Here is a 72,089-nt window from a genome sequence, read left to right as displayed (position 1 = left end):
AAATGTTAGAAGCTAACATTTTATAGTTATATCCAGCTTCCAATCATGGAAATTTAATCACTTGGTCATGGTTTAGCTTTGTGCACATTTGTGAAAAAAACTCGCTCGCTGAATTCTACAAGTATAGAGTCAAAACTTGCTTTCTTTACACTCCTCTGTTTCCCAAACTAATGACGAATACTCAAAAGGAGAATGACCTGCAATGCAGTCTGGGTAATATCGGATCTGGCCAATCCTGTTTTCGTGTCCGATCCGATTACTGCAAACAAGATGAAAGCGAAGTAGATTATAACAGTGCATCGCCTTCTTTCACAAAACCATCGACACGCATCTCTCTCCCACCAGTCATCCACGACTTTACCTTCTTTTTTTTCAAATCTCCGCAGGCTGAATACTTGAGTTTTAATCATAATATTTCCAAACAAGTTGGCAAACTGCCTCTACTTATGAGTTCTGGCGTGTTAATCACGTGGTTGAGTCACGTGGCTTACTGACTTAAAGTGACGTCAGTTATATACTCCGAGAGAAGACAGTCATACGGTATGAATTAAAGTAATATTGTCAGATGACGCATAATGACGTCACCTCGTGCTTCATGTAAAGTGTGTTCATCACATTCATCATTCAAACAAACCAAATCATTAATGCAGTTGCACTTGAAATTATTTAAAAGAGGCATTGGTGTAGGGGGTTGGAGTACATCTCCCTATCTACCCCACCCCACACACATACACACCCACACACACAAAATTGTATTCGGCTGTAATGAATACTTATGAGTTTATGTATGAAAAAAGTTCAAAACTCCTCAAAAATCACTATAAATTGAATATATTCTATCCATCCTTAGTAGATTACACCCTTTAAGACCTTGCCTCGGGCCTTTTTTTCTTTTGAGTATAGATATCAAGGTATAATTGCAATTTGATATGGTTCCCAGGAGTATACTATCACTGGTAGATCTCATGTCATTTTAATAATTTTTCCGCATGGTATAAGATTTAAAACTCATTTTCTTTGAATGTCAAACCTTTGAAAGTTTTAACACGATTTACATTACTTTGCATCGTTTTGTTAATGGAAAAGAATTAAATATTCGAATTAAAATCGGATGAACGTAGATCTAAAATCATCTTTACCATTGTCATATTTTTCCCCAAGGGGTTTGCTATCTAAGGTATATCTAGAATCATTCATAACTATTTGATGTATTTACCCTTGGGAATACTATACGACGGAGATCTAAAATCATTTTTATATTAATATTTTGAAATCTTTTCCACCAGGGATACTAAAGGTTTAAAACTCATTTTCGTTAAATGTCAAACTGTAAATTTGGATATGCCTTACATTAGTTTGTATCATATTTGAATGGAATTGAAGAATCGAAGTAAAAATTTATTATTGTAGATAACAAAATCATTCTTAATATCTTCATATCTTTCTCCAGGAGATACTATCTAAGGAAGATCTAAAATCATTCTTAACATTATGATATCTTTCCACAGAGTATATTATCTAAGGAAGATCAAAAATCGTTCTTAACATTTCGATATCTTTCTCCAGGGGATACTATCTAAGGAAGATCTAAAATCGTTCTTAACATTTTGATATCTTTCTCCAGGAGATACTATCTAAGGAAGATCTAAAATCATTCTTAACATTATGATATCTTTCTCCAGGGGATACTATCTAAGGAAGATCTAAAATAATTCTTAACATTTTGATATCTTTCCACAGGGGATACTATCTAAGGAAGATCTAAAATAATTCTTAACATTTTGATATCTTTCCACAGAGGATATTATCTAAGGAAGATCTAATATCGTTCTTAACATTATGATATCTTTCTCCGGGGAAACTGTCTAAGGAAGATCTAAAACCATTCATAACAGTTTGATATCTTTCTCCAGGAGATACAATCTAAGGAAGATCTAAAATAGTTCTTAACATTTTGATATCTTTCCACAGGGGATACTATCTGAGGAAGATCTGAAATTATTCTTAACATTTTGATATCTTTCACAGAGGATATTATCTAAGGAAGATCTAATATCGTTCTTAACATTATGATATCTTTCTCCGGGGATACTATCTAAGGAAGATCTGAAATTATTCTTAACATTTTGATATCTTTCCACAGAGGATATTATCTAAGGAAGATCTAATATCATTCTTAACATTTTGATATCTTTCCACAGAGGATATTATCTAAGGAAGATCTAAAATTGTTCTTAACATTTTGATATCTTTCCACAGGGGATACTATCTAAGGAAGATCTAAAATCATTCTTAACATTTTGATATCTTTCCACAGGGGATACTATCTAAAGAAGATCTAAAATAATTCTTAACATTTTGATATCTTTCCACAGGGGATACTATCTAAGGAAGATCTAAAATTGTTCTTAACATTTTGATATCTTTCCACAGGGGATACTATCTAAGGAAGATCTAAAATCATTCTTAACATTTTGATATCTTTCCACAGGGGATACTATCTAAGGAAGATCTAAAATCATTCTTAACATTATCATATCATTCCCAAAGAGATACTATCTAAGGAAGATCTAAAATAATTCTTAACATTATGATATCTTTCCACAGGGGATACTATCTAAGGAAGATCTAAAATAGTTCTTAACATTTTGATATCTTTCCCCAGGGGATACTATCTAAGGAAGATCTAAAATAATTCTTAACATTATGATATCTTTCTCCAGGGGATACTATCTTAGGAAGATCTAAAATCATTCTTAACATTATGATATCTTTCTCCAGGGGATACTATCTAAAGAAGTTCTAAAAACATTCTTAACATTATGATATCTTTCTCCAGGAGTACTTTCTAAGGAAGATCTAAAAACATTCTTAACATTATGGTATCTTTCTCCAGGAGATACTATCTAAGGAAGATCAAAAATCGTTCTTAACATTATGATATCTTTCGACAGGGGATACTATCTAAAGAAGATCTAAAATCATTCTTAACATTATGATATCTTTCGACAGGGGATACTATCTAAAGAAGATCTGAAACTATTCTTAACAGTTTGATAGCTTTCTCCAGGAGATACTATCTAAGGAAGATCTAAAATCATTCTTAACATTATGATATCTTTCGACAGGGGATACTATCTAAAGAAGATTTGAAACCATTCTTAACAGTTTGATAGCTTTCTCCAGGAGATACTATCTAAGGAAGATCAAAAATCGTTCTTAACATTATGATATCTTTCGACAGGGGATACTATCTAAAGAAGATCTAAAATCATTCTTAACATTATGATATCTTTCGACAGGGGATACTATCTAAAGAAGATCTGAAACCATTCTTAACATTTTGATAGCTTTCTCCAGGAGATACTATCTAAGGAAGATCTAAAATCATTCTTAACATTTTGATATATCCGCTCTGAGGGCTATATTGTTAAAGAAGATCTAAAATCATATTTAATATTTTGACATCTTTCTCCAAGGAATACTATCCTTCGTTGATTTAAAATAATTCTTAACATTTTGATATCTTTCTCCAGGGGCTACTTTCTAAGGAAGATCTAAAGTAATTCTTAAAATTTTGATATCTTTTCCCATGGATGTTATCCACGGTAGATCTAAAATAGTTTTTAACATTTTGATATCTTTTTCCAGGGGTATAATATCTACGGTAGATCTAAGATCATTCTTAACATTATGATATCTTTCCACAGGGGATACTATCTAAGGAAGATCTAAAATTATTCTGAACATTTTGACATCTTTCCCGAGGGGATATTATCTAAGGAAGATCTGAAATAATTTTCAAAATTTTGGTATCTTTCTTCAGGAGTATACTATCTGCGCTATATTTTGATATCTCCACCCCCCCCCCCTTTCAGGGTTATATCATAAAGGTAGATCTAAAATTATTCTTAACATTTTGATATCTTTATCCAGGGGTATATAATCTCAGAAAAATATTGAATCATTCATAAAATTCATATAATTTTCCCTATGGTTATACTACCTTAGGTAGATATGAAATCATTCTTAACATAATTTTCATATCTTTTCCCAGTACTTTCGAAATCCCAATGACCATATGTTATATCGCGCCATCATAGGTCATATTCCCATCACCTTTACCCTTTATTAGAATTAAACGGTAATTGGTTTTAGATCCCTACCACTTAAAGCCTATTAAATAATAATCCACTTTGCAACAGTTTGTGTCAAATACAATGAAATTTGACGGCAAAGGATGAAAACAACAATATTCTTGGTGTGTTTTTTTTTTACGGTCAATCCTCTCTCGAGTGCGATAGATCATGGATAGATATATCACTTGCAAGGATATTGAACTCTCTTTGAACATTGCCAGGAAATTAAACTGTCATTCAAACTCAAATGTGAAAAGAAACAAAAATTCCATGTTCCGAATATCGTTTGTGGTTTCTGGGAACATCGCCAAATCCAATATATTTTCAGCCATTTTTAGTCAATTGTAACCAGTTTGTATCGCAGCGCTGTATTTTTTCTACTTGGGCCTTCTTAGGCCAAGTAGGCCTAATTGCCAGTATCTTATCATAACATGAAACCATGAGAGTTATTATCTGAATCATTTTTTAGTAAATCAAATAACATAGCAGTGCTTTATTTTCGATTCTGCCATCATTTTAGTACTTTTTTCGTTATCTTTCCATTTCGTCTACGTAAATGATTCGTGCATTTAATCTTCTGTTTCATAAAAAAATATAAAAGGATAGGAGTGGGGCGAAGTGCTAATTCTGTTATTTGAATTAACATGATAATCATTATCATGATTGGTCAATCGAAAATTCAACTTGAGAATGGGAAGAAAATTTCCAGTTACTCTTCTGTATCTTCAGTATCTTCTACTTGTTTTGTTTAAACATTACGTTTCATTTTATTGTAGCAACAACCTTTTATATCGACTTCTTGGAAGTAGGACAATGTAGATTCATTTTAATTGAAATTTCTTTAAAAAAAAACGTCTTTCCTTCCTTTGTTTCATTTTCAATATATCCCTTACATTCATTTTTCTTGTGTTTCAACGTATTCTGACTTTCTTAGAAGGATGCCATGTAATTCATGCACTTTTTCGTTTCCCGTTGAATGCGAAATTGATAGAGCGTTGACGGGCATGTCGCCTGCTCTCACCCCGCTATCTGGGTCGCTTTTCCTCCCATGGTTCCGGCGCTGATCGCTTTCCTCTCGCCGCAGATATTGCCGGATTATTATTTCCTCATGCATCTAGATCGAGTACAGTGTTTAAAGTCTTTCTCTGAGCTGACAAGGTCTCAACTATTGTATTACAATAAATATGCATTTTATGATTCTTTTGCTTATTGTTTGTTTAATAGTTAATCTCCTGATATCATTATGATATCAAATGAATGGACAGAAAATTTAATAGGATCAATTGCACATTTCTACATGTAGCTACACAAGCAAGTTAATCATTTGGTTTATTCTCATTCTGAAACCGTCTTCATTTTTGTGTTATGTTTCCCTAGAACCTGTTGATTCACAAATATTGTGACAGTTTTGTAAGTAAAGGAACTAATTTGTCAGGACTGTAAACCAAGGTACTCGATTCGTTTTTCACAGAAGTAAGGGTTGTTGTACTAGTATCAACATGGGCAGAAATCCCAGGGGGACAGGGGGACGTGTCCCTCCTACCCAAAATATTAAGGGACACAATATCAAATGTCCCCCTACTATTTTCGGTCTTTTATGATGGAAAGAAAGAAATTAAAATATAACATGTATTTTGGAAGAGATGACCTTACTTATTGGGTGATAATCTTTTTTTTATTTTTGGGGGGGGGGGGCTTGTCGAATTTTACAGCCCGTGGTCCCCCTATCTTTGGAGACAGATTTCCGCCCTTGAGTATCAATAACAATAGCTGAAGTGGGAGTTGTAGTAGCGGTAGCAGTAGTGGTAATAGTAGTAGTAGTATACTACTAGTAGTACTAGTACTAGGGGTAGTAGTACCAGCAGCAGCAGCAGTAGTAGTATCAGCAGTAGTAGCAGTAGTAGTAGTAGCAGTATCAGCAGTAGTAGCAGTAGTAGTAGTAGTAGCATTAGTAGAATTAGTTGTAGTAGTAGTAGTAGTAGTAGTAGTAGTAGTAGTAGTAGTAGTAGTAGTAGTGGTAGTAGTGGTAGTAGTGGTAGTAGTGGTAGTAGTGGTGGTAGTAGTAGTAGTAGTAGTAGTAGTAGTAGTAGTAGTAGTAGTAGTAGTAGTAGGAGTAGGAGTAGGAGTATAGTGGTAGGAGTATAGTGATAGTAGTAGAAGTAGTAGTAGTAGTAGTAGTAGTAGTAGTAGTAGTAGAAGTAGTAGTAATAGTAGTAGTAATGGTAGTAGTATCAGCAGTAGTAGCAGTAGTAGTAGTAGTATCAGCAGTAGTAGCAGTAGTAGTAGCATTAGTAGTATAAGTTGTAGTAGTAGTAGTAGTAGTAGTAGTGGTATAAGTAGTAGTAGTAGTGGTAGTAGTAGTAGTAGTAGTAGTAGTAGTAGTAGTAGTAGTAGTAGTAGTAGTAGTAGTAGTAGTAGTAGTAGTAGTAGTAGTAGTAGTAGAAGTAGTAGTAATAGTAGTAGTAATGGTAGTAGTATATGTAAATTGAATCACAATTTCTGAAATGTACTTTCTTAAGCCAATGTAATACAATATAATATAACAACCGATAAGTATTGCGCATGCCCATTAAAGCACTAAGAGGGGTAAAATAAGCACTTCAAAGTCGGGCTGCTAATTTTTCGGAGTATGGCAAAACGTCATCTAGGTTCCCTCACTTTAGGGAGTTACGATATCTTATAGTCTACATGCCGAAATTGTGGATGTTCAACTATAAAAAGGCATACATGTGGCCGTGGCCCTCTTATCTAAATTTCAAACTGTCTATCATCTATCGCTAAAAGAGAAACACTGCACTCATATTTCCATTAATAAAGAGAATGGTGTTCACTGGTAAGGAGAAACATAATCATTTTTTAACATTCCATATATAAACATCCAAGCACAGAGCTTAGACACTGGCTAGTAAAAGACGATTTTAGAATACATGTCTAATGTGAGGTGTCTCAAAAACAAAGTAATCATTGACGTGCATGTAGACGCACAATTGAAAAAATATTAGCTGTCGTGCGAGAAGGCAGTGCAGTTGTGTATGCATGCAAAGCAAGACGGGGAATAGGGACGGGGAAGATAATTAGACGATCTTGTAAAATCCATTATTCATACCGACTACTGCTTTCCAGGTGTTCTGCTTCTCATCAATAAAGATGGGGCTGAGAAAAAAAACATAATAAAAAAAGACCCAGCTCGATGTTTGAGTTCTTGTCTAGAAACGTGTTACCGGTTGTCTTTATACAGACGTAAGATACTGCAAGTATGCTACTGTTGTTGTAGAAACAATCTAAAGTCGAGTTCGAATAGCATCCAATGAAATGAACACCCACGTGTTTATACATGAATGTATAATTGAAAAAAGTGTCAAAATTATTTTAGACAGTGGTGTAATGACTTAAAATAATGGGGGCAGGATATAATATTAATTAGGCAAAATAAACGCCCAAAATTGTAAGCGAGCAGAAATTTCGACAATTTTAATTCAAATATCAAATTTTGTGATAGATTTTCACATAATCAGAAAATTATATCCTATTTCTCCCTTTGGTTTGGTTTGGTTTGGTTTGGTTTTATTTACCGTATAAAAATCACAATAAAATACATTGCACAAGATATGATATTAAATATAAATATATAAACATGCACATAAAAATATACGGATGGATCACTCTATTCAGAGCCATTGATATAATGGCTCTGTTCTTCCTTCTCTCTATCTTTCCTATTTTTTCTCTTTATTTTTTTTTTTTGGGGGGGCAAGCGACCCCAAAGCCCCCATGTGTAAACAGTTGAAAATGTGTAGTTGATGAGAAATTTGTAAAATTGCCATCCTGACCAGCTAGATGTCATATACACTTACCTTCAGAGTGACTGTTTTTAGCTAAAATATGCATCATTTTCACAAACTTAGGATTATGTTAATGTGCCGGGTCTGCGATAATAGGGTGACATTTAACCTTGATTCTATTACTTTATCATAAAACATTGGTTTGCTTCAACTGCATTCATGACATTCTTTTGGCTTTAATGATAAAGCTATTTGCAGTGTCCCACAGATTAGTATATGGGTAAAACATGTCTTTTTTTTACTGCTCATTGCTCCAAAAGTTAGTAAAAGTCTGATGCTGAATTATGGAAAAAAACTTCATGAGTCACCGCTCATACAGCTACAAAAAAAACATTATATAGTAAGTAAAAGAATGATGGTAAAATAATGGCCATCCTAACGTCATGAATCAAACGATTTCGTGGCTTAGGTGGTTTGCCTTTTAGCACCGTTCTCTTCCTTCGCGTCCTTGCCCTTATATCAAAGAAATTACATACTTATCTTTCCAATTCAGAGTTTATTGTTTAGTGTACTTCTTGTATTCTTGATGTGACATTTACCTTTAAATCTAGAGCGGCCAGCATGTTGCTTATAGGCTACTGTATGAAACTGGCGGGCAACGGAGCTGACCGGCCGACGTAGCGTAGCGTAGCGGTAAATAATTGAGAACGCCCCATTTCGCGGCGACCGAATTAATAGGCCGTCCGTATTTCGCGGGCTTTGAACTTTTGGCGAGCCTCGCCGCCTTGTTGCTACACACCATCTAGCCACTTTCTGTGCTGCTATTCCAAAATTAATGAGATGAAATACCTAGCGAAAAGTGCATCAGTTAACCCAATTATAATGAAAGGGCAGGTTATGAGTTATGAATATGACGTTTAATGGGGCCGCACTTCCCCGTCTTCATTGTGTTTTTATTTGAAGGGTAGACCTTACGTATAGACTAGTAGGACAAAGCTGTTGGGTACGTTCAAAAGCAACATGTGTCATTTGTGTTTTTATTCTGAGCTAGAAAGTGGTGTAGCCTTTAAATGGCACAAGATATAAACGGAGGCACATTCTGGCTACATTAAAAATGAAGAATTTCAAACATATGCAAAATAATGCAAATGTGAAAATGAACGATTGTCATAGGTGCGGCGAAAAAGGAAGGGGGGGGGGCTGGGTGGGCTTAAGCTTTCCACTCATTTTTACAAACTGTGTAAAAAAAACCCGTCAAACTATCCATCTGATTGTGATTTTGCGTCGTCACCCCCCCCCCCCTACTTTCAAAACCGTTCCGCGGCCTCCGTATTATGGTGAAAGAAATCGCACTTGGAAGAATGTGTTGATGATTCCTTATTTCATCTCAATCTCATTATAGTCATCTATCTCTTTATCATCATCACCTACATGCTCTTCCTCAACATCGTCACCACCGTCTTCCTCCTTCTCCTTCGCTCCCTCCTCCTCCTCATCACCAACCTCACCCTCTTTGATATTATTCTCGGGAGCTTTTATCATCAATACATCCCTGTACGAATTCAACTACGTCATAAAAGGATTTTCTTTTGATATATACATGTACTTGTTGGCTCTTTTAACTAGCAGATTCAACTAAACCCTTTTTTCGCAGTGTATTATATACTTCCATTTGAAGCCGTATCTAGACGCTCATTCGACTTTCCATCAAGTTCCAAAGTATTGTTACTGCACTACCAGAACCTTTTTTTAACTTTTCCAACACTCCAACAACAAAAAAATGTGTCAGCAACATTTGAAAGGTTGGAGGGGTGACAAACGTTTCCCAATTGTATATCCAACCTTTTTTAAAGTTGAACCCAACTTTTTAAGTTGGGGTCGAATCATCGGTAAATGCAGCATATAGAATAGGCTGTCCTCCTCCAGCCTTTCAAATGTTGATTTGACATTTCCCTTTTTGGCTGAAATAAAGAAAGGTAAAGGTTTAAGATTTCCAGACGACATTTGGTAGAGATGTCGTTTATTATCTTAAAGATAACATCCGGGCACTTCATGACAAACACGCGCGTCATTCGCTGATACCCCTACTAAATTTCATTAGCTAATTGCATGGTGGCATTTCACATCTCTCCACTGCCATTACCTGTACCCTTATTAAACAGACCTCTTTCCTTCTGTGCTTCTCACCCTCTTCCCTCTCTTTCTTGATCTCTTTCTTTCAAACGCACACACACGCACCCATACACACTCGTTTTCTTCACTCTTTACTCACCACCCCAAATGTTGTTTGAAATTGTGATTTTATAAATACATTTACACAAAAAACATAGCTGATGTCCCCCCTTTCTCCCCCCCCCCCCTCTCTCTCTCTTGTCCCTCTTCTTCACTCTAAAGTTTGAATTGTCCCTTTCTCTCCCGCCAGACCCCCTTTCCCGAATATCGGACTTTCTTCCAATTTTCCGCCTTTCGGTATTGATTTTTTACTGTCTTCTCTTTGGTGAAATATTTAAATAGGTTCAAGCATATTGCTCACCTCTAAAATTAAATGACAATTGCGCCATCTATAGGGACAAAATACCTCTTTTCGAGGAAGATCCATGTAGACTTGCATGACGCTTCCAAACTTTTGACAATTTTCCGGCCTTCACAAAAAATCACATCAAATTGCAAAGCATTCGATTTTAAAAGTTGGGTGGGCAAATAAGTGTCGGGGGTAGGGGCTGGTAGCCTATAATAGGAACTTTTAATTATGGTCATATGTCGTTCTTTCCGGAACATAGTTACAAGATTTTAATGCAGTAATAAAGTGTTATGCCCAATTTGATGTAAAGCACAGGTGGCAATTAATGTAATATCATTAACTGAAATGTCAACAAACTGTTACATGTTACAACCAATTTCGTTCTTATTAACGATGTGTTATGTGCTTATGCCGATTGTTAAGCAAGAGGCATGACAGTTTTGAGCTCATTACGTAACGATACTGAATAGGCCTATATGCCCGTGAGTGTTGATCGAATATAATGCAATCATAGTACTAATATGATAACGTAACTAGTAATTGAAAGTAACATTCGTTTTTATTCTTGCTTAGTCAACACAGTACTTACAATTATCATAGTTATTATCATTGTTATAACAAAGATAATGATTATATCCCGCTTCTACGTAGAGCTTAATACATTGAATTTACGTCTTTGGACTACTTTATAGATTTATTATAACTCAGGTTATCATATTCGAATCTGGCCCGAACCGACCGCGCATGATGTATGTACTTTCTCCACTCCCTGTGGAGAATTTAAACATTTATAGATTCTAAACAAGACTCAATTGATATTGGCTTTCGTATCATGTACGACATCTAAATTTAGCACCTGGGTGGAGAGTGGCAAAGTGCGGATTGACACCCCAACAATCTTTATTTTTCCCATCAATTTAGCAACAAAGTGAACATTTTCGATCATTTTATGGCCAATATTTCTTGGTTGCTTAAGTTCCAAATAAACCTCCAGTAAAACTCGATGAATTTAAATGCTAACTGGTTGTGCCTATTTCGTTCGACTCTCACTGTACTAAACTTGACCGATGCAAAATCAATATTTTCTGATTATTGCTAATATGAAGACGTTCCGTTGTTCCGACTTAACAAGATTACTTAAATGGTACTTTGGAAATCCAACAAGTGCTATTTATTAAGTGTGTGTCAAGCTTAATCCTCATAAAGTGCGTGTACAAATAATACATTACTTCAGTCGCACTGTCAATAGACATGCGTGGAATTAATAAAAACGACAACGCAGGATGCAAATCGATAATTTGTTTTATTAGCTTCAAAAGGAGGTTAACGCGTTGCATTGCCAGATCGTCCAGCTTCTAAGGCGCAGTAGGTTAACTATTTTTAGGGGGTACAGCATGGCGTAAGGCGAATAACTTGACCTTTTTTATGAAAAAGATGATAGCCTTTTTATGTAATAGATTTCGCCATGACGATTTCAAATTGATATCATCGTTTTATTTGTTGGGGGCGTAAGTTTTGGGGCCGGGGGCAGCACGTGGATAATTCGATAAAATGCGAGGTCATATTTTTTCATCAGTTGAACCATTGGGGTATTCTTTCTTCCTTTCTTCTATTTTCTCCCTCTGCTGAATACTTTCTTCTTCATTGTATCAATAATTGAGAAATTATAGGGGCAGTCGCCCCCTGCCCTTTGGTGGGGCCGCCCTTGTTTGGGGTTTCAGTGCCCCCAAGCCCCTCCCCCGCTACTCCCCCGCTGTAAGGCAGTGACCAGCTCCCGTTTGGCGCCAATATTAGTCAACTGGTAGTAAAAATAAGACTTGTAAGACCACGTGGTCATTCATTGAGTGTATCAATTAAACTTACTCATCGACATTTAAATATGGACATTACCATAATCCCTTGTACTTCCGCCATTAGTCACTCTATGACGATGAAAGCTTTTCCAAGTTACTAATTACTGATGCATTTATCTTGGCGTTTTCTTCCCTAATTTCGCCTCTACGGTCCAATGACATCACTTCATGTAGAAAATAAACAGTAGCAAATTGCGCTATACATGTTTATAATTACGGAATGATCTGGACAAACATACATGCATTCATCACTTCCCCCTAACTATAATTGTAAAAAAAATTGTAGTTGTTGTTGTAATTTGAATTCTTCGTCATTAATCAGAATTATATGGCCCTTCATTGACATGCTATCTGTCCAAGAGAAAGTCACCAAATAGATGGAGTTAACCAATGTTTACGATTATGGTACCTTCGTATTTTCGTTCAATTCCACGTCTGTGTTATTAAAAAGTGTTTTTTATCCCGCTCAAAAGGAAAAAAAACGAGTAACCCATATTAGACATTTAATCATGATCTCTAATGATACAATGTCAGTGTTTAATGGCACCTTAAACACAATGTTCGTGTCATATGAGGTTTAACTCTATCTGATAATGAATTAATTTTGTTTAAATGAATATTATTAATGTTTTCAAAAGTGAGGACGCATTATTTAATTTCATCCCGATTCTACTCTATAATATAATTCCGCGGACAAAGTTTGAATTCAAACAATCCGACCCCCCTCTTCTGCCTTCAATAAAATACATTGATCAATTACACTTTTAGTATAGTACTCAAGTTTTGGAGAGCAATTATTGTTTCAAAATTCCCTGTTAACGCTTGAGAAAAAATATCATATTCTCCAGCAAGATTTAAAAAAAATAAATGAAAATCAACAATTGGTGAGGTAGCTCAGTCGTTAAAGCGGGGGTTTCGGATTCCGGTGACCTGGGTTCGATTCTCACTTGGTACGCTAGTGTCCTTTGGTAAGGCATTTAAATCCTCATTACCATGTCCCTCGGAGAGGACCTTAAGCCTCTGGTTGCTTGCTTACAATCAAATCATTCATGCTGTCTCAGCAATCAGGTAAAAAAAGATCACTACCATTTACCAATTGTTGTCTTTGTCTTTAATCAAAAAAAAATAATGCAAACACAATTGTCGAAATTATTGCTGACATCAACGTTGCCGCATGAAAACCTTAATCAAGAATCTTCCGTAGGAGGAACAGTGGGTTCTACTTTGATAACTCACCCCAAGTTAAATTCAAGACGAAACAAACATTGCTGTCTTCAATTCCATTGCTATGTTCCTTCTCACTTCTTCAAATTAATATGGATGACAAAGATAGTCGTAATGCCAAATAATTCAATGAAAATAACTGTTTACACAGTACTCATATCCTATTAGCATTTCATAACACTTTTAACTTTCGGTTCTGATGCAGAGCCATGATTTCTGTAGACGACTGTCGGCTGAAAACTTGCATTCGTTAAACGAAATGTTTGTTTGTTTGCATTTATTTCCGCGTTCAAAAACACAATAAAAAATATTTATAATTACAATATACAAAATAATTCACAATATAAACAATGAGGTCATATTACATAATAAATAGAAATAAGGATGTGAGTATATATTAATCTTTTATAAATGTAAACATATATATTTATATATAATGCAATAAATGAACGCAGGAGACCGCCATCGTGAGCGGTTAGGCTTGAATTGATGGCGGCCTCATAAAAGATTCGTGACTAAAATTGATATTTACTGGCATTAGCTATAACGTAAGAATGTCGTCTAACTTTTATCCAGAGAGAAGTTATGAATTCTTAAAAAAATAGTTGCACCCTCTATTAGTTATTAAGCCCCCAAATATCATCAGTTGTCCAATGCATTAAACAGGAGAGTTCAAATAATCATAGTTTCTGTCAAAAGGATGCTCAATCCTCTCACATTATTCTCCCTCTAACTGGCATTATATTCACTCTCTTCTCATCCAATGTTCTTCCTCGTTATCATCATCCTCTTCTTCTATCTCATCCGATCATTACGTCACCATAGTAACCACTATGACGTCATTCAGCCGGTATCATTCAATTTGTTGGTCCAATCAACGTAGCTGAGAGTAGCGTTAGCTCAGCCAGTGGTGTGTTAAATTGATAACACTTTTTTTAATCGTAACAGATAAGTTGGAGCATGTTTCTTTTTTTATTTTCACATGGATAACAGCGACTCTTGAGAACAAGTAATTATCATTGACTTTTCCTGTATTTTCAAACGAATAATGGTCATTTTTTTCAACTGAATGTGGGGTAAAGGTTTCCAATTTCATCGGTGGCAACATAAAAGGAAATTAAGGTACGTAAGCTTATTTTAACCCCCAACTCAGTAAGACATGAAGGTTGACTAAAACAGACGCCATCCTTTAACAGTTTTCAGAAAGGTGAGGAATTTCCGAGCGATACAGGGGCCGCTGTGCTGTTGGTTGTGGACGGTGGTGATTATGATCGTAAAGCTGAATTGGCGCCGGCGATTATGATCAAAGGCGCTGTGGTATCGGTGGTTTAAGAACTGCACTCTTAAAACAAATCAGTCAAATTGACTAGACTAGTAGTCAGCTGGGAGCAACTGATATGGCAATCACTGATATTCACATTTCTGACATATATTCTAGTCAGAAATAACTCTTTTCTAGTAAAATATGACTAGAAAATAGTCAAATATGACTAGAATAACAGTTGCTCCCAGCTGACCCTACGAATCAGTCATTTTTGACTGATTTGTTTTTAGAGTGTGTTGGCGGCGCCACTTATGATGGTGTTATTGAAGGTGCTAGCAATTATTTTCTATATCCATTTTTGCAAATCCATTAGCAATAGCATGATATAAGTAAAGCATCTCAGAAAAATTGTAGTAACGATGCAGAAATCTGAAAGGCTAATACTTGTGTTGGTGATGCTAACAGTGGATTAGTGGTGATGATACTCGATGGGGGTACAGTGTTGGTGTTGATGCATGTATTGCACGTGTTGAAAGGGTTAAATGATACTCTTTGTCTTCACACTGGTGTGGAGGGAAAATTGTGTTAGTGTTAGTGCAGGTGTTGTGTATGCGTTTAAACGATGTATGGTGCTCTCATGTCTTCGCACTGGTTTGAAGGGAAAATTGTGTTGGTGTTAGTGCAGGTGTTGTGTATTCGTTTAAACGGTGTATGGTGCTCTCATGTCTTCATACTAGTGTATTTAATCATTGTTTTTGATTGATTGATTGATAGCATTTATTTCATTCATCATAAAAACAAATACAAGGCACATACAAAGTTTACATAAATTACATGGAAAATTGCAGATATTACAATTATAAAAATCTGGAAACAGTTTACTAACAAGAAGAGTTTACATGATTTATAAATGAATGAGGAGGCAACTAGCAAGGGAAAGCCTTATTAGCGCGGCCACCTTTACAGAATCAGGAAACTGAATATATATGATATATCAAAATACATGATGTAATACTGAATACCAGATATAATCATTGAACATAAAAGAGGGAACAAAAAAAACTGATCATATATTATTTGAATATTCATTGAGAAGTTGGGTTTTATATCTCCTTTTAAAATCATTTAATGATGGACTAGATTTAACAGAAAATGGTAACTTGTTGTCCTTTGTAAAAAATACAGTTCTTTGCTAAAGAAGTTGTTGTGACAGTTACATGAAAAATATTGTGAAATTTTCTGTGGCTACTCATGATAGAATTGACTTATAAAGTTTGATGCAGGTGACGTAGAATGTAAACTTGGTAATTTCCTAGTTTCCTTTATATAAGATGGGAGGTCGATCGGTTGTTGTCGGTTCTTCTTCGGGACTTTTCGTATCTCTTCCATTAACAACACTAAATGGCAAATTCTCATGAAATCGAATGTCTTAAGATGGATAATTATGTTTATTAGACGGTTTGCACTTTACCATTGAATGAAGTGCCAATGTAGTGATAACGCATAATGGATGATGGGATGGATAGGGTATGGTTTCCTACGTGTACAGTAACCGTAGTATGTGATCAGTTATATTGTATACATCCTTGCAATACACCGCTTGAGCTGATGTAATTCAGTACAAGAAAAGATGATTGTGCAAGTCAAAATCAGCAGCACGTTAATATCATATTACATTAAACAAATATAATGCGCAAACTGGTAATGACTGTGTGCTGAATATACAAATGCGATATGTCTATAATTGGTATTCCAAGGCCTTTGAATTCATTTATAGCGCGTCGTTCGTATGAGTATTTTAATTATTATATAAAATGTACTAAGTCGTAACTTACGATTAAAACTATTATGTTCAGACACAATTCATATAGGTCTCACAACCATGAAGTCCTTGAAAATGCGATATATCTTACATGGGGGAAAGGAGATATTATATATGTATGCTTTTAGATTAACTCGTTGTCAGCTGAATTAAAATTCACTTTTGGCAGAAGAATTAGACCACATGTAATTGGATTGACTGCAGTACGAGATCACAGAGTGTCCCAAGAAAAGGATCAACAACTAAATTCGATCCATTTATGAACTTTTCTTTGTAGTTTTAGGTGAAATGTAACAAAGGAATGTATATAAATACGATGTTTTCTGATTTAATTTGTTTGTATTATTGTATTACACAAACAAATTGTTATTTCTTAGTTGTTTGTGTAAAGTAATTGGTCACTTATGTGTGTTTTAGTCGTTATTTATCATTTATTTGTATTTTATTCATTATCTGCATGTTAAGGAAAACGAGGCAGAATCTCGATCTAAAAATCTGAGAGAGAATCGAACCAGCAGCACACCCCATATGTATTACAGACATTCTATTAAATGTAGGATTTAAGTCACAAATATGGGAGCTTCAAAGTGCCACCCAGATGTTGAGATAATTATTTGGGAAGTCGACATCTTGCAAGCGAAAAGACCAGATGACGAGATCCTGGATCTCATCATGTCGACATATTTTAGAATATATAATCAGATGACAAGATCCCGGATCTCATCATGTCGACATCTTTTATCGCAATTCAAGCTGTTACCAATTTCTCTCATGAATGCCAAGAGATATTAATCACAAACACACACCCAACAAAACAATTATTGTGGAATTTGAAGAGATTATATTAAGAAAGTCTTATCACTGGGTATCCGAAGACATCTTGTCAGTATAGGAATCTCGTACACAGAGAATCATGAAATGCTACTATAACAACCGAGGACATCTTTAACGACGTTGTAAATCGAGGACTTATTGATTACACCACTTTACACAATACCTTCCCGGGTACCGACGTGCACTGTACGTCCTCGTTCCAAATGTAAAGTTATGTGTGTGTCCTCGTTTTCCATCCTCGGAAAGTAAATGCTAAAATCCGTCACTCGCACATTTAAACGCACACACACGCATCAATTCGATAAGCATCAATCATGCATATAACCTGACAGAAACCTCATTCTCCCGCCTTCATCAAGCATGTCAAGTGGACACCTGTTCAGCTTCAAAATACCAAAAGTATTCCAATTTTATCTTTAACGTAGAGCATAGATCGGAAAATGGAAACCCTATTGGAACATCCCCTTTCTTTTTTTCATATTTCATTCCTGTTCTCCGTACTTGCCTCTGATCCTTGAAACCAATCTAGCAGTTTAAAAAAATTCTTAACACACATCCTATCATTCAAAATTATTAATCCTTCAAACCATATATCAATTCTTATTATTCATATCAGATGATCGACGAACTGTTTTATAAAGTATCTTTGGAAGAGGAAGAACCAATTCAGCATTCACATAGCAACGTATAGTGATGAGGATCGTTGTCAAATTGAATTAGGCTCGTTATCTATTCGTTTGATATTATGTACAGAGTAGAAACGTCGTCAGAATAGGCTGGTAGAAGTCATACATTGTATTTCACTTGTAATTCAGAGAGAAATTCGAATTCTTTTGTGTTATTTTTAGCTTCAAAATGAATGAAAAACTGAATACCTCTATCTGGTATGAAGGGAAATGGCGTACAACTACAAGGTTTTATGCAATAGAATAAAGATTCAATTATGTTGATGTTGAATGAAAATCTGTTAGCTTTTAATTCAAATACACAAGGTTTGAATCTAAATCCTTGAAAGTTAGAGTGAGAGTACAAGAAAGAGAGAGCACCATGAACATGGGATGCTAGCATTATTCATAACCATATAGATATCAACATTGGAATAAAAGGGTGAGTTACAGTTAGTTGCATGGGTCCTCTTCCTAACGTGATTACTAAAATTGCAGAAAAAGCAAGAAAACGAAATATGAAAAAAATAACCCAAATAAATGTTCTTAACCCTATAACTACGTGTTTCTACCTCTATTTGCTTACTCTAGTGATATGAATGTTACTTTGCCCCCCCCCCTTGTAATATCACAATACCGTTGCGACGCACACTGAATAGACTAGGGTAATATACAGACATAGGTCCGTAAAGGATGGGTACTCTGTCTTTGGGGTGTCACCCTGTTTAGTCATACTAGATCGCTCATTCATATATTGCAGAAAAAGAAGCAAGAACAAGAAATATGAAAACGAAAATAACCCCCAAAAATGTTCTTCACCCTATAACTACGTGTTAATAATACCTCTATTTCCCTACTCTAGTGATGAGAATGTTACTTTGCCCCCCCCCCCCCTTGTAATATCACAATACCGTTGCGACGCACGTCATTGTAACACTGTAAGACTAGGGTAATATACAGACATAGGTCAGTAAAGGATGGGTACTCTGTCTTTGGAGTGTCACCCTGTTTAGTCATACTAGATCGCTATTTCACCAAATTAAATGTTTATATATCTACAGTATATATATAATTTAGAAGTATAGTAATATAATTTAGAAGTATAGTAACATAATCTACAAATTAGTTGTAATTCATCCCAATGACAAAGTGATCATTGCTTTGCTCTACGCTCAAGGTTTTACTTAAAGATTGAAGGGCGTAGCATTTCAGATAGCTCTGATAGAAAATGACAACTACCCAGCTTGTTTTACAAATCGAATTGAAATGATTATTTTTTTTTTCTTAATGACTTCATATATTTATTTGTAGAGTGACGAATAAGTTTGCATATTTGAATATTATTCATTGAATCAACTATTTATTTTTAGTTAATTTTCTCGTTCCTCTTGTAAACTGACATTGCCTTACGTGTTTAAAACGATGGTGCAATAAGTTATTAATGACTTTTGTAGCCATATGAAACAAAGGAAGGTATATAAGCTTATAAATCATCATTTTTCTTCGTAGAGACAACTTACATCAGGTGTGTACAGACATTTAATTGAGCAAGCCTACACTTTTAAAGCAAACATAAATGATGAGAACCTGTACGTGTCCAACATTTTGGAACCTTCGAAGTTTCTTAAAAGATTCAGAAAGGGGGTTCTAAATTCTTTCTGAGAAAAACATTATTCTATCAAATAGGTTCTAGTCCTGGTAAATACAAATAACTCTTTTCATTACAATTTATATCGAGGTTGTATTACGCGGGACAAAAATGGTCTAAATTTCGTTGATTCCCCCTTTATGTTAATGTATGGTGCTGTAATAGAAGTGTAGTAATAAAAGCCGGTAAAAGTAAAACTATGACGTCTGAATAGAGAAGTGGGTATTATCCATGATAGGCCATTTGAATGAGCTGTAAGGGTTCGTATATATGTTTCAATATGTTTTAGTATATGTGTACTTAAAATATTCCCATCGATAATAACAGAAGGCCTTGTCTAGCATGCGTAAGTCTGAATCAATTTATCAATACTTTGTATGCGAGGACACAAGCGATCCAGTAATTAGCAATCGTGGCTTGTATTCCCTGTTCGCGTGACACAACTCTAATTAAGATAATCTATTCTCTGCGAACCATAAATCATAGTGTCCGTCATGAGTTTTGTATGGCATTATTACCGACTGCACATCAGAAATTTTGAATATTCTATAAAGGTGTCTGAATGTTGATATGCGAGACAATTGTTTTTTTTTTTGTCTAAACAAATTGTGGTCTAAGGATCATGATGATTGGAAATGAATCTGTTTGCTTACGCCCTCTTCTACTTCTTCTTTAACCTTTTTCTTCTTTCTTCTTTTACTCCTTTTTCCCTTTCTTTTTCATTTTATGCTTATTTTTGTTTTATTCTTTTCATTTTCATCCTCCTAGTCTTCTTCTCTTTCATCTTCCACCCACTCCTCCTCTTTTCTTGTTGTTGTTGTTCTTATTATTATTATTATTTCTTCAAGCTTCCCATTTCTCCTTTCATTTAAGTCTATATCACATTTATCACGGTTTTTTTTTTCAAATGCAAATGCGAATGCAAACTGGGAAAATGTAACGGTGAAATTCACGTAAGGCTATTGAAAGCGTAATTTTATGGCGTTACCTCATCTTCCTATCTCATTCTACAGTTTCAATGATGCGAACGTCCGATCGTCACAACGTTTTCAGCAGATAACATTATCCACCTACCCGCATACGAGGTTTGCTTCTACTTCACAAACTGAGGCGCATCCCTCATTGCATCCGTCTGAGGGTATCCGAACGCACCTGCTCATTCATCGTCAACTGCTCGACAACATACCGACAGGCCATTGGACGAACCACGCCCTTACCACCACCGAGCAACGCTCAGGGGTGCATACTACCAGGCCACACCCACCTGCTATTACCCCTGTCTCTCTGTAGTAGATCTTCACCGGCCACTCCGTCATACATGAACCACATGCCTAACCGTCATCACTCTCACTATGTCGCCAACGGAGAGATCGATGATGACATAACAAACCCCATACACCTGGTGAGTATAGATTCACTAATCATCCACAATAAAATAAGTTCTTAAACTAAATTCTAACCTCATTTTCAGTCTATTTTACAAATAAAAAAGGGGGAAATGAGCTCTGATTTGATTTTTTGTATGAAATCGTTTCGATTAATAGAGGTGAAATATATCTAGTTTAAAAATTGTACGCTTTCTGACACAGAGTAGCAAAAGGACAAATACAGTAATGTCAATTCCTTTGATAATTTGTCCGTTCACTTTAAGCAGTGTTAATGGTCTCTTGATATCCACATTGCTATTTTCCCACTCACCCTGTCTTTTAGATGCTATCCTTACCTCAATTGTTTAAAAATAATCAACTTTTTGTCGCTCTGTTTTCTCTTCTCTTCAATGATAATTAATTTCCCTTTGCAATATAATGTCATTTTCTTTTATTCATCTGGGTTATTTTGTCAAATATGTACATATTCTATTTTAAAATGCCATTCGAATCTTTACTCTGTATCCGAAATCGATGTCAGAAATATATCCACCGATACCTATGATGACTTAATATTAAATTTGTAAATTATGATGTCGACTTAAGTACTATGAAATGCTTAGGCGACAACTCTTCATGTATTTTATCAGCGGCCCATAACGCCATTGTTTTAATGTACAGTGTAGTTAATTGTGAAATATGTATACAGCCTCCCTTTGTAATTAACCATGTTAACTCTTGTTTCTCTTTTTAGTTTGTTCATTAGTTTTATCAAGCGTTGTGATGCATGTTTGTTCATTGTAAGTGAGTTATTAATAATTTTGTATTATATTCTATCATTTGCTCTTTCAACGGCCTCTTAACCATTCATATATCTCAATGATAAATGCCAATGATAAATGCCCTACTTTTTGGCATAATGGTCATTTCTAGATAAGGCATCAATGGCAAACAAGATTCCATGAAGTTCTATTGAAAATGAAAATTGCACGCAAATAATATGCTAATTGGTTGTGTTGAAATACAAATCTATATTATAGCATTAAAAAACAAGGATTTATTTTGCTATTGGTCACTTTTGAATAAAGCATTAGTTTTAGATAGGATTCCATTAAATTGATGACTTGTTGACGAGGAATCAACACTCAATGGTACTTTATGCAAATCATATCAAAATTACACGTACATGTACATAATATTTATGCAAGTTCATGACAGCTATCGACAGAAGATGATGGAAGTGTATGTTATATAATGTTGCATTTGTTTCAACAATGCATATTGGACGAGGAAATTATTTAGTGTAACCATTCTCTGTTAATGAAGATTTAATTTTTAGTAGAATGCTCTGGACGGAAATGTGAAGGCACTGATCTAGCAGAGATATGCAATTACTTTATTCCATATTTGCATTGTTATATTGTTTATCCCATTGGAATATCGTTTTATGCATAAATCACTATAGTAATTTCAATAAATAGGGATATTTCTGCATGAGGATTTGATCTTCATTAAAATTTTCTTGAGGAAATTTGAGGACTTTGATCTGACAACGATATAGAAAAAGTTCATGATTTTCTTATGCCTTATCATAATATTCTTTATCTCATTGAAATACTGCTCTAAATAAGCATATTTCTGCATAAAGTTTAGATTTTCAATAGCATGTCTTGTGGAAAAACAATGAAGCTGTTGACCTTCTAAAACACTTGGGAAAGTTTGGTGCTTTTTTTTAAAACCATGCTCCCAAATTAGCATTTAGCACGTCTCATGTCGCTTTCGTAATCATTACCCTTTCTCTGACCCCCTGCATGTATAATTAACTAACCTACATTCTTGAATTCGTATATAACTTTGCTAAAACGTCCCTGTACTTTTCATATTTGTTTATTTCCATTCTCTTTTGTAATTAGTGCATTACTTCATGGTTGCTTGTATCATGCTTTGGTTGTTATCATTTTGTAATTTCATTGTGTACTGTTCACGGCCTTGCTGAAAAATAACTTTGAAATCGTGATAAAATAATACATTACAAACATCTCCAATTTTTATTGGGTTGGACGATTCCGAATATGAAACGCAAGCTTATCCCATGTATCTTTTTCCTTCAGCGAACTTTGCGATGAAAAATAAGGCACGCCGCTCGGGCTAATAACGCCGTCTCATTTGCTAGTATAAATATCAATCGTAATCCGATAGTGCATTTTTACTTTCATTTTATTTTCATCCGACTTGAAATGAAATTCGGCCACCCAATTCCGGCCGGCATCTTATTCCGGTCTCAAGTACTCACTCGAACTGCTGTTAATTGGAGTCGTCTAGGTGCGCGGTTCAGCGCCGGAATCGCCCCAGGCACTGCCTGACATTGCGATGGCAGGCAAGCCCGCGGGGGCGAAAATCCTTGATTTTCATCTCATAACCCAAACCAATGACAGCCATCTTGACGTTTCAAGGAAAAATAATCTCACGCCATATCATTTCTTTCCACCTAACACCGTAATGGCATTTACGATAAGCGAGAAAAATCAATTTTGAATTATTTATCTTAGACGCTACACGGAGGCGTGTTACACCATGCGGAAGACAGAAATGGAACGGCAATATTGGATATATTGGTAACTGATGAACAGATCGCAGCAATTGTTATTTAACTTTCGTTCATTTCCAGGAATTCCAAAGAATATGATAGTCAAAGTTACTATGATCAGAGAGAGGTGGTTGTTCAACAGGCGAAGATTCAAAGACCTATTTCGTGCAGTCTTTAAAGATAACTTAGTTTTATCATTTAATAATGATAATTATAAAAACATAATAGCAATAATAGTGGCAGTAGTAAAAGTAGTAGCTGCAGCAGCAGCGGTAGTAGTAGTAGTAGTAGAAGTAGTAATATTACTAGCAATAGCAATAATGATGATAATATGAGCGATAACAAATAATAGTAAAACAAGACATTCATGTCGCTTACTCTATAAACAGTGAGACTTAGAAAAAAAGAAACTAGGTTGATATATAAAACCGTAGAAAAGTAGGTGGGTAGATAGATAGATAGATTATGTTGATATATGGGTAAATATATATTTCAAGTGAAAAACAAAGGGGGCTTCTTGCAATGAAAGAGGCTTGGTAATCAATACCTATATCCGTTACACTTTGTATTTCTGATCAATACGATACGCACGACTCTTGTTTACATGAAGCAAGAAGCACGCACGCTGCGTGAGCGTTGAGTGGGGCGCCAAAATTAGCGCGCTTAATTAGGCTCGTTCAATGAAATTCATTGGAAAAATCAAATTGCCTTTCAGAATTCCTGGTGGAAAATTGAATTTCGTTGTCTCTTTCTGAAGTGGAATCGAAGAGAACAAATACGTTACATTTAGAATAGAGTTCACCATTACTTCCAAACCAGTAAGAAAGAAAATTTCGTTAAAAGGAACATTGTTGATGTAAATTAGAGGATAATGAAATTTATCTCTGTTTTGAAAGTACATTGCAACTCTAATATTGAATGAGAGACTTCCACTAAGTTATTTCATTACGATTGTTTATCTTTGCTACTAGTCATTTCTAGAGAGAATGCTTGAGGAATATAGAGACCAGCTTCATTGCAAGATATTTTATGAACTATTTTCTCCCCTCTGGTTTATAGTAAGCCTTCACAATTTTCGCCAATATTAAAAAGATTATGTTATAAAATTTTGTTTGTACAGTCGCATCGGGGTTGCAATTGTTTCGGCTATTTCCGCTAAAAAAGAAGAAAAAAGAATTGCGCACTCGTGTCAAAGAGGCAATCGTTATAAGATAAGACACATAACACTGTCACCCCTTTCCTGAGTTGTTATGCACTACAGTCCATTGCATGCCTTGAGGTCCATCACAGGGTTTTTGATCAGGGAAAAATCCTAATCTTGGGAGAATGGTAGCACTAATATCTCTTTGAAAAATAAATGGAAAAAATAAGTGTCTCTTCTTATTTTCAGCAATTTTCCCAAGTCTTCAGCCTTTTTACTTCTCCGAATGAAACCGCTAATTATGAACATGTACGGACTATTCAATGGAGGCACAATGCGTAGGATACAACGCCTAAACTGCCTAATCCAATCATCACAATTTTCAAAGACAGCATGGGTATGATTTCATTCGAGATTATCGATGATTATAGCTCTGATATCTAAAGTCTACATTTAAAAAAAATGTCCAAGGCGGCTCATTTGTCGGTGTAGGTGAGAGCGCAAAGTGGTAATGATAGGGATTCCTAAGAGCAGCACCGTACAACATGTAAGACTGACAATGACTGACGGACCAGGGCCCCGTCTTACAAAGAGTTACGATTGATCCAATCAATCGTAAGTCTATGGAAATCCCTCTGTGTCTTAATTTTTTTCTACAGGAAATTTGCGAGATGTCCTTTATATACAAAGGAGATAACACCAAATTGTCAAGATATCAATGAATTTATGGATATACATTCATATCTAGAATTAAAAAAAAAACATGCTTCTTATATGTTGACTTTGCGGGCTGTCCATAGTTGCGATTGATGGGACCAATCGTAACTCTTGTAAGACAGGGCCCTGATGAAGAGGAGCCTTATTATGGGAGCCATCTTAAAATGCCCCCTTCGTGAAATAAAACCCTGAACGGAACCCATCCCTTTCCGGAAGTGATTAGTATAGGCCTTCAGAACAAGATTCTGAACCACCTATTGTATAACAATGTTCAACACGCGAGTTACTTCTTCCATTCATTAAAAGGATTGTTCAAAATAACCACTCACAGTTGGTTACGGATGCTCTAAGGTGTCATCGACTTAACGAGATGTCGAGACAAATTATTATACATGTACATGTTGACATAATAACGTCTTTATGCCAACACAGCGATAAAAGTTGACATATGGAAAGTTGTAGGTCAATATGATGACATACGTTATCACGCTTTTGACATACAACTTTTCATTGTGTCGACTTGGTGAGGCAATGTATCTTGCCATGTTGGCATACGAATTTTCATTTGTCGACTTGGCGAGATAATGTTGGCATACAACTTTACATATGTTGACTTGACGAGATAACGTGTCTAGCCATGTTGACATAAACTTTTCATATGTCGACTTAAATTCCATCACGATGTCGGGTCTTTTTTTAATATATATATATAACTTCGCGCATGCATCTGTTTAGTGTTTCGTGTTTCGTGTTTTTTGTTTAGTTTAGACATTATGTTTTCAAAAACTTCAGTCATTGTTACTGTACCAAATGTAGATCTCCCATTATAATTATTGATAATTACCGGTAAATTGGTTTTACCGACTTTCTAATGAAATCAGTGTTTACCGCAACTCCTTCCACTTATCGAGAACTTGGCTCGATTTCATATCCTTCAAAGTTGAAATGAAAATTAGTACACAAAAGCCAGAATAAAAAAAAAATTAAAAAAAAGAAAGAAAACAACTATATCATCATGGTATCGTTTTTATTACACTTTCGTGATATTGATAGATGATACTCAACTATAATTCGCTTTAATGCCTCTTGAATTACTTGAGCGCCGTCTTCTGCCATTTGTTTCTCCAGAAACCCCTGCCGACGCTCCCGGTGCCGCCTCTTCGCCAGAGTCTCGAGAAATATCTGAAATGTCTGATACCTCTCGTCTCCAGGGATCAGCATGAACGAACCACGGCACTCGTCAACAAGTTCCTCAAGCCAGGGGGAGAAGGGGAGGTACTGCAGAAGAAGATACTCGAAATAAGAGAATCAAAAACTAACTGGGTAGGTACCTTGATCCGAGAGGGTGATTTCAAGTTCGGTGTTAAGTGTTGGTTTTGTTGATGGTGTTGGAAGCACAATTTGAATTGTGTTTCCTATTTCCATAACCTATTCTACATTTACACAAAATAATGCCGATCACAGTATGGATAGCCCAACACCTAGATAGTGACTTTTCGGGACCATCTCCATTCTGTGTTTGGTGCTATACTCATGTAACAATTGACCCAACATGCACCGAGACCGATAGGTCAACACTGAACTTGTAATCACCCATTGTTGTAACGTTGGTGGGTCCACGATCTAATCCTTGGACCAGAGAGGGACAGAAAATTGTTACAATTAAATTTAATATTTTTGCAAGCACCCCCAGCCTCCCCCAGTTGGTGAGGACCTGGAGGCACTCGGATCTCGAAGCGGCAGTAGTGTGTGGCCTCAAGGTCTGAACTGGTATTTTACATGATTTGGGGTCTTGGGAACTCCTAAAATGAGGGCTTAGGAAGGGGGGTCTGAAAAGGGGTCAAAGTGATACGCTCAAGAACGACTGGCAAGTTGGGAATGGGGGTTTTAAGGCCGGGCATGCTTGCATTTAAGGTGAGGGAGGACCTGATATTGTACGTCAAAAAGTGGCAAGCGTGTAAAAAAAAGGTAGAGAAATGGTAACCGTTAGTCTGGAAAAGGGATACTCAAAGTATATTTGTCCCAGTAATGAAATGATTCATCAATGGAGAGGATGGGTGGACATGAATATCCGCCCTCAGAAGTCACCATGTGAACATTTAATTTATGGAACTAACCAGGGAGGCATGAATACCAAAAATCGTAATATCATTTTGGAACAACATGAGCAAGAATCTTGACGGAGAAGATTGAGCGCGTGTCAGTTACCCATTATAAACGTCAAACTGTGATGAACTTGTAAAGGGAGTAGGAGGCGTATATCTTGAAGTTTAAATAAAAACTGACGAATTCGAAGTTAAGAATCTATTTAATCCTTATATGATTCCGAAATGCTCCACATGATTTCTCACAAAATCTTGAAATGATTTGCCTAATACCACAATAATAAAGAGGGTTCATGTATAGAATGTACGATATTATAATTCACTTTCATGTGTTGTTTCTTCATATAGGTTTAAAATGGGGGACATGGGGTTTTCCATCTTTCTTTTTTTTTTCTTTCTCGGAGAAGCAATTTAGAAAAAAAAATGCTTTTTAGAGTTTTTTTATCGGAAATGGATAATGACTCTCGAATTATATCACACTGGCCTATATATCTTTTTGTTCTAAATGTGGGACATTAATGTTTATCATAGTATACATTTCGAAAAAAAAAGTTTATTTCTTTCTTTCTCGTAGGATTGATGATTACTTTCCCAAATTTCCCATTACAGACTTATGACTATTGGTTAGATGACATGTACCTGAAAGTTCGGTACGCCTTGCCTATCAACAGCAATCCTGGTATGGTCTTTCCCAAACAACACTTCAAAGATGAGGGTCAAAGGTTACGGTTTGCCGCCAAACTAATATCCGGTATTTTGGACTACAAGGTTGTTATTGATGCGTAAGTATAGTCAATCCGACCCATGCAGGGTCCGTTCAAGTTAAGCTAAATGGATGTACTTGCAGCAAACATTACTCTTTAAAATTAAGGTTTTACTGCCTCTATATCAACGTATAACTAGCTCTGGTATATCAACATAAACCTAACTTTGCGAAATCATTAATCTTAGCTGAAAAAATGAACACAGTCACAATGATCACAAGTCAGATATAAAAAAAATGTTGCAGAGTTCATTATTATGGCCAATACCAGGTTCGATTGTATGACTCCCCCCCCCCAAAATACAAATTTCTTTATCGTTTGTCACACTCGCTCCTACACCAACGTTCTTGTAAAAGAATGTGTAATTGTCACTTTATATCGTTTTTATGATATCGAAATAGTTTCACAAGGAAAGAAGCATTTTTTTTCCTTTTTATTGGTTTCTACGTTCCCTTGCACATCACTGCAAACTGCAAAAGTTTAGTTTCATTATAATACTAAAAATGTTAAATTCCACTGGCTACGAAAGCGAATTACTTACTTTTCCCCTTACGTTACCCTAACTTGCATATCCTTCATCTTCTCTCGTGTAATATGCCCAGGCGAGCGTTACCCGTCGACCGGGCCAGGCACAACAAACCAGGTCAACCGCTTTGTATGGAGCAGTACTACCGACTATTCTCATCCTACCGGGTACCCGGTCTTTTCAAGGATGAATTAGTCTCGCCGGGTAGCAGTCTCATGCCCGAACCGGAACACATCATTGTCATATGTAAAAACCAGGTAACTATCACTTCGACATGAATGAGAATCAGTTTGCAAACTCAGCTTTTATATAAACGTTTTATTTTGAACGCTAAAGAAAAAAAGAAGAAACAAACCAAAAGTCTGTAATATTTCTGTGTTGGTGTACAAGTAGATTTCTAAGATACACGTAAATTGGATATCAGAATTCAGATGCAATTTTGGTTGTTGTTATTGTTGTTGTTGTTGCTAATTCAATTATGAAAAATATGTTGTTTCCTTAAAGAAAGATTATCAGGTAATATTTATAATGTACACGCGCTCAACTCTATCGTCCTAAATGGAAATTTTTGTGATGATTTTTCATTGAGAATTTATGTATACCCCGTCCGGTGTGTTTTATCTAAGTGCCTTTACACATATCGTAATATTGGTATCATAAAAACGGTCTTTATATCTTTTGCTACAGTTTTTTGTCTTAGACGTCATAATCAACTTCAAACGACTAAGCGACCAAGATCTCATAAGTCAACTCAAAAGAATACTAGATGCTGCCAAAGAACATCCCGACTCCGTCCCGTTGGGTCTCTTAACCACCGCCGACAGACCAACATGGGCTGGTTCAAGGGCGAGATTAATAGAAGGTATGTTTGGAGCAAGAACCACACCCTTAAAATGTTGGGCAACATACTGTCCACACAACAATTGGTTAAAAAGAATTACCCAACTCTGGGTAGTTTTCAACCAATACTGTGTAGTTTTCACCCACAGCTCAGATTATTGGTTTAAAACTACCCAGAATTGGATCAACTTTTAACCAATTGTTGTGTGGATATTGCCTAACATTTTTTAGAGTGTATGGTGTTGGGTTGATGTACATGGAGGATCACACCATTTACTCCGGTGTTAACATCTTGATGCTAGTTTAACATGTATTGGTGTTATCACGACACCCTTGGCTGTTACTTGTACACATTTTCTATGTCTTGTCCAATCTCTAGGGTTAACAGTTCAGGGCGTGGTCCTCTAGGGACAGCAATTGGTGTCAGTCTGAACATCCGCAGTTTTACTTTTTTCTTACTTTGTCGATACATTGCAGAGGAAATTGGTCAATCAATCAAACTTTAGTTATTTGTTTTATTTATTGCAAATCTTTGTCCAGCGTAGCATGTTCTATTTTACATGTATACAAAATATGTAAAAGTACACAATCATGTACATGTACATATTTTCTTACAGATTATGTCGGCAATTTGTAATATTAATTGGGGTATTAGTATATAGCGCACGTGTCCAACTTTATAGGTGCTCAATCAGGCGCTTCATCAAAAGTTATAATCATTGTGACTGTGTCGTCATGTCACCATAAAAAATTTTAAAAAAAAATGCATGGCACATGTCCTTACAATTGTGGTAAAGTTACAGTTGTAAAACCTCATGACAAGGGCCCCTCTATTGGTAATTTCCCTCCAGTTTCAATTTTGAACCTTTTTTCCGAACATTTCTTCTTCCTCAACTTCAGATTCAACGAATCGTGATTCACTGGACATGATAGAGCGGTGTATATTCGTCCTCTGCCTTGACGACCAGATGGACTACCCTCCACCCGAGGTCGGGAAGCCCATCGACTCGGACGACGAGCCCCTTGGCCACCATATGCTGCACGGTGGCGGGGTCGATAAGAACACCGGGAACAGGTGGTTTGACAAGACAATGCAGGTAAGTACGGGATTTCATTTTCATGACTCTGATATTGTTGTTATGATAGAGAGGTTCAGCTTCTGCACCAAACGACGGATTCAAGAACATAGAAACGTACTCTCAAATGCCCTTCATGACAACGCACAACCCGGAAGTCTTTGTCATGATTTGTTGAATCAAAACTGCAGTTTTGTCCTGGACAGTGGACGAACGACATACTTGCAAGTTTTCATGAAGTGAAAACACGTACATTATCCAACCATTTCTAAAATACTGTGCCTTCAAGAATAAAATTAATTTTCAAGAATTGTTCGATATCGGTTTTTTTTTCTCTTTGTATTACACAGGCAGTACAATATTGACCTAAAATGATCGATAATTTCTATGTTTATCTGTAGTTCATCATCGGTACCGACGGCCAATCAGGTCTGAACTACGAGCATTCCCCGTCAGAAGGAGTAGCTGTCGTACAGTTGGTTGAGCATCTACTGAAATACATGTACGTATGTCCACAGGAAATTGTTACAATAAAGAAAGTGACTCTTTTTGGGGGGAGGGGGTTTAAAGAGCCGAAAAAGTAGTTCACTTCGAAAAGTCTCATATATTGGTATTTTCGTGATATCGATTAACCTTTAACAAAAATCACCACATTTTTACTTGAATCATACCAACAATGCTTACTGCCTAATCATTTACCAATTAATGATTGTCCATTCGTTCAGAGAGCATAACTTTCAAAATATGATATCAGTTGAAATGTATTACAAAATAATGAAGTTAGTTTATACGAATATTTTGGTATTTTGTCATGCATAAATGTTGAGTAAAGAAGAGGAAACAGCATCCTGTTCATTTCATTGTTAACTAATCTTCTTGTTTGGTCTGGGGAGTGGTTCCTAAATCAAGGGGTTACACAGTAAATTACATTCAAATCAAAGATTACACAATAAAAAATTAACTATAAATCATGAAACATACAAGTATTATTACAGTAATAACAAAATCATATCTACGTTACAGATTGTTCTTGGGCAGTTCATCTTTTTCTTTGTTATTTTTACTACCAATATTGTATATTTCTATCCGTTTTTAAATTTCTTTTATAAATACATGTTTCAAAACAAAACTTCTTTTTTCAATTTTTTATTTTTTCCTTTCCAAAATAACTTTATATATTGACCAAAATGCAATAATTACAAAGATAATTGTTTTACTATCATTTTCTTTAAGCTTTAAGCAATTGCTTGATGTTTACTTTCACTTTTCCATTGTAAACTTCTCGCAAAATAATTTTGATATATTTAAAAAAGTATTTGTTTAGTTTACAGTCTATAAAAGCATGTACATCGTATGATTATAATAGCTTTGCCTTTGTGGTTACTACCTCAGAGACAGTAATGCCCTACAACCCATCATAACCAAGGTTTCACTAGTAGTTACAACAATGGGAATTTTACCGAAATGGTCCTTTTGAAACACTTTAACGGGCCCTCGGCTTAAGATGGGTAAAACATGTGAGTTACAAGAATACCACCGTTCGGGACTTGAGGGTTCCGGCCTTTGAAAGTCAACTAATCAGAACCCAGTTGTATTTCCTATGTCATTGAGAATGTATTTTTTATTTTATTTTATTTTTATTTTTTGGGGGGGTCTTTGTATTTTATCCTTCAGAATTATCTAAGACTTTTTAATCATTCAGGTATCATATTATTTCTTCCAATAAAACAAAAACATTGGTGCTTGCTTATCACCCGTATAACACTTCTTGACAACACCCACGGCTGTATGCAAAATGTGTTTTGCTGGGAGGGGGCAGAAGGGTAAACGTTTTCGGAAAAAAAAGAAAGTGAGGGAGCGAAACGACCAAGCTTGTCGTTGGGGCGCTTTTACATTTTTAAAGTGAAATTGAAGGGTTTTGTGCATACTTCTGGTGAATGTTTTGATTTTTTGTGAAAAGTAAGTTTTCACAATTCCAGGGGTGGGGTACAGCCATGAGAACACCATCCGAATGTGCGTTATACAAGCAACGAATCATTATTATTATTAGATATACACCTCTTATAATGTAATTTTTTTAATATGCGTTATACAAGCAACGTCGTATCATTATTATTATCAATATTATTATCATTATCATTATCATTATTATTATTATTGCTGTTGTTGTTGTTGTAGTTGTAGTTGTTATTGTTATTAATGATATATACACTCCTCTTATGACGTAATTATAATTATTGTTTTTAACAATCGTCCTGTGGGTTTTTTCGCAGTGACTCCGAAACACACAAACGAAAATTGACAAGGGCACAGTCAATATGCGAGCTTCCGAATCCACGAAAACTCAACTGGAAAATATCACCCATTCTAATGCAAGACATCGAAATAGCCAAGGTCCAGATAACACAGTAAGTCATGATAGACAATCATTGTGGGTCTTCGAAATCAAAAGTGCCTGTTGCAGAAAGAGTTGCGTTTAAACGCAACTCCAAATATCAAGCGCAAGTCCTGAATACGGGTGCTTCATTGGATGAATATCAAGTTGCGCAAGATTTTTTTAATTGAAATTTGAATTGATCAAATCTCTTTCTGCAACGGGCCCCAGAACTCGTCTTCAAAGCATTTAATGTAGAAAGCTATTTCGTTTTGAATTATATATCAATTGCTTTGAATTTATCAATATGTAGATGATAATTGGTATTTTCGCATGTGTTTTAAAACAGGAATGAACAAAACACTCTAAATTGTCAATATTATTATCATTCTTTCATTGATAATTTCATTTCTTTTTGTAACTGTCGTATTAGACTTTAACTTCGATTGATAAAACATGCCCAACAAAAAAAAAAAATGAAATTTTGCAGATGAAGCAGCGATGTAGAGTTCCCTGTTGTGTTGCAAATTTCTAAGCAACTTATGTTACCAACATTCAGAAATCATAGAATTTTCACCAATAAGATTAGGCCCAACCCAATCTCATAGATCCCTCTTAGAATCTGACCTAAAAAAATGAAAAATATGATTTCACAACAAAACACTTACAACGCCGCTTTATCTTATGCTAATAGATCCTCCATACAAAGTGCATGCATGTATCCACTGGATATATATGATTTCCCGTACCATAGAACGATTGGGGTTTGATATTTTACTATTTCTTAGTCGTGGTTCTCTTCTAATTTGAATTTTTCATGCAATGGATTCATTATAGTGAACGTTTATTATTAGTATTTGATGTTGGTATATAAGGACTTATCAATTATATTCTCTTATTTGCTTTATAACTGTTATTTTGTGATATCGATTGTAAATCGACTGTTGGTTGCAATAGGAGAACAGTATTCCCTCATATATGTAAATAGTTAGTATACATTTTGATGTTCTGCCTTAAAAATTATCAGACTATATCACAATACCTTGCCATGAATGTCTCGTTAATTTTACAATATTATCTTAACATTTTTTTTCTGATCGGTCATTCCCAATTTTCTTAGTGCTGTCAACGATGCTGACGTCAAGCTACTACGGTTCACCCAGTTCGGGAAAAACTTTCCCAAATCCCAGAACATGAGTCCAGATGCCTTTGTACAACTAGCGCTGCAACTAACATATTACAGGTACGAACGGGATACAATATGTATGTTATGAAAGTCATATAATCGACTTGTGATTTCATATTCATGAAGAGAAGAAGACTCTTTTTTTTCTCTAAAGGGTAATAAACTGGATTTTTTTAATATCTAAGCGTTGGTGAAAAGCAACGATACAATTACAAACAATTTTGATGAAAAATACTAAACATGAAACATTTTGGACATGATCAATTGGATCCTACCACTTAAGCACACCACATGCACACCCCTCTCAATCCAGCACATCGCTCACATCTCGTTTAAACGCTCACTTCCATACTCTCCTCATCCAACAGATCATTCATATAAACAGCAATACCGTTCCTCAGCCAACAAATCGCTCACTCTCACACAAACATCTCACACCCATAGTGTTCCTCACCAAACCAATCCCTCACATCTCACATAAACACCCACACCCTTCCTCACTCAACAAATACCTCACATCTCACATGCTGTAAACACCCAAACCCTTCCCCCACTCAACAAATCCCTCGCATCTCAAATAAACACCACACCCTTCCACACTCAACAGATCCCCACATCTCACATAAACACCCACACCCTTCCACACTCAACAAATCCCTCACATCTCACATAAACACCTACACCCTTCCACACCCAACAAATCCCATACATCTCACATAAACACCAATACCCTTCCACACCCAACAAATCCCTCACATAAACACCTACACCTTTCCTCACTCAACAAATCCCTCACATCTCACATAAGCACCAAAACCATTCGACACCCAACAAATCTCTCACATCTCACCTAAACACCTACACCCTTCCTCACCCAACAAATCCCCCACATTTCATGCAAATAAACACCAACACTCTTCCTCACTCAACAAATCACTTACCTCTTATGTAGACACCAACAACCTTCCTCTTCAAACAAATCGCTCATATTTCATAAAAACACCCGCACCCTTCCACACTCAACCAATCCCTCACATCTCACATAAACACCAACACCCTTCCACACCCAACAAATCCCTCACATTTCACATAAACACCCGCACCCTTCCCCACTCAACAAATTGCTCACCTCTCACACACACACTCACACACAAACTCAAGAAATCCCTCACATTTCACATAAACACCCACAGCCTTCTATAAATTTGTGTAAATATATGACCGATGGGGCAAATAAAAAGTTGAAATATTGTAACTAATCCCATGAAACAGTTGCATTCTTACCATTTTGATGGTTTACATTATGTTCTTTGAACAATGATGTCTAGAATATGTATGATCTGATTAAGAATATCTTCATTTTGCTCTTGAAGAATATACGGACGTCTAACGAGTACGTACGAAAGCGGTTCAACCCGTCGGTTTCAAGAAGGTAGGGTCGACAACATCCGCGCTGCTTCACCAGAAGCCTTAGAGTTCGTCAGAGCAATTAAAGGAGAGAGAGAAGCAAACGTAAGAAAAGGGAATTGAAGTTACCTCTTAATGTATTCCATGCCGAGTACAATTACGTCATATGGAAGCCATAATAAATCAAATGCATCTTATTATCTCGTTGTTCTCTCTAGTATTATCAGCTGCATGATTAAAATGGAATATCAAGCATTGGAACTGTCAAGATTACCAACATACTTATGTACAAACCCCAAAAAATGTTGTTTTATGCACATTTCATGTTCTATAAAGTTATGGAGTAGCTCATTGGTTCGGGGATTATTATATTGTTATAATGTTGATAATCATACTGAATGAATAGAAATGATCAATATATCATTAATTATATAGATCGATAAAAAGCCAGAAACTGCCAAGGTTGTTTTGTTTTAGTTCGAGTAATTTTTTATCTAGGGCAGTACAGGGAATGTGTAATCCTCATTTCATCATGGACGGTGAGGTCCACTTAAATCCTATTTCAAGTTTTGATTTCTTTTCAAAATGCATATATCAGCATTTTAATTCATTAGTATAGAGAGAAGTATGATATGATGGATATCAAATGGTATGTTTTACTGGATAAATCTTGCGATTTTACTCATAAAAGTTTTTGTTCCAGGATATTAAAACATATATCAAGAAATGCATAGAACTTAAGATTAAGATTTTTGCATGTTGTTTTCAAATATCTGACAAAACTAAGAAGCCGGTTACTGATATCTGAATAAAAGGGGTCTTTTCACACGTAAATCTTGAATCATTGTAATGATAATTGCAATTCGTCTTTAGAATCATTGGACCTTTCACATGGAAAACTCGTGCCGTAATTTGAGTGAAACTTAAAGTTGAATTCGTGGTTGTGATTAGCGTTCGTGATTCTAGTTTGGTTTCACACGTGCTAAAAATTCGTCATTAGCCTTATTTTTCACTGGAATCATCATTCAAATTACGGGGTCTTTTACCGTGTGAAAGGGCGGAAAATAACTGCAAATCTCTCATTGTGTTTTGGGGCGCACTATAAATATAATTGAAGGCATTATTCACATTTATTTTCATTCTGTTTCTAACTTTAGATAGAGGAAAAGAAGTTTCTAATGAGAGAAGCCATAAGGGCACAGACCGAGACATGTTTACAGGTATTTTTAGTTGTTTTCTTGTTTTATTACGAACCATATCCAAAACATTTCCTTGGAGATTAATTAAGGATATTTTGGGCCACGGATATGACATAAGACATTCAATAATAAGTTAAAGTAGGCGATAACGTACACGCATATCATTCAACGGGGCGTTTGCTAAATATTTCCCTTAATGAGGAATAGTTCACTTCGATGATGGATTGGTTGGTTGATTGATTGATTGATTGATTGGTTGGTTGATTGTTTGTTTGGTTGGTTGGTTGGTTGGTACTTGGTTGGTTGGTACTTGGTTGTTTGCTAAATATTTCCCTTAATGAGGAATAGTTCACTTCGATGATGGATTGATTGATTGATTGATTGGTTGGTTGGTTGATTGGTTGATTGATTGATTGATTGGTTGGTTGGTTGGTTGGTTGTTTGGTTGGTTGGTACTTGGTTGGTACTTAGATGGTTAGTTGGTTAGTTGGTTTGTTGGTTGGTTGGATGGTTGGATGGTTGGTTGGTTGGTTGATTGATTGATTAAAAATCATACTGTAATATGTTGAAATAAATGTCAATACATATTTGTCTATCCATACAAATCGTGAGAATGGAATGTGTAACGTATTATGAGGAGCGGTGGGGACCTGTAAATACATGTAGTCTCCGGACTTTGAAACAGGGAGTCTTGGTTTCCAATCCCTCGGTAATTTCTTGATCAGCCCCTGTAAGAGATATTTCATGTCAAATAAATCCTCTAACATGCCTGACATTTCACCTACTTCCGACTCGCTAAGTACTCATTTCTCACTCATACGAATATCTCATTTGCTATTGTTAAGTTTTATTTTTATGTCATGTGAATCGGGAAATACGGTAAATAAATTTGATTCAGATCAACTCATAATAATAATGATATTTTTTATACGATAGACAATCACCGGGCAAGGCTTCGACTGTCATCTTCTATGCCTGAGAGAAGTTAGCAAGGAGATGGACATGCCCTTACCGGATCTTTTCGCGGATGAAGCTTACGAAATCAGCAATAGGTTTTGTCTCTCAACCAGTCAGGTGAGTTAGACTCTCGTTCTTCATTTTGTGGAAGTGTCGTGGTTTAGTGATTCGGACTCTCGCCTTGCAATCAGAGGGTTGTGTGTTCGAATCTCACCGCGACCTAGCGTCCTTTGGCAAGACGCAAATCCACACTTTGCCACTGGCCACCCAGGTTAGAATGCTCCCCAGGGAGTGGACAAATCGCATACATTTGTGTGCGGGCATGCCAGGATCCGATGACCGGGGTAATAACAATTGCAATGTGGAGCGCTTAGAAACAAATTGTATTAAGCGCAAAATAAATGTATCTATCATTATAATTTTACTGCCGTTTGAACAACTGGCATTTGCATATTTAAAGATGTCCATATACAATTGTTTGAATACATTGAGGTCAAGTTTTATTGTAGATTTGGAATGACATAGGAAGGAGCATATGTAGAACGAAGAGAATTGGGGGTTTCTCTGTTGCTGAACTTAAAGAGTGAAGTTGAGTTTTTATTCATATAATTATTTACCTGATAAAGAAAACGTGTATGCTTGTATTCAGAGCAAGCAATCAGTGGAACGGAGGCGTAAAGTCCTCTCTGATGGACAAGGTAATGAGGATAAATGTCCTACCAAAGTGCACTAGCGCACCAAGCGTGAATAGAACCGGGGCCACCTCAGCTCTACCGACTGAGCTATCACGCATCCTGAAGATGTGCAAGAAGGGTGTGTGGTTGACAGAGATTTGAAAGTTTGAACAAGTATTAATAATGGTATTTACTGTTTCTAGCTTACTGGAACTTTCGAAAAAAAAATGGCACGTGGACGCCAGCGCTTGACATTCCTCTCTTGACTTGGTCAGTGCTAATGGCGTACATGCCGTTGACATCATACGCTGATGCAAAGAATGAGGAAAACACATTTTGATGGTCAACGTCAGATTATGACATGCCACCTTACTTGACGGAATTCTCCTTGCAAGAATCATATTTAGCATAATCATTCAACACTATCATGTCTAATATGTCTCTTCTCCGTTACAGGTTCTAACCAAACTAGATACATTCATGTGCTACGGGCCCGTGGTCCCAGATGGTTACGGCGCCTCGTACAACCCACACGAGGACTATATACTGTTCGCCATAGCCTCGTTCAAGTCTTGTCCTTCAACCGACTCACACGTCTTCCGCGCAAAGCTTTACCAAACGCTCATCGATATGCACGAGCTCTGCACGGGGACCAAGCCGACCACCAACAACAACTCCAACGGTTACATGAAAGGGTAGACCAAGGGGATGACGAGCCCTGGGTAGAATCGGCCGAAGATTCAAAGGGAATGTTACCCTTGGAACAAGTTAGCTTGTGTGATACCATGACATAAAAATATCAAAGAAACAAATCAATGAAAGTTTGAGAAAAAAATAAAAAAATATTTTAAAACGTTATAAGGTTTTAAATGTTGAGATCACTAATGATGTGGACATCATCCTATTGGGAACGCGAAGAACATGAGTGATGTCATACTCTCTGACAATTTCGAATACCAATATTATTTAAATTCATGTTATGAAATTTATTCATAGATCAGGGGCCGATTGCACGAAAGGGTCTTTGCAAGGACCGTCTTTCGTGTCGCCCATCTTTTATGATGCGCCATGTGAAACGCATTTTAAATAAATCATCTGCAAAAATATTTCATTCGTCCATTAAAATAAACAAAACATTTGTTTATAAAATGATGTGATATATCATGAAATTGTATAAAATTTGATTTAAAAGCAAGCTTACGAATTCAATTCTTTATCATAAATTTCAGAATCACCCCGCTTATAGCGTATCATAAAAGATGTACGACACGAAAGACGGTCCTTGGAAAGACCATTTCGTGCAATCGGCCCCAGGGTTTCCTTGATGGGAGGACTTGGACATGTAATAGAGGCTAAGAATGAGCATGAATAGATGATTTGGGTAATATTTCCAGTGTATAAATGGAAGTGTTGTAATTCAATTCATCACAAATCTTGGTCGCATTGCCAATGGTAGGATCTCCACAGCATTAGTGATTTCGACGTTCAAAAGCTTTCAAAAACTTATTGTTTGACCAATTGTTCTCAAACTTTCATTGATTTTTGTTCGTTGCGTTTTTATTTTTTTCTTAACTTTCATACATGCTAAGGGTTTCATTCTCATTTAAGGCGCTGTTACACCTGAATGTCTTAGCCAGCGTATGCCGACGCGCAAAAGCTATTGTACGCCGTGACCTTCATATAATTTCCTGTTATCAAGAAAATGGCTGGGCAAACGTACACAATGTCGGTATGCGCTGGCTTAAATATCCAGATGTGACCTAGTCTCGAGTCCTCGGTTAGACGTTCTTATAACGCATCAATATACGACATCTTTGGCAACTGAAAGCTCTTTGACGTACTGTATTTGAAATCGAATTCTTTGCATCGTTTCTTACGATTATCCTATTTTTTTTTTGAAATCTGGTCAGTAAACATGATAAAGGACATCCAGACACAAACGTGATTTATGTGTGCTACCCATAAATCATACGGGCGTCGCGTCGTACAAACGTCGTACGATAATAGAAACCTATAAGGCTCATGTGAAAGTGGGTTGACAGCGTATTCTGTAGACCTCTTGTTACGGTCAAAAATACCTTTACGAGCACCGCACGAAAAATCGTTCGTATGGTGTATGTAAGGTATTTGTGTCGTAGCATTATCTGACGTTGGTTTCATTTTGTCAGCCTGGTAGTACTGTTATGTAATGTGAAATGTTGTCAGTTGATTGCCTCGGGCAAATGACGTCATTAACATACTCGGTTAATACACAAATATGCACAGCATGCGCATGTAAAGACACTTTCTGTCCCATATCCTCGCGATAGACAGTCACGGAAGATTGATAAGTCAGGCACCAAGCGTCAAGCTTGGGCACACTCGGTATTTTATCATCGCTCACTCGAGTGAGTGAGTAAATGCTCTGCTTGTAATTGTACAGTTTTATCCAATCAGAGAGCTAGAATCGTTTTGGAGACACCCCCCCCCATGTAGTAGATGTACATCCACTCGGGTGGATACGACCACTCACCATTCGATGAGAGAAGTGGGCGGGCCGGGAATGGGGGTTCAGAACACTAGTGAGCGGTCATACGTCCCCCCAAGTGGAAGTACATCTACTTCAGTGAGGGGGGGTCTCCAAAACGATTCTAGTTCTCTGATTGGATAAAACAGTAAAACCCACCAACCCTCTCCAGTGAGTGATGGCAAAGTACGTAAACATAATTCACTCAGTCGAGTGCGTGAATGAATGACGGCTTATGGCATGAACGTCCCGTCAGTGTCTCATCTCACTCCGTCGACTTTGTATACCGTTTATACGGAGGCCTAAAGAAATAAAATTTCTCCTGGTGCACAATCAGTGGTTAAATACAAACTTGCTAAAAACGACACTTCGTGCTTAATGTGTACAAAAATAGGGGTAAAACAGTTGGTATATAGCAAATCCACATCTTAGGCCTAATAGAATCGGTTTGGAAGATTTTTAAGTGTTCCTCCATTAAATCAAAGAAAAAAAACGGAATCAGACTTATTTCACATGGAAATATTTTCATACCTGATTGTCAATTATCAACTTTGACAAATGCCTGATTAAAGACAGGTTGTTGTCGGGTATACTGTTTCAATATTATTCTGATATACAATCAGTTAGTTTTTATAAGGATTGTTATGTTATAAGAGTCACTATGTTAATGTTTTTATTCATTACATTTTAACACCCGCAAAATTATACTCCGAATAATTTAAACCATCGATGTTTTCGTAGCCTCTTTGTTTTTCTCTAAACTCTTCTATGCACTTCATGAAAATCACTTTTAATAGATATGCAATTATTAAACATTGTAGTGAAGAATGAAGAGTGTTTTTTACATTTTCTTTCGTTTAGATGTGTCTCATATAATTCTGAATAGCAAGCCTGAGCATTTTCAATAGACAATGCCATGTTAACAAATCTCTTGATATTGGGTTGAAGGGACCTATATTTTCCGCAACAGATTGGGGAAAATGAAAACATCCAATCAAAATGATCGTTGCACGTGCACATCCACACAAACGCTGACAATCAACCAATCAGAGTCGTCTTTCTGAAAATGTTTTTTTGTCTCGTCTTGGTTGTTTTTATGTTGTGTTTGGGTGGGATTTTTTTATCCTACATAATTATTTTTTGCTTATAAGGTTTCAGGTGGGTGTTCACAATTTGTTTTGAGGTGAAACGTTACCTAATCACCTTATTTTTTTTTCATTTGGTCTATTTATTTGTACCAACGATTCAACCGATTTTGGAGAAATTATCGAAAATGTATAATTTCTTGATGACATACATGTATAGACCTATGTAATTAAGGTTGCACGTTTGTAAGTATTTGGGGAAATTCATTTAAAAAACAGCAATATGTCGAAATTCATATTGAAATGACTTTTAAGCTATACAAATTGAGCAAATTCCTCTCTTAAATCTGACATTTTCTTTGGTAAACATTGCATTTTATATGCTTGGTCTGCTAAAAAAACACCCTTTTCTTCATTTGTGTGAGTTTGCTTTTTTTTTTTGGGGGGGGTACATTTTAAGGTCGGTAGGATGAGTGAAACAGAAGTGTTTTGTAGGAGTAATCGCAAGACGTGATTAACTTATACTTTCTTGCATGAAGAAGAAATGCAATTTCGAGAAATTCGATGTCATATAAGCCAGCCTGCCTGACTTCCGTGCGTGTTATATTGCATAATGTAATTAATGTATAAAAATATATATTGATTATCGTGAATGTTGATCAATCGCAAAAGGCCGTCCAGAATGTACAGATCCTCTATACAGATACAAACGAAACGAACTATATATGTACATGTATTCGGTTATTTTTCTCCGCAGAAGTAATGAAAATAACTTTATTTATATTTTTGTTATTCGTGGTAGATTCCCGGGAGCGTTCAATGAAACCGTTTGTCAGTCTTTTTTATCCCTCTCTCGCTGCCTAGCTGTTAGAAGCTTCTGAAATCCGTGCATCTGATTGGTTAAGAGCAAAATTGGCCTTGAAAATCACTGACAGTAATTTCATGAAACGTTTCCTTGGGATTGAATGTAAAACCATGCCTTAGAAAATATTTCTTGTTTTCCATTTTCTGTGTGCGTAAGTCATGATTACTCTATAATTTCATATCGTTGTATAGCACTATAACAATTGTATTAGGCCGGTGAGTAGTCATTTGTTTTATAATCAGAAATGAAACCAATAGGCCTATCATCGGAACACATCAACGCATTGAATTCATTCAGTTGACACAACAAGTAGAAAACGGTACTGAATAATTTAGACAGGAGAATATTTTAAAGCGTGTGATTTATTCCATGTTAAAACCGTAACAAAGAGGGACAAATGATCTCCATAAATCTAAATTAATCATACACTTATTTGTTTAATATTTCTAATAGAATTTGGAAACATTGAACTTGGTATGTCTCAGCAGAATTCTGAGAGAGTTTTAAGTTTCCTTTCAATATATGATATTATTATTGTGGGACCTATATATTGGCTTAGTGAGACTTTTTAACCGATATGCATGAGTTATGTTCTCAATAGGCAGGTAATTTGTTTTAGAATAAAATCAGAAATTTCAGAATATGAAAAAACGAATTAATCTGTGTGTATGTCCAATAATATTTTTTGTTCAATTTCGCATATATTTTGAGGATTTTTAAAGTGGAATTCTGGATATACATTCTACAGAGGATGTTTTAGGTATGGGTAGCAGTTTAAACGCATTTAAACTCAATTTGAACAACAGGTGGTATTGGGTATAGTTCTTATATTCCTATAATTGTTTATTTACTTTGTTTACGTAGGCATTCAGTATACCATATTTTACCATATGCAGCTTATGTAAAGTTTGTAAAATAAAAATAGGTGTGTTAAGGCGTCGTGTGTGTGATGTATTCGGAGCTGGTAGTGGGACATGTGACCGTGTATTTATTTAATTTTAAAACTATACCCATTCATTTGTTTTACTTTAATGTCACTATTGTCTGCTATAATTGTAATTTAAAGTGCAATTTTATGATATCCAGGCAAAGAGGTACGGTGCTACAGTTAGCACGTGGTCGCAGCCGCCCGTCTATGATGTGTAATGTAGTGGGTAAAGAAAAGAAAGAGAGAAAAAGAAAATATAAAAAAGGGAGACCAAATATATAAATAAAAAAAGAAATAGCCTGGGACATGAAAAAGTTTAATACTCCTATTATTCCAATTGGAAAAAAACGTCATTCCCGGTTGTCTTGCGCCCCCCACCCCTTCCCATATCAAACTACCCTGGCCCCGACCCTGCCGGCAATCATGACTGCAAGGGAGAGTCCTTTGTGTGTAGATAATATAAATTAATAGCAACAGCAATGACAATATTATATTGATGATGATGATGATGTCGATGATGACGATGTTGATTATAAGAACAATAATAGTATTAACGATAATAATTTCAGTAGTAGAAATAATATTAATAATGATAGCAACACTAATAACAATAATAATAACAGCAGTAGAAGAATTACAAGTTCGGATGGTAATGTTAAGAATAGGTATAATGTTTTAATTACTGCACCTATCATTATTAGTATTATCATGGTCATCATTGAATCTTTATGCTACCATCTTTATCATCTTCGTCATCACTATCATCATTATGCGCATCCAAATTTTCATAATCATCACGATCGTCATCGTCGTTGTTATTTTTCACTTACATCATTAATTACATGATCAATGAAGGACTGCCCAATACAAATTATTCTAGGTCAGAAATGTTTCTAATTTTAAACGTTTTGATAACTAATATCTGTTGCAATTGTTTGTATATTTTGTCAGTTATCGTAAAAATAAATATATTTTGATTTTAAAAAGGTATAATATAATATAGAAGCATCACAAGGTCAAAAACCTTTTTCTGATTTGTTTATGTTACAAAAACATTATGTATTTATCTATAGTAATCGTTTTCAAAACATTATTTGTTTATATCTTTGATTATATTTATCCAAATCTATGTCGCTTCGGTAGCTGTAATTTTGTATATATAAACCCGCTTATGACTTACAGAGCGTGGTACATCGTAAAGCAATATATCGAAAACGAATTCGCAGTGAAATGTTGGAGATTGTTTCGTTTTGTTTATTTGATCTAATGTGTGTTTAATTGACTGATATGTGGCAAGAGAGATATATATTCATGGTATCCTATCGTTGAAGGTAAGTTTTGACGACGAGGGTGATGATGACTGTTACGACGATCACGGGTGTTAATGATTGTGAAGGCGATGGTTGATAATTGTTCTTATGATAATCATTGTTATGATGACGATGACGACGATGATGATGACTGTTGATGAAGATGAGAGGATTATTACGTTCGTGATGGTGGTCATGACGACGATGATGATAATGATAATTACAATGATGATATGGCGACAATGATGATGATAACGATGATGATGGTGATGACGGCGATGGTGATAATGATGATTGGCGATAATGATGATGGTGATGATAATGATGACGATGATAATAATGGTGGTGATGATGATGAGGATGATGATAAGGATGCTGATGATGATGAATATGATGATGATGATAGTGATAGTGATGATGACGAAGGGGAACGAATGTGAACGATTAAATCGCTTTGATTGAATCGCTTTTGGCTTCAGAGTGAATGATTAGTCATATATCACCAAAAGAAATTCAGTTCTAGATAAGTCTTGGGCCAGTTTCACAAAAGATGCAATCATGGTAGCATTGCCATTATGGCAACGACTATGAAAACCTATATGTTGATCGGTTGATTAATTTCACCATTGCAGTTGCCATAGTGGTAACTCTCATGAAACGGGTCACCGAAGAATTATCTGATTCAAGACCAATAACAGCTTGCTGATAAAAAAGAAACTTCAAATATTAAAAATGTTTATTAATTTTCATAGCTTTATTTGTTCATTGGTGCTAAAGCCAAATTTTACCAAGTGAAAATTCATAAATACTGAGTGTTAAATAAAGATCTTATATTGGTGAAAGCGGTGGTTTTACATCGTCTGCACTGACCGCGTTGCCCAGGTCACCCCGTCCTAGCAGACGACACTTAATACAAGCTTTAAACACAAAAATACCGAAAATACGACATATTCTTAGAAGTAAAAAAAGCTGTGACAAGTTAATAGCAAACACAACATCAATGCAAACATTCTACATTATAATATTAGGTTGAAAGTTAAAACAAAATAACAGTGAAATCCGATGTGAACTGCGGTGATGCTTTTTTTCTCATTAGTAAACATGATAAAGCAAATTTATGCTAATGTATATAAAACTAAAGGGCGACTCGGTATGTTTGAAAAGAGCACTAAAAAACTATTTAACTCAATCTGGAAAAGAATTATTACAAAAACATTCAAACATTCAGGCTAATCATGTTTTTCAGTGAGGCCACAAAACTAGGGAAATGAGGTATGGGGGTCGCTGATTAAAAGAAAGTATCAGTATATTTTAATTACGCAAGTGATTAGTGACGTACATAATGAGCCTCAAATGGCGAGGGACAGAACATGGCGTTAGCCTATGCGGCAGAATTCCTAAAAGTATCGAGCTTGCAAAACGAGTGAGCTTAAGGTTTACCTTTTTAAATCAAATTATAAACTTGTGATAGATTTTCAAATAATATTCAGAAATTTATATAACATTTCAACCTTCCTTCTGTTTTCTTTCCCATTCTCATTTTCTTATTTTTCTTGGTCTTTTTAGGGGCTATAAACACCCACTATATAGACCTACACCTGAGTATGCTGAGCAAGTGATTAAACAGATATTTGAGATAAAGTTGTTTTTTAGAAGAATGTATAATCATGGTATAACGTTCTAATAGATGAAGACAACGATGGAATCAAAGGAGTATATTGACCAACATATTTACAAGGTTATAACCTTGTAATTATGTTGGTCACTATTTTATAAAGTCAGAATAAAACGAATTGTAGTTCTCAGAGACTCATCGGAGAAAATCATTTCAAACTGAATAAATCACGTAAGAGAAAGAACGTAACTGCAGTTGAATAATACTTGCTGAACGTTCTCAGAAGTGTATCAGTTAAAACTGTACAAACATACACATTACAAACAATCAGAAAGTTATCTCACATTGGTAAACATGATAAAGCAAATTTATGCTTATACAACTAAAGAATGAATTGATATGTTTGAAAAGAGCGCTACAAAAATATTTAACCCAATCTGGAAAAAAATAAAGCATCTCATGTTTCTATATATGTATAGGCCTTCCTCAAATATTCTCGGGGAGTGAAGTGACAAGGTTCGCTTTAGAAATATGTTTTCATCATTTAAAATTAGTGATTGTATTGGACATGATTAACCGAGTAAATTCGAGGCGTGAAGCATTAAAATAACTTTCCTGTGGCGCCATTTATTGTGTATTTTCATTTATCCGATCATGCTTTCTTTCCTGCCTCTGGTAGCAGTTCACCGAAAAAATCTTTATGATCGACATCGTAAAAGATAGGGAGGTTAAGTCCGGTATCCAACCTAAGCTCTATCCCAGCGAATTTATCTCCAAGGCAAAGTAATAAATATTTTTGCATCTTTTAAAGTCTTTTGAACATTAAAATAAAATTTTATTTCTCATCATTGATATAACAATATTATATTTTGTTTGAAATGGGTTGCTTTTTAATGTTGCATAGAAACTTACACATAGCCCCCATTCAACAGAACGGAGACCATTGAAAGACCATTGAACGACTTAAAATTGGTGAGGTCTTACAGCGGTCTTCAAGATCAATGAAATTTGTCATCTCTGTGGAATGGCTCAAAAAGACCCCTCAAGGAACTCTAACAGACTGATGGATATTTCTTGTCTTACTAGTCTTAGACTAGATCTTTCAATAATCTTTCAGAGATCTTTTATGCAACAAGTGATCTTTCAGAATTCTTTCCATGAACTTTGCCTGGTCTTTCAATGGTCATTCAATGATCTTTCAATGTTCTCTCATAAGTCTTACAGTGATCTCCGCAAAAATCTTGAGAGACTGCCGAAAGATCATTGAAAGATTATGAAGACCTTTGAAAGTTCATCGAAAGACCGTTGAAGTACTTCTGAAAGTCCACTGAAAGACCATTTTCCCGTAAGACCGTTGTAAGACTGTTTTGAACCGTTTCAACACATTTTGGAGCCCATGAAGACCATGAAGACCATTGGAAGATTGGTCAGGACTCGTGTGAGACCACAAAGACCATTGTAGGTTCATCGAGAGACCTCTGAAAGATTCATGGTTTTTCAAAGGTCTTTCAGCGGTCTTGTTCTCTGTAGAATGGGGTCAATACTGCAAAGAAATTAATACATTTTGAAATCGTATTTATTTTAGAATATGCTTTATAACAAAATGCTGTCCATAATGATTTATAGAACCATACATTCTTGTGAAAAATATGAAAGTTAAGTATCCTGGCTATTTTGACTATTACTAGTCCCAATCCAGCTTACCCAACATTTTCTAAAGGTCTCAAAAATCTGTTTCACGTTTTTTTTTCATCTAATCAATATCATATTATATGTATATGCCTTACGCCTTATTTCACTACATTTGTCTGATATGCGTTTGAAATGTTATAAACACAACCATCTTCGATGTATGCAAAAAGAAAAAGTGTAATAACATTTTAGACTGATTGGGAAAAATGTTTTAGTTAAATTGCATGTGCCACACTTTGCAGGAACAATTGCACAAGAGACAGATGTTCTGTAAAGTAAGAATAAAATCTATTCTATATATTTATTTACTAATTTTATTCCAAGGCTAGATAATAACAAACGTGACAGTTACAATACAAACATGACAAGATTGATATTATATTGAGCACCAGCCAATTATTTGGGATCACCTATAGAATTGAATGTTCAGTCGAGAGGCTCTTCACACTGGCTGGTGCCAACACAGAATAACGTAAAAGAGAAATAAATGTTTAATAAAAGTGTATACTTTAAATCAGTACATATCTAAACGTTTTACGCAATTCCTTGCATTTTCAACCATCGTGTTTTACTTTATCAATAAAATATCATATTCTGCACATTTCCCTTACAATTTTTTTCTAAAACGTTTGAAAAAAAAAATGAACCTATCTACATTTAACGTCTTTGAAAGGAATATGAATTACAAAAAGCCCAGATTCAAGCAAAAAGTTTTTTCTTACACTACATATGACCACACTTAAAAAAAGAAAAAAAATCATAAATCTTACTTCACATTACTATGATTTTGTGCTAGCTGGCATAGGTGTCTTGAGACTAACTGAATACTTTTTCTACAACAGTGATATATACCAATAACTAATAAGGTAATTACAACCAAAGCCATAACTGGTATCGCAAAAATTGTTACCAAATTTAATGTATATTTTGTATCTTCTCTAGCCGACCCTTCATCACAATTCTCAATACACAAAAAGACATTTCTCTCGGTGGTTTGGTGTTCACCGATGTCCGGGCAATCGACGACTGTTATCCTCAGAAAGGCTTGTGTCATCTCTCCAGATCCCGGCAGGGAACATGCGTAGACTCCTGATAAAAGCTTTGAGATGAAAGTTATTACAAGAGAGCCATTTTTATCTACAGATACGGGGTAAAGGTGGTGTCCAGGAGAAGCCATTCTTCCTAGGGTTAACGTATCAGGCAACGTCCAAACAATCTCTTGGCGATTCGTGGCATTAAGCGGACAATGGAACGAAAATATCAAGTCACTGACGTAGACGAACAAACGTTGGTCTTCAATTGGAAATGTGTTCCCTCCCTGTTCTCCAGTAGTGAAGTTTTCACCCCCGATGGTAAGGCTCGTGTAGCTTTGATTCGCAAATATTGAAGGGGTATCGCAAACAGGAGGAACGGAGAACTGTGAGATCCGTCTGACAAACGATATCAGCTGAAGGTTACAGTGCCAAGGATTGCCCGCAAAATCGATTTTCAGTCCATTGGGGAAAAACGGTAGATCAATTTTCAGTATTGAAGATAGGTTATTATTGCCAAGATCAAGCCATTTGAACGTATGAAATGCACCATGTGTTACTTGAAATATATAATTGTTATTAAGAAAAAGTCTGTGTAATTTAACGAAATGGGAAAAGTCTGTTCGCCTGATCATTTTAATTTCATTCCAAGATAGATCTAGATTTCTAAGGAATGGAAATGAAGATCCATTTCTCAGTTGCCCTGGGACTGCTTGAAATAGATTATAGGATAGGTTTAAGATCAGCAGAGATGTTGCTTGTATTCTGGGAAAATTATAGGATAAGTTGTTACGTTGGAAAAATGCAGCAATAAGACCAGTCCGAATGACATATGAAGAGTTTGAACACCATTTACTAACAATGTGAGTGTTGGCCAGATAGAGGTATCTCAAGCTTGGAAGATGATGAAAAGGGGAAAAGCTGGATGCATTATCGATGTTACCAGTGTGTGAGAGAGACAAATGTGTTAATGCAGATAAGTCAGAAAATAGATTACCTGTAATCGCGTGCAGTGGGTTGCCGGAAATATCTAAAGTATGAAGCAATGGACAACAATTAAATGTATTTTCAGACAAATACTTCAGGTTATTCCATTGGAGATGAATAAAGTTGATTCGTTGTAACCCCTGGAGGCTGTGTTCCTCGAGAGATGATAAAGAATTGTGACTCAATTTAAGAGTTTTAAGATACGTAGCCGCATAGAAAAAGAAAGGTCTGATTTCAGTAAGGGCGTTTGAAGATAAATCTAAGAAAGCCAACGATTGACTGAAGATCCATGTGATTTCCTCTAAAGATATGTTATTTCCCTTTAAATTCAATATCCTTAATCCTGATGGTAAGTACTCTAAGGAGTTGTCCCTGCCTTTGATTCTGTTGTTATCAAGACTTAAACTCTCCAGCGATGCTGGGAACTGTGGGGTACTTTCTACATTATTTCCATCCATTATAACGTTTATCAAAGCATGATAATTCTCAAAAACGTTTCTTTGACAGAATGATATATTGTTGTTTTTAAGATTTAGAACATTTATCTGATTAGATGGTAGAGAGGGGAAACATTGCAGCCTGTTCGAATCCAAATAAAGATCCTGTAAAGATGGTATTTTACCGATTTCACCTCCGGTTACATTTACAATATGGTTTTCACTGAGGTGTAGATATCTCAGGTTGGCCATACTTGTCAGAACAGGGATATGCGTTAGACAGTTTCCCATGAGAAACAGTTTCACAAGGGCAGGAAATTTCAATGCATCACTCTGTATCCGTCTTATACGATTGAAGGACAGATCAAGGTATTCAAGACTTGGTAAAGAGGGGAGATTTGACAACTCATGAATAAAATTGTTTTTCATTTGGAGCCTGAATAACCTCGTTAAATTCGTTAAACCCGAGTCATTCCAAATTGATATTTGATTGAAGTGCAAGTACACGAGGCGCAAGCTATGGAGATTTCGAAAGATTTTTACACTGCTAATTTTGTTATAGCCTGCGTGTATCATTGTGATATTATGAGAACCATCAAACCTGATACTCCTTATAGAGTTATTGTAAGCAAACATATGTTCAATATTTACGCCTTCACCAATATAAAGCTCTTGTACATGGTTATTTGCAAAATTTATCAAAGACATGGACGGTAGATTAGAAAGAACTAGTATTTTTTGTTGTAACAAATTACTATTGATTGCAAGATTACAAATGTTCGGAACATGGGCCGATGAAAAGTGCATTATCCTGTTGCGTTTGAGATTCAGATTCTTTAATAAGGGTAGGTTAGTCAATGCCCCACGGGTTAAAGAGTTGATGATATTATCATCGAGATCAAGTCGATTTAGAAGCGAACTGTTTCTAATCACGGGTAAAGATGAAATTAAGTTTCTATTCAGTTGCAACTCCTCCAAACTTGCGAGGTTGTCGAAAGCGCCGTGTTTAATGATCTTGATGCGATTGTGTGAAAACCCTATGAATCTTGATGAAGACAGTTTGGACATAGAACCTATCGTTTCTAGTTTTCCGTAAGAAAACATTAAAATTGTAATGAATGCGGGATGATGGAACGAACACGAGTCAACGTACAGGGCTTGAGTCCCTCTGATAGATACCATATCTATCTCGTTAAGCACCTTCACTGTCTCCATTGGATTATTGTCGACTTTAAAAATAAGGTATTTGTTGTCAATTGGGAACTGCGTGGGCCACTCTGAAAAGTTGTTAGAAGATACGTCGACATAGAGGAGCTGTGTAAGGAGAAGCAAGGAAGGCAACGTCGCAATGAAGTTCCCTCTGATGTTCAGTTTTACCAATGACACAATCTTGTCAAAAGCACCGGCCTCGATGGCATTGATGCGATTGTTACTGAGGTCCAGTATCACCATGTTTTGTTGACAGAGGAAGGATCCGTTCCGAACCCTCCGCACAAAATTATGACTGAGTGTAAAAGCAGTGATGTGGCAAGGAATACCTCTGGGGATCGAGGTGTGTTTTCCATCTGAACAGTAGACTTTCAGGGTATTCCCTGCAACACATTGACAACCGCTTGGACACGACGATACCTCGTCTATCTTTACGGCACCAAGCAATATTAGTAGAAGAATCCCGATGAAGCCTCTTCCTATCATACAATCACGTTGGTTTTCCATCTTTCAGCCAGGCTGAATTCGAATTTAACCACCTAGAAATGAAACCTGTATTACTGTCCTTTATAATATACCTTGAAAGTATGAAGAGATGAATTCCAATCCGAAGTCTTATGTCCTTGCTTGAAAGTTTTTGTTATTTAACGTAAATCGTTGGTCTTTGTTTTAAAACCATACAAGCAAGCAAGCAAGCAAAGTAGCCGTAGTCTTCGAAAGTCACGAGGCTATGTATGAATGTAGTTGGGAACACTGAAACCATATAAGTAGACAAGGCATCTCGCCATACAGTTCCTTGGGAGAGCATGATATTTATAGATTTTGCAGTCAGTGTTGCTATGCCACGGTGTCGGATGATCTACGTCGACAACACTGGTTTCCAATACAAACGGGGGACCTTGGGGCGTTTTCTCCCCCCCCCCCCTTAAAAAAATTCACGACCAAAAAAACGAAAGAGAAGGAAACGGAAAGGATGGAATATGATATTATTTTCTGAATATAGTGTCAAAATCTATCACAAATTAGACTTTTGTAATAAAAATGTTGATATTTTTGCTCGCTCGTTTCGCTCACTCGCAACTTTCAGTATATGTAAATTTTGCCCAATACGCCATATCTGCCCCCCCCTCCTCAATTTGATTTGCTCATTACACACTGCTGGTTTCTGGTCAGAAGAATGGGATACACAAGCATTTATACGAACCGATGTCTTTCAATATCTACGATACGAATCATTTATTCGCTGTTTTTACGAACCGATATGTTGTTATACCGAGGATCTTTCGTAGAAGTCAGATTTTGACATATTTCTAATTGGAAAATTCTAACCGTCCTTTCACACGGAAAAAATCGTAATTTGAACGATGATTAGAGTGAAAAATAAGGTTACTAAATTCTTAGCACGTGTGAAACCAAACTAGAACATGGTTAGAATCACGAACTGAAATTATACTACGGTGGTGAATTCCAGTTAAGTTTCAGAGAAATTACGGTAATAATTTTACGTGTGAAATGCTTGACCTCCAAAACCATAGGGTTTGGGTTTTGGGCGGAGCTTACATGATCTTTCCAGCACCTCCGTATAGATAGTACAATTATAATGCACTCATTGTAGTTTGTATTTGCCAAGCAGTGCTTTGATTGACAGGTCACCAATGACACGTACCGCTTTCGCTCGGAAATTCGAATTCGAATAATAGTTTTCGAGTGAGCGTGTGAAAGGTCCGATGATTCTAAAGACGAATTGCAATTATCATTATAACAATCATACAAGATTCACGTGTGAAAAGGCCCTTTGACACTTTTTTTCAGCAAATATCAAGCCTTAAAACAATTTAGGATTTATTTATATAGAAATTACTGACCCGTTACCGAAGAGACGATTTGTGCAAATATGAGTTTTATATAACCGTTGTACGAATGGCGACAGTCAAAATATAATCGCGTACACAAATATGATATTCTTCATGCCATGCAATGCTACGTAGAATATTAGTTTTATTTAAGATCATACCTTCATTCGTAAGGTTATAGACAAAACATATACCACATCTTTTTTCATCTTAATTTGACTCCAAAGGGTACTTCTGTTCATTAAAAATAAATATTTCCAAAAAACGTTGGGTGTTGCAAGAAAATATTTGCGATCAATTGCAAATATTCTCTTCCAATTTTACAATTGATAGATCAAGTTTAGCTATAGCGAATCGGATTACACTCCTTTTTTCAAGGTGTTGATAAGAAATCAATCAATGATTGATTTAGGGAGCAAAAATAGACTTGCAATTGATCGCAAGTTTCTTGCAACACCCCAATAGACCTCTTCGTTCTTCAATATCTACGAAAAAAGCTTTCAAATGACACCAGGACGTGCATTGTTATCTGATTGGGAAGACAGGCCTTACCATGTATTTTGCCAGTGTGCAAAATATGGTATAGCAGTCTGCTATCAACAGTCTGCTATCAACAGAGAATAGAGTCAAATCACTCGCAAATGTATCAACTTTATAGACAGGGAGATTACAGCGATCGATCCTTGTTATTAGCAGAGAAACTATTTACGAAATAATGGCAACAATTCAGAGATTTGTTTTGGGTCCAAAATCGAAGAATTTAGGGATTGAGAAATCCACTTTAAGGCACGATATGTTGATTTTCGCGGTGTGTGTGTGTGTGTGTGAGGGTGTGTGGTGGTGGTGGGTGTGTGAGTGTGTGCATATATATTATATATATCTCGAACCGTGCATTTGCTGACCTAGCTGTCGACTGAAACACTTTTTGTGATGGTTGGGCATAGGTTTCGGCTACCTATCCCTCTAAATATTTTTGTGTTCTTGTTGAGGACACATCAGGGGCAGCGAAACCAGGGGTTTAGGGGTGTCAGCCCTCCCCCACCAACTTTTTTCAGTTTCCAAGTAAAAAAAATGACCATAAAATTGTAATGTTATGCATATTTTGCCCCCACTTCCACTCTCCGCTCAACTCCGACCACTACTCAAAAATTCGCACCACGGCCCATGCATGTCACGTAGGAAGTTTATTCCGTAAGGACCAGATTGAGCAATGGTGCCCTCAGTCGGTGGGGAACAATTAACAAGTTCAAATTAACAATTAAACAAGTTCATGCTCTTTGGAGTAATGCATTTGCACTGACGGCCGTCTTTTAGTGTAGAAATGTTTTGAAATAGGGATTCACTAGATCTTCACTGTCATGATAAAACTATGTAGGCCTACATTTTTTTTCACTTCTAAGTTACCCTTCAACAAACTTCCTAAAATTCTAAGATGGTTACATTGTACCTTCACCAAAGATTATGATATCCCAATGATAGTAAATAAATTTCTTTTGACATCTTTATCAACGTACTACCCAACTCAAACTATTCGTGTATATACAACGCAGCCGTCGCCCCCATTGGAATAGCGGAGCCAATGTCTCGCTTTTCTGCTATGCAGGTGAAACACAAATTATTTGCTTAAGGCATGGTCACACCGCTCGAGCGTTGTTGGAGCGGTCGTGGAGCGGTAGGGAAAGATGGTCGAATTTCGCTCACAAAATTGGGGAAAATATCGAAAAAAAAAAACAATCGATATCAAAAATGGTGAACGGTAGCGAGCGGTGATGATTTTTTTACTCTCCGCTCTACGACCGCTACAACAACGCTCGGGCGCGACCATGCCTTAAGCAAATAATTTGTGTTTCACCTGCATAGCAGAAAAGCGAGACATTGGCTCCGCTATTCCAATGGGGGCGACGGCTGCGTTGTATCATCTTAACCAAGGTTTTATTTTGAAAAGTCGTCATGATATCTTTGAAAGTAAATGAATATGTTACATGAAACTTGGACATAGCTTGGGTAATCAAGTATCGCTGATTATCTCGCATGGTTTTCAGGTCAAAAAGGTACGAAAATTTCCCGTTTGATTCTCGACCTCACTTCGGACTGCAAACTGCGGTTTCATACCCCGATTTGTGTTTGGAATATCTCAAACAACTTTTCCAACCCCGATAAACCCATCTTGGCCAGGTAATCCCCTTGTCTCGATTTCACCACCACGGGCCAGCTAAATGAGCGTTGAGCCAAGGACGAAATGATAAACAACAGCTGTGCTATTACGTAAGACTTGTCTGCCTGTAGAAGGATCTTCGGAATGAAATTATTGTATTCGATATTAATCACGTTTTCAAAGGCATATTACATTCAGACATCCAATACTAGTCCATTTTCAATTTCGAACGAAGAAAATCGACCTTGAAATAAGGAAAGTAAGCGAATAAAAATTACGGTATGCTTAGCATGCAAGGACCGCGATGCATGCATAGTTTCTGTCCGTCCAGCAAGAAAATGGGTTCACTCGCGCAATGATACAGTCTTAACGTTCGAAAAATAGAAGTAATGGCATACCAACATACAAAGTATAATAATCATGCTGCTGATATGCACAAAGATATGAAATCATTATTTTTTTTACCCCAAAGTCTTATTCATAATTTAAATACAAACTATGCCTGTAACTATTTTTTTAATCGCAAACGTATTATCTATGTACACCTCAACTTTGAGAAAAGGACATTTATAGGCCTCACTACAGATATGATTGGCAAATGCACGTTCTTTAGAGGTGTAGAAAGGGGGTGGATGAAGAAAAATAAGTCTAGAAAGAAAAAAATTAGACAGCCAGACAGAGAGAAAGAAGGAAAGAAAGAAAGAAAGAAAGGAAGGAAGAAAGAAAGAAAGGAAGGAAGAGAGAGAGAGAAAGAAAGGAAGGAAGAGAGAGAGAGAGAAAGAAAGAAAGAAGGAAGGAAGGAAGGAAGGAAAGAAAGAAAGGAAGAAAAACTTTCTATCAACGCGTGTATACATGGAACTCCATGCGCTCGCCGGAACACATTGCAATCCATCGTGTGTGGCCCCCTGCTGTGACCGTAGATGCTGGGGTGAATTATCTTCGGACCGAGGTCAAGAAACAGGTGTTTCTATACTTAAATTTCATGCTTGAGGGCAATAGGATTTGTATTACTGGGAGAAGAGATTTGATGATAAGGAAAAATGGGGTATACAGCTCTCAAACGCGAGATTTTCGTCATGAACTTTGACCAAGTTGTGGTCAACGTTAAAATCCGTCTTAACAAGGGTTAAGTTTTTGAAACGTCATCATAGCATGAAAGAAAATGGATATGATTTATTAAAGTTCGAGATAAGGGTAATCAAGTATCCATGATCATCTTGTATAATTTTCAATTAATATGTGATAAAGGTCAAAGGTCAATTGACGTCAGCAAAAAAGTTTTTCACATCCACATAAATGATAATTTATTTTACAATAAATTATTCATCTCGGTTATTTCAAGAGTCAGCACTGCTGCTATATCGAATGGCGTAATAGCCAAGACTGCCTAAAAAAATTTTACTTGTTTTGATATGATATTTTTTTCCCCACACAAAATTATGAATTGTATTCCCAGGACCAAAATCCAGTTAAAACCAATTAGAGCAAAACCAATTGAAACCAGTTGGCCAACTGGTTTCAATAGGGAAACTGGAACAACTGGTTCCAATTGAAAACCAGTTGCCAATTGGTTCCAGTTAAAACCAATTGGGCAACTGGAACCAGTTGGCAATTGGTTTCAATTGGTTTCCAATTGGTTCCAGTTGTTCCAATTTCCCTATTAAAACCAGTTGAATCCAATTGGAGGTAACTGGTTTCAATTGGTTCCAGTTGAAACCAATTGGAGGCAACTGGTTTCAACTGGAACCAGTTGAAACCAATTGATTTCCAACTGGATCCAATTGGAACTTCCAGTTGGAATGAACTTAGTTAGTTACAAATTAATTAACACTTGCACTAACTATTGCTCATGTCAACAAGGAAGCAGTGTTATATGTCTATATATACCAATGTAAAGGGCATTGATAAAATACAGACTTTCATATGTACATATTTATATGGAAGATCTTCAAATATATGTATTTTTATTTGATGCAATTTGGTAACAGTTAGTGGTGTACTAATTATCTTTTAATCTATTCTAATTATAATCTATAACATTTATGAACATGGTTTTCACTGCTAAGTATTCCAAACACTTATCTTAAAAAAGTGTGGTACTTCAAATTGAACAAAAATCAATATATACATTGTAAATTATGATGAATCTCATAAAAAACATTAATCTCTGCACACTGGCAGAAAATATGCAAATTAACTGGTTCCAATTGGATCCAGTTGGCTAACTGGAAAATTTCCAATTGAAAACCAGTTGAAAATCATTTCCAGTTACCCAACTGGATCCAGTTAGGATTTCCAGTTACCAAACTGGTTCCAGTTTTATTTCCAGTTACCCAACTGGTTCCAATTAGAATTCATTTCCAGTTACCCATCTTTCCAGTTAGAAGTCATCTCCAGTTACCCAATTGGTTCCATTTAGGATTTCCAGTTACCCAACTGGTTCCAGTTAGAAATAATTTCCAGTTGGAAGTCATTTCCAGTTACCCAACTGGTTCCAGTTAGGATTTCCAGTTGCCCAACTGGTTCCAGTTAGGATTTCCAGTTACCCAACTGGTTAGAAATTCCAGTTGCCCAACTGGTTCCAGTTAGGATTTCCATTTACCCAACTGGTTCCAGTTAGGATTTCCAGTTGCCCAACTGGTTCCAGTTAGGATTTCCAGTTGCCCAACTGGTTCCAGTTAGGATTTCCAGTTACCCAACTGGTTCCAGTTAGGATTTCCAGTTACCCAACTGGTTCCAGTTAGGATTTCCAGTTGCCCAACTGGTTTCAATTGGAAATTGTTAAATTCCAGTTAAAACCAATTGAAACCAGTTGAAACCAATTGAAACCAGTTGGAAATCCAACTGGTTTCAATTGGATTTTGGTCCTGGGTTCGTCTGATTTTTTTCTATCCATCCTTGCCTGCTAAGCTTTCATTTACTCCAGGGGCCCTTATTTTTAAAATTAGATATTTTTGAATATTTTTTCTTATTTTTATTTTTTTTTTTACTAATGTTCCAAGCAAAAGGAATACATCTTCTGCCCTCCCCCCCCACCTTCTTGCCCCCGTGGTAAAACCAAGGAGATATCACCCTTGGTAAAACCCTACGGGAAAGGTTAAAGTGTTTCTCACCATGCTGCTATCCATATTATCCAAGGTTCCCTCTTCTACTGTTTAGAGAGAAACTTAATCTCGGCATTACAAACAAATTCTCGGCAATGTATTGAATAAGCCATGAATAACCAATCGTTTTATTTAACAGTCATGTTTGTTTTCTGGACCGTGATTCGTTTTCTTCTTTCATTTGATGTTTAGCATCATGGGGTGGTATATTTGTTTCAAAAATCATGTTCATTGCTTTTAAAAAGCGAGATATCATTGTTATAATCTCGTACAGACACTTGACCGTCATCAAAAGCCCATTGTGGATAAGATTATCGTTATCTCCGCTTCTCTCAAGTCAGCACGAATCCCCCATTCTTAACGTGACTCATCCAAGCAAATAAAGAGATAATATATGATATTTACGGCACATTCACCCGAGGGGTTTTTCATGAAAGTTTTGTGGGACGTGTTATCCACTCTATGTTGCACACTTAGATAAATCCGAGTGAATCGTCGTTATGGACGAATCGAAATCTGGATTTTGTTTTAATCCTAAACATTAGCTTTGAATCTCGAAGGATTTTGATTTAATCTATCGAGATTTGAAAATAAGTATTTAGGATTCAGAATAAATCCAGGGCTCCGTAACACCAAAGGTTAGTGATCAAAAGCGGATTGGTTCCCATGCTGTCAGTCTACTGAGCAAAGTGCGCATACAACGAAGATCTTGATAGGCCATTTCATTCAGCGGTTAATCCAGGGGCCGTTTCATTTAAAAGTTGTCGTAAGTTAAGAGCGACTTTAAGAACGACTGGTGATCCTTTCTTGTGGTAAATGATGTTCACCATTATATGTTCATTGGTGATTATCTAGCGCGTAAGAAAAGCTCGCCAGTCGTTCTTAAATGCGCTCTCAACTTACGAACAGCTTTATGAAACACCCACCAGGGCCGAAGCCAGGATATTCTTGGAGGGGGTTCCGAATAATAACGAATTAACCTTCCGATTTTAAGATCAGTTCCGTTTCTCCCCGGGACGAATCTAGCTTCATTTTCTCACAAAATACGGGGGGGGAGGGAAAAAAATCATTTACATTTTCCCCGATCGGACGCTTAAAAAATAATGCAAGGACAAGTTCATTTTTGGAAAGTGAGGACTCAATTTATGTAATGGTGATCAAGATGGGTATCTAAGTAACTTAGATCTAAACAATAAATGCGGGTGAAAAGCGCGAGCTGAGACTTGTAGTATACTGACCTGAAAACAGGAAAAGGGACCTTTTTAGGACTGTTTGCAGAAATTCATCGAAAAGGTACATTTCTCATTAACCAAATAATGCCGGAATAATGAATGTTTGATATTCTTGAAAACTTACCGTTATGAGCATTTTTTGTACCAATGATCAGGATGTTATTACAAGGCAAGATAATAACAAACATGACAGTTACAATACAAACATTACAAGATTGATATTGTATTGAGCACCAGCCAATTCTTTGGGATCACCTATAGAATTGAATGTTCAGTCGAGAGGCTCTTCACACTGGCTGGTGCCAACACAGAATAACGTAAAAGAGAAATAAATGTTTAAGTGTATACTTCAAATCAGTACATATCTAAACGTTTTACGCAATTCCTTGCATTTTCAACCATCGTGTTTTACTTTATCAATAAAATATCATATTCTGCACATTTCCCTTACAATTTTTTTCTAAAACGTTTGAAAAAAAAACATGAACCTATCTACATTTAACGTCTTTGAAAGGAATATGAATTACAAAAAGCCCCAATTCAAGCAAAAAGTTTTTTCTTACACTACATATGACCACACTTAAAAAAAGAAAAAAAATCATAAATCTTACTTCACATTACTATGATTTTGTGCTAGCTGGCATAGGTGTCTTGAGACTAACTGAATACTTTTTCTACAACAGTGATATATACCAATAACTAATAAGGTAATTACAACCAAAGCCATAACTGGTATCGCAAAAATTGTTACCAAATTTAATGTATATTTTGTATCTTCTCTAGCCGACCCTTCATCACAATTCTCAATACACAAAAAGACGTTTCTCTCGGTGGTTTGGTGTTCACCGATGTCCGGGCAATCGACGACTGTTATCCTCAGAAAGGCTTGTGTCATCTCTCCAGATCCCGGCAGGGAACATGCGTAGACTCCTGATAAAAGCTTTGAGATGAAAGTTATTACAAGAGAGCCATTTTTATCTACAGATACGGGGTAAAGGTGGTGTCCAGGAGAAGCCATTCTTCCTAGGGTTAACGTATCAGGCAACGTCCAAACAATCTCTTGGCGATTCGTGGCATTAAGCGGACAATGGAACGAAAATATCAAGTCACTGACGTAGACGAACAAACGTTGGTCTTCAATTGGAAATGTGTTCCCTCCCTGTTCTCCAGTAGTGAATTTTTCACCCCCGATGGTAAGGCTCGCATAGCTTTGATTCGCAAATATTGAAGGGGTGTCGCAAACAGGAGGAACGGAGATTTGTGAGATCCGTCTGACAAACGATATCAGCTGAAGGTTACAGTGCCAAGGATTGCCCGCAAAATCGATTTTCAGTCCATTGGGGAAAAACGGTAGATCAATGTTCAGTATTGAAGATAAGTTATTATTGCCAAGATCAAGCCATTTGAAACGTAACGTATGAAATGCACCAAGTGTTACTAGAAATATATAATTGTTATTAAGAAAAAGACTGTCTAATTTAACGAAATTGGAAAAGTCTGTTCGCCTAATAACTTTAATTTCATTCCAAGATAGATCTAGATTTCTAAGGAATGGAAATGAAGATCCATTTCTCAGTTGCCCTGGGACTGCTTGAAATAGATTAAAGGATAGGTTTAAGGTCAGCAGAGATGTTGCTTGTATTCTGGGAAAATTATAGGATAAGTTATTACGTTGAAAAAATGCAGCAATAAGACCAGTCCGAATGACATATGAAGAGTTTGAACACCATTTACTAACAATTTGAGTGTTGACCAGATAGAGGTATCTCAAGCTTGGAAGATGATGAAAAGGGGAAAAGCTGGATGCATTATCGATGTTACCAGTGTGTGAGAGAGACAAAAGTGTTAATGCAGATAAGCCAGAAAATAGATTACCTGTAATCGCGTGCAGTGGGTTGCCGGAAATATCTAAAGTATGAAGCAATGGACAACAATTAAATGTATTTTCAGACAAATACTTCAGGTTATTCCATTGGAGATGAATAAAGTTGATTCGTTGTAACCCCTGGAGGCTGTGTTCCTCGAGAGATGATAAAGAATTGTGGCTCAAATTAAGAGCTCTAAGATACGTAGCCGTAAAGAAAAAGAACGGTCTGATTTCAGTAAGGGCGTTTGAAGATAAATCTAAGAAATTCAACGATTGCCTGAAGATCCATTTTATTTTCTCTAAAGATATGTTATTTCCCTTTAAATTCAATACCCTTAATCCTGATGGTATGTTCTCTAAGGAGTTGTCCCTGCCTTTGATTCGGTTGTTATCAAGACTTAACCTCTCCAGCGATGCTGGGAAATGTGGGGTACTTTCTACATTATTTCCATCCATTATAACGTTTATTAAGGCGTGATAATTCTCAAAAACGTTTCTTTGACAGAATGATATATTGTTGTTTTCAAGATTTAGAACATTTATCTGATTAGATGGTAGAGAGGGGAAACATTGCAGCCTGTTCGAATCCAAATAAAGATCCTGTAAAGATAGTATTTCACCGACTTCGCTTCCGGTTACATTTACAATATGGTTTTCACTGAGGTGTAGATATCTCAGGTTGGCCATACTTGTCAGAACAGGGATATGCATCAGACAGTTTCCCATGAGAAACAGTTCTACAAGGGCAGGAAATTTCAATGCATCACTCTGTATCCATCTTATACGATTGAAGGACAGATCAAGGTATTCAAGACTTGGTAAAGAGGGGAGATTTGACAACTCATGAATAAAATTGTTTTTCATTTGGAGCTTGAATAACCTCGTTAGATTCGTTAAACCCGAGTCATTCCAAATTGATATTTGATTGAAGTGCAAGTACACGAGGCGCAGGCTATGGAGATTTCGAAAGATTTTTACACTGCTAATTTTGTTATAGCCTGCGTGTATCATTGTGATATTATGAGAACCATCAAACCTGATAGTCCTTATAGAGTTATTGTAAGCAAAAATATGTTCAATATTTACGCCTTCAACAATATACAGCTCTTGTACATGGTTATTTGCAAAATTTATTAAAGACATGGACGGTAGATTAGAAAGAACCATTAATTTTTGTTGTAACAAATTACTATTGATTGCAAGATTACAAATGTTCGGAACATGGGCCGATGAAAAGTGCATTATCCTGTTGTGTTTGAGATTCAGATTCCTTAATGAGGGTAGGTGAGTCAATGCCCCACGGGTTAAAGAGTTAATGATATTATCACTGAGATCAAGTCGATTTAGAAGCGAACTGTTTTTAACCACGGGTAAAGATGAAATTAAGTTTCTATTCAGTTGCAACTCCTCCAAACTTGCGAGGTTGTCGAAAGCGCCGTGTTCAATGATCTTGATGCGATTGTGTGATAACCCTATGAATCTTGATGAAGACAATTTGGACATAGAACCAATCGTTTCTAGTTTTCCGTAAGAAAACATTAAAATTGTAATGAATGCGGGATGATGGAACGAACACGAATCAACGTACAAGGCTTGAGTCCCTCTGATAGATACAATATCTATCTCGTTAAGCACCTTCACTGTCTCCATTGGATTATTGTTGACTTTAAAAATAAGGTAATTGTTCTCAATTGGGAACTGCGTGGGCCACTCTGAAAAGTTGTTAAAAGATACATCGACATAAACGAGCTGTGTAAGGAGATGCAAGGAAGGCAAAGTCGCGATGAAGTTCCCTCTGATGTTCAGTTTTACCAATGACACAATCTTGTCGAAAGCACCGGCCTCGATGGCATTGATGCGATTGTTACTGAGGTCCAGTGTCACCATGTTTTCTTGACAGAGGAAGGATCCGTTCCGAACCCTCCGCACAAGATTATGACTGAGTGTAAAAGCGGTGATGTGGCAAGGAATACCTCTGGGGATCGAGGTGTGTTTTCCTTCTGAACAGTAGACTTTCAGGGTATTCCCTTCAACACATTGACAACCGCTTGGACACGACGATACCTCGTCTATCTTTACGGCACCAAGCAATATTAGTAGAAGAATCCCGATGAAGCCTCTTCCTATCATACAATCACGTTGGTTTTCCATTTTTCAGCCAGGCTGAATTCGAATTTAACCACCTAGAAATGAAACCTGTATTACTGTCCTTTATAATATACCTTGAAAGTATGAAGAGATGAATTCCAATCCAAAGTCTTAATGTCCTTGCTTGAAAATTTTTGTTATTTAACGTAAATCGTTGGTCTTTGTTTTAAAACCATACGCAATTAATATTCAATTTTATAGATATTTCTGCCTGGGAATGGTGGGAAGCAAGCAAAGTAGCCGTAGTCTTCGAAAGTCACGATGCTATGTATGAATGTAGTTGGGAACACTGAAACCATATAAGTAGACAAGGCATCTCGCCATACAGTTCCTTGGGAGAGCATGATATTTATAGATTTTGCAATCAGTGTTGCTATGCCACGGTGCCGGATGATCTACGTCGACAACACTGGTTTCCAATTGCGAACAAAACGGGGGTCTTTGGGGGTTTTCTCTCCCCCCCCCCTTAAAAAGAAATTCACGACCAAAAAAAAAAAACAAAAGAGAAGGAAACGAAAAGGATGAAATATGATATTATTTTCTATAGTGTCAAATTTATCACAAATTAAACTTTTGTAATAAAAATGTTGATATTTTTGCTCGCTCGTTTCGCTCACTCGCAACTTTCAGTATATGTAAATTTTGCCCAATACGCCATATCTGCCCCCCCCTCCTCAATTTGATTTGCTCATTACACACTGCTGGTTTCTGGTCAGAAGAATGGGATACACAAGCATTTATACGAACCGATGTCTTTCAATATCTACGATACGAATCATTTATTCGCTGTTTTTTCGAACCGATATGTTGTTATACCGAGGATCTTTCGTAGAAGTCAGATTTTGACATATTTCTAATTGGAAAATTCTAACCGTCCTTTCACACGGAAAAAATCGTAATTTGAACGATGATTAGAGTGAAAAATAAGGTTACTAAATTCTTAGCACGTGTGAAACCAAACTAGAACATGGTTAGAATCACGAACTGAAATTCTACTACGGTGGTGAATTCCATTTAAGTTTCACAAAAATTACGGTACGAATTTTACGTGTGAAATGCTTGACCTCCAAAACCATAGGGTTTGGGTTTTGGGCGGAGCTTACATGATCTTTTAAGCCCCTCCGTATAGATAATACAATTATAATGCACTCATTGTACATAGTTTGTATTTGCGAAGCTGTGCTTTGATTGACAAGTCACCAATGACACATACCGCTTTCGCTCGGAAATTCGAATTCGAATAATAGTTTTCGAGTGAGCGTGTGAAAGGTCCGATGATTCTAAAGACGAATTGCAATTTTCATTACAACGATCATACAAGATTCACGTGTGAAAAGGCCCTTTGACACTTTTTTTTCAGCAAATATCAAGCCTTAAAACAATTTAGGATTTATTTGTATAGAAATAACTGACCCGTTACCGAAGAGACGATTTGTGCAAATATGAGTTTTATATAACCGTCATACGAATGGCGACAGTCAAAATATAATCGCGTACACAAATATGATATTCTTCATGGCATGCAATGCTACGTAGAATATTAGTTTTATTTAAGATCATACCTTCATCATAAGGTTATAGACAAAAACATATACCACATCTTTTTTATTTTCATCTTGATTTGACTCCAAAGGGTATTTCTGTTCATTAAAAATAAATATTTTCTAAAAATAGTGGGTTGTTGCAAGAAAATATTTGCGATCAAATGCAAATATTCTCTTCCAATTTTACAATTGATAGATCAAGTTTAGCTATAGCGAATCGGATTACACTCCTTTTTTCAAGGTGTTGATAAGAAATCAATCAATGATTGATTTAGGGAGCAAAAATAGACTTGCAATTGATCACAAGTTTCTTGCAACACCCCAATAGACCTCTTCGTTCTTCAATATCTACGAAAAAAGCTTTCAAATGACACCAGGACGTGCATTGTTATCTGATTGGGAAGACAGGCCTTACCATGTATTTTGCCAGTGTGCAAAATATGGTATAGCAGTCTGCTATCAACAGAGAATAGAGTCAAATCACTCGCAAATGTATCAACTTTAGACAGGGAGATTACAGCGATCGATCCTTGTTATTAGCAGAGAAACTATTTACGAAAGAATGGCAACAATTCAGAGATTTGTTTTGGGTCCAAAATCGAAGAATTTAGGGGTTGAGAAATCCACTTTAAGGCACGATATGTTGATTTTCGCGGTGTGTGTGTGAGGGTGTGGTGGGTGTGTGTGCATATATATTATATATATCTCGAACCGTGCATTTGCTGACCTAGCTGTCGACTGAAACACTTTTTGTGATGGTTGGGCATAGGTTTCGGCTACCTATCCCTCTAAATATTTTTGTGTTCTTGTTGAGGACACATCAGGGGCAGCGAAACCAGGGGTTTAGGGGTGTCAGCCCTCCCCCACCAACTTTTTTCAGTATCCAAGTACAAAAATGACCATAAAATTGTAATGTTATGCATATTTTGCCCCCACTTCCACTCTCCGCTCAACTCCGACCACTACTCAAAAATTCGCACCACGGCCCTTGCATATCACGTAGGAAGTTTATTCCGTAAGAACCAGTTTGAGCAATGGTGCCCTCAGTCGGTGGGGAACAATTAACAAGTTCAAATTAACAATTAAACAAGTTCATGCTCTTTGGAGTAATGCATTTGCACTGACGGCCGTCTTTTAGTGTAGAAATGTTTTGAAATAGGGATTCACTAGATTTTCACTGTCATGATAAAACTATGTAGGCCTACATTTTTTTCACTTCTAAGTTACCCTTCAACAAACTTCCTAAAATTCTAAGATGGTTACATTGTACCTTCACCAAAGATTATGATATCCCAATGATAGTAAATAAATTTCTTTTGACATCTTTATCAACGTACTACCCAACTCAAACTATTCGTGTATATACAACGCAGCCGTCGCCCCCATTGGAATAGCGGAGCCAATGTCTCGCTTTTCTGCTATGCAGGTGAAACACAAATTATTTGCTTAAGGCATGGTCACACCGCTCGAGCGTTGTTGGAGCGGTCGTGGAGCGGTAGGGAAAGATGGTCGAATTTCGCTCACAAAATTGGGGGAAAATCGAAAAAAAAAGAAAAAAAAAACAATCGATATCAAAAATGGTGAACGGTAGCGAGCGGTGATGATTTTTTTACTCTCCGCTCTACGACCGCTACAACAACGCTCGGGCGCGACCATGCCTTAAGCAAATAATTTGTGTTTCACCTGCATAGCAGAAAAGCGAGACATTGGCTCCGCTATTCCAATGGGGGCGACGGCTGCGTTGTATCATCTTAACCAAGGTTTTATTTTGAAAAGTCGTCATGATATCTTTGAAAGTAAATGAATATGTTACATGAAACTTGGACATAGCTTGGGTAATCAAGTATCGCTGATTATCTCGCATGGTTTTCAGGTCAAAAAGGTCATTTAGGATCAACTAACTTTGACCAAGTTGTGGTCAACGTTAAAATCAGTCTTAACAAAGGTTAAGTTTTTGAAACGTCATCATAGCATGAAAGAAAATGGATATGATTTATTAAAGTTCGAGATAAGGGTAATCAAGTATCCATGATCATCTTGTATAATTTTCAATTAATATATGATAAAGGTCAAAGGTCAATTGACGTCAGCAAAAAAGTTTTTCACATCCACATAAATGATAATTTATTTTACAATAAATTATTCATCTCGGTTATTTCAAGAGTCAGCACTGCTGCTATATCGAATGGCGTAATAGCCAAGACTGCCTAAAAAAATTTTACTTGTTTTGATATATTTTTTTCCCCACACAAAATTATGAATTGTATTCGTCTGATTTTTTTTCTATCCATCCTTGCCTGCTAAGCTTTCATTTACTCCAGGGGCCCTTATTTTTAAAATTAGATATTTTTGAATATTTTTTCTTATTTTTTTTTTTTACTAATGTTCCAAGCAAAAGGAATACATCTTCTGCCCTCCCCCCACCTTCTTGCCCCCGTGGTAAAACCAAGGAGATATCACCCTTGGTAAAACCCTACGGGAAAGGTTAAAGTGTTTCTCACCATGCTGCTATCCATATTATCCAAGGTTCCCTCTTCTACTGTTTAGAGAGAAACCTAATCTCGGCATTACAAACAAAGTCTCGGCAATGTATCGAAATAAGCCATGAATAACAATCGTTTTATTTAATAGTCATGTTTGTTTTCTGGACCGTGATTCGTTTTCTTCTTTCATTTGATGTTTAGCATCATGGGGTGGTATATTTGTTTCAAAAATCATGTTCATTGCTTTTAAAAAGCGAGATATCATTGTTCTAATCTCATTCAGACACTTGACCGTCATCAAAAGCCCATTGTGGATAAGATTGTGCTTATCTCCGCTTCCCTCTCATAAGCACGAATCCCCTATTCTTAACGTGACTCATCCAAGCAAATAAAGAGATAATATATGATATTTACGGCACATTCACCCGAGGGGGTTTTCATGAAAGTTTTGTTGAACGGGCTATTCACTCTATATTCCACACTTACATGTAAATAAATCCAAGTGAACCGTGGTTATGGACCAATCGAAATCTGGATTTAGTTTTAATCCTAAACATTAATTTTTGAACTTTGAAGGATTTGATTTAATCTATCGAGATTTAAATATAATTTTTTTAGGAATCAAAATTCAAAATAAAAATCCAGGTCTCCGTAACATAAAGGTTAGCGATTAAAAGCTAATTTGAAAGAACAATTCGGATTGGTTCCCATGCTGTCAGTCTACTGAGCAAAGTGCGCATGCAACGAAGATCTTGATAGGCCATTTCATTCAGCGGTTAATCCAGGGGCCGTTTCATAAAGTTGTTCGTAAGTGATGAGCGACTTTAAAAACGACTGGTGATCCTTTCTTGTGGTAAATGATGTTCACATTGGTGATTATCTATCGCGTAAGAAAGGTTCACCAGTCGTTCTTAAATGCGCTCTTAACTTACGAACAGATTTATGAAACACCCACCAGGGCCGAAGCCAGGATATTCTAGGAGGGGGTTCCGAATAATATCGAGTTAACCTTTCTATTTTAAGATCAGTTCCGTTTCTCCCGGGACGAATCTAGCTTTTTTTCGCAAAATACGGGGGGGGGGGCAGAAAAAAATCATGTTCGATGTTCGACCTAGGGAGTTATACATTGTTTATACATGGGAAACCCCATCAGAGCGTGTTTTTCAAATTCTCTCATGGTCTTCCTTAAAACAATTGTACAGGAAATCTACATTATGTATGGTATACAAGAGTGTAAATGGATTAGCTCCACATTTATTAAGTACCAAATTTATTTTTAATGATGTATCAATGCGTATAACACGAAGAACTAATAAATTAATGCTACGAGCCCCGAAATTCAAAACGCAGTATTACAAAAACACATTTATACCGGTAGGCATAAGTGAATGGAACTGTTTATCTCAAGACACTCGATTATTCGAACGACTTCTGAATTCTTAAAAATATTCCCATACCATTTGTATCTTAATTGCATAACTTGTTTTCACTCATGTCAATATGTAATCATAATGTTAAATTTATTATTATTTGTTACAAGTAAGTAACGAGTCTGCAGAATGTGATGGGGTGTGTGAGGGGTGTTGGGTGCTTCCGTGTGTTTGTGTGTTACTGATGAATCTGATGACGGCACAGAGGGTTGACATTTTTAAAGATTTTATTTCTTGTATATTTTGCATATTATGTACTTTATATTTTGTCTGTATTTTGATTAACAGGGCCCGATTGCAAACCAGTTTTTTAATCTTTGTTAATATTTTTATCGTGTATAGCTGAATTGGTTACCCCGTAAAAAGATGTGTAATAAATAAATAAATAAATAAGTGCAAAATTGATGTTTGACATAGGGGAAAGCCGAATTGATGTTCAACGTAAGGGGGCACTGAATTAATGTTTGACTTAGGGGACGCTTAATTGACGTTCAACGTAAGGGGGAGGGCATTTAAATGATTTTCGGTCTAGAGGGTGTCGAATTAATGTTCGACCAAAGAATGTGACGAATTTATGTTCCAACAAGGGAGGTGCCGAAGTAATGTTCGACCTAGGGGAGTGCCGAATTAATGTTCGACCAAAGGGGCGCCGAATCGATTTTCAACCTAGGGAGTGCCGAATTGATGTTCGACCAAGGGGGCGCCGAATTAATGTTTTACATAGGGGCACTAAATTAATGTTCGACATAGGGGGACGCCGAATTGATATTCAACCTAAGGGGGGCATTGAATTCATGTTCGGTCTGGGAGTTGCCGATTTAATATTCGACCCAGGAGAGTGCCGAATCGATGTTTGACATAGGGGCGCCTAATCGATTTTCAACCTAAACGGTGCCGAATTAATGTTCGACATAGTGACGCCACATTGATATTCAACCAATGGGGGGGGCGCCGAAGTGAAGTTCAAAAAAGGGGGCAACGAATGAATTTTCGACCTAGGGGAGGGTGCCGATTCGATGTTCCAGATAGGGGCGCCAAATTGAAAATCGACATACTGTAGAAGGCACAGAATTTGTGCTCGACCTCGCGTGTGCCGATTGTGTTCGACCTACGGGAGTGCCAAATTGATTTTCTACCAAGGGGTGCCGAACTGATGTTCGACATAGGGGCGCGGAATTGATCTTCAACCTATGGGGTGTCGAATTGATGTTTCAGGTCACATGACCAAGGTCGATAATCTTTGGTCATGTTGGCGTATTTGTTGAATTCCCATTATAACTTTGAAAGTTTAAGGATCTAGTTCATGAAATGTGGACATAACAATGCGCGTACTTTGGGGAAAGGGTAGGCACAAATGGGGGCGCCAAAACAAAAGAAGAAAAAGAGGGAAAGAAAGGGGGAGAAAAAAGAAGGGAAAGAAGAATAAAACAGAAACAGGTAAATAAAGAAAGGCGGAAAGAATGAGAGGAAATGGGGGCTCCGAATCGATATTTGACATACGGGGCGCCGAATTGATGTTCAACCTTTGGCGGGTGGAGGTCCGCCGAATTGAAGTTCGTCATAGGGGCGCCGATTTGATGTCCGACAGAGGGACATTGAATTAATATTCGACATAGGAGAGTGCCGAATTGACGTTTTTAACCGGGGCGCCGAATTGATGTTCGACACAGGGGGACGCCGAATGGATGTCTTCCGTAATGGGGGGGGGGAATTGAATTGATGTTCGATCTAGGGGGTGCCAAATTAATTTTCGACATAGGGGAGTGCCGAATAAATGTTCGATCAAGGGGGGAGTGGTGCCGAATGGATGTTCGAACAAAGGAGGTGCCGAATCGATGTTCGACTTTGGGGCGCTGAATGATATTCAACCTAAGGGAAGGGGCATTGAAATTATGTTCGGTCTAGGGGTTGCCGATTTAATGTTCGGCTTAGGTGA

General features: G+C 36.5%; 3 protein-coding genes across 4 annotated transcripts; 1 reads left to right on the top strand and 2 right to left on the bottom strand.

Annotated features, from left to right (window-relative positions):
• Window positions 1–14,404: 14,404 nt before the first annotated feature.
• Window positions 14,405–39,698, top strand: LOC121432108 (choline O-acetyltransferase-like). Of its 2 annotated transcripts, none has more exons than XM_041629966.1 (14): window positions 14,405–14,528; window positions 20,766–21,154; window positions 26,693–26,887; window positions 28,279–28,451; window positions 29,036–29,216; window positions 29,647–29,821; window positions 30,700–30,896; window positions 31,277–31,377; window positions 33,149–33,283; window positions 34,370–34,492; window positions 35,809–35,947; window positions 37,000–37,062; window positions 37,978–38,115; window positions 39,129–39,698. In XM_041629966.1, the coding sequence occupies exons 2-14, from the start codon at window positions 21,071–21,073 to the stop codon at window positions 39,369–39,371; spliced, it is 1,947 nt and encodes a 648-aa protein (XP_041485900.1). In that variant the 5' UTR covers window positions 14,405–14,528; window positions 20,766–21,070; the 3' UTR covers window positions 39,372–39,698. The 2 variants fall into 2 exon arrangements, with proteins under 2 accessions (XP_041485900.1, XP_041485899.1); XM_041629965.1 differs by having other exon boundaries at window positions 14,405–14,641.
• Window positions 39,699–47,633: 7,935 nt separating this feature from the next.
• LOC121432215 (toll-like receptor 13) lies at window positions 47,634–52,983 on the bottom strand. The gene is made up of 2 exons (XM_041630068.1): window positions 49,643–52,983; window positions 47,634–47,752 (listed from the first exon to the last, which is right to left on the bottom strand). The coding sequence occupies exons 1-2, from the start codon at window positions 52,842–52,844 to the stop codon at window positions 47,634–47,636; spliced, it is 3,321 nt and encodes a 1,106-aa protein (XP_041486002.1). The 5' UTR covers window positions 52,845–52,983.
• Window positions 52,984–61,288: 8,305 nt separating this feature from the next.
• Window positions 61,289–64,962, bottom strand: LOC121432214 (protein artichoke-like). Its single transcript, XM_041630067.1, has one exon. The coding sequence runs from the start codon at window positions 64,697–64,699 to the stop codon at window positions 61,289–61,291; it is 3,411 nt and encodes a 1,136-aa protein (XP_041486001.1). The 5' UTR covers window positions 64,700–64,962.
• Between the last annotated feature and the right edge of the window lie 7,127 nt (window positions 64,963–72,089).

Source organism: Lytechinus variegatus, chromosome 18 (genome assembly GCF_018143015.1).
Source record: "Lytechinus variegatus isolate NC3 chromosome 18, Lvar_3.0, whole genome shotgun sequence".
Taxonomy (NCBI): Eukaryota; Metazoa; Echinodermata; class Echinoidea; order Temnopleuroida; family Toxopneustidae; genus Lytechinus; species Lytechinus variegatus.
Note: the sequence above shows the minus strand (reverse complement) of the source record. Positions and strands in the feature narration are given on the sequence as shown.

Bases quoted from the DNA above. Each gene is read 5' to 3' on its own strand.
- LOC121432108 (XM_041629966.1), top strand. From the start codon at position 21,071: ATGAACCACATGCCTAACCGTCATCACTCTCACTATGTCGCCAACGGA. The intron at 29,217-29,646 runs GTAACTATCACT...CTTTTGCTACAG, and splicing joins TTGTCATATGTAAAAACCAG to TTTTTTGTCTTAGACGTCAT. The intron at 29,822-30,699 runs GTATGTTTGGAG...CCTCAACTTCAG, and splicing joins AAGGGCGAGATTAATAGAAG to ATTCAACGAATCGTGATTCA.
- LOC121432215 (XM_041630068.1), bottom strand. From the start codon at position 52,844: ATGGAAAACCAACGTGATTGTATGATAGGAAGAGGCTTCATCGGGATT. The intron at 47,753-49,642 runs GTATTGAGAATT...TTTGCCTTGGAG, and splicing joins CGAGAGAAATGTCTTTTTGT to ATAAATTCGCTGGGATAGAG.
- LOC121432214 (XM_041630067.1), bottom strand. From the start codon at position 64,699: ATGGAAAACCAACGTGATTGTATGATAGGAAGAGGCTTCATCGGGATT.